This window comes from Clytia hemisphaerica, unplaced genomic scaffold (genome assembly GCF_902728285.1).
Source record: "Clytia hemisphaerica strain Z4C2 unplaced genomic scaffold, Clytia hemisphaerica genome assembly, whole genome shotgun sequence".
NCBI lineage: Eukaryota > Metazoa > Cnidaria > Hydrozoa > Leptothecata > Clytiidae > Clytia > Clytia hemisphaerica.
The window spans coordinates 1-67,074 of record NW_027104085.1 but is presented as its reverse complement, the minus strand read 5'-3'; the positions used below and the strand labels follow the sequence as shown (position 1 = coordinate 67,074).

General features: G+C 35.2%; 1 protein-coding gene and 1 long non-coding RNA gene across 2 annotated transcripts; one reads left to right on the top strand and one right to left on the bottom strand.

The window, feature by feature from the left end:
• Window positions 1–36,165: 36,165 nt before the first annotated feature.
• On the bottom strand, window positions 36,166–37,463 carry LOC136812658 (uncharacterized). The gene is made up of 3 exons (XR_010847381.1): window positions 37,368–37,463; window positions 36,569–37,203; window positions 36,166–36,405 (listed from the first exon to the last, which is right to left on the bottom strand). It is a non-coding gene; the product is annotated as an uncharacterized lncRNA (long non-coding RNA).
• Window positions 37,464–62,881: 25,418 nt separating this feature from the next.
• LOC136812657 (uncharacterized) lies at window positions 62,882–64,648 on the top strand (the record flags this gene model as incomplete). Its single annotated transcript, XM_067069181.1, has 2 exons — window positions 62,882–63,436; window positions 63,999–64,648. Coding segments are annotated over exons 1-2 (1,148 nt in total), but the record flags the coding sequence as incomplete, so codon positions are not given.
• Between the last annotated feature and the right edge of the window lie 2,426 nt (window positions 64,649–67,074).

Sequence of the window (67,074 nt, the reverse complement as noted above, 5' to 3'; positions counted from 1 at the left end):
ACTCTGAGTTTTAACATGAGACTTAAGACTTAGGACCTTAGGATTTGAGGATCCAAAAGTTCAAAATAGTCCAATAAGACTCAGAATATAGCCTGGAAGTCTGCCAAACCCCTCCCAAATTGAAATAATCGATTAAATTAAAAAGATAGCCAAAAATCGACTTTCTCGCCAGAACTTTAAATCTTGAAAAACGTTAAAAAATAACCAAAATTCTCAATATATTATGACCTTAATTGTAGTTTTCCTTGAATTAATTATTTTAATCTTCTTATCTTCTAATCTTTCTTATCCTTTCGGGCTGACCTTCCAGCACAGCTGGTTTATTTCCTTTAATCCTAGGAAGCGTTTCTCTTTATAAAAATAATTTTACATAAAAATATAGCAGCATGCTTTTGTTTCGAAACTGCTGATGCAAGATTTTAATTACAAAAAAATATAACATGATAGTTTTCGAGTGTTATATATATATTTAGTGCAATCGGCTCTTGCATGTTGGAAATAATCTAAAAATCATTTCTTTAAGAAGTCAATACCTTGACAGGGTAAAATTATACAAGTCATGGCAAAAATAAAGGTCTCATGATAATCATTGTTCACTTCTCTTGCACATCAGCTGCGTGGCCGAGTGGATAAGTCGATGAAACGGCAACTTAAGGGTAATGATTATAGAGAGTTTGAATCCTATACGGGTGCGACGAAAATTATGTTATTTTGTCTGTTTTGTCAACATTGATTAAACTTTTTCTGGTTTTATGAGCTCTTATTTGATATTTTTGAAAATTTCGGTTAAAATTTTAAGAAACAAAAATTGGGGGGGGCAGTCAGGCAAATTGACCGACGCCGCGACTTTTGATAAATGCACTGTAAGGGTGCGATTCTAAAAGCCAATTTTTTTTGCCGCACATACTGTCAATTGGTAAACCCCCCCTCCAGCTCAGCTCAATGCAGTTTGATTCAAGTACAGTATTTCAAAATGGATCAGGGTTGATTAGCGGGTGGAGAGTCAAGAGTCAAGAGTTATGACTTTCCCTTGTCTTGAAAATCTAATGTTCCAAAACTTTCAACTAAAAAAAATGCTAAAAAATCGGCTTTCGTCTTTTTTTATTATATCTTATAGACACTTTTTTCAGAACCACGATGAAAAGAAAAGCAAAACTGACTGAATATACTGTCAAAAAAGTGATTGACAGGTCTAGAAAATGATTGACAGGCCCGGGTTAGATATTTCCGTGAGCAATCTCGTTATATTTATCAAAAAGTATAATGTGGAACCAAACCTTTGAAGTGTTCTGATTTTTTACAAAATAGAACGGGTTCCCAAAACAACGGCCTATAATGAGTAAAAAAAAGAAAAATTTTCAATTAAATTAAAAACAAAAATTCAGATTTCCCCGTAATTAAAGTAAGACAGCTTATAAGAGATAATGGAAGTCTTAACTCGATAAGAACCTAATAGCATATGAAACACGAGACTGCGACAAAACGAAAGTGATAAAAACATGTCTCGATAAACCTAACATAAAATATATACTCAACACTATAAACAATAAAATAAGCGAGACTCATCTCGCAGGAGGAGTTCATAATGGGGCGCGTAAAGCGCACGAATAAATGTTAACAAAAGGTAATCCACGAAGGAGTTTACGAATGGGGCGCGAAAGCACCAAAATAACAAAATAAATAAACAACAACTGGCGTGGTCACTTCTTCATTCTTCATTCTCCGATTCTTCATGACCTAGTTCAAATTCACCAGATCGCATCCATAATGGTTGGTTGCGATTACGCGTAGGGCGACGCGGTTGTTCATTAGCGACAGGTTGTTGAGTAGATAATTCAGACTCATGAATAGTTTCAGTATCTGAGTCACTGTCCTCCATAGATGGTAACCGGTAGCTTTGCGAACCGTCAGATAATGGAACAACTGGGATGATCTCGGTGAGTTTAAGGAGGTATCGTTTGGAACGAAGTTGTGATTTTACGAGTTTTTGTAGCAAGCAAGAATCGCCCTCGATGGAAACGATGATATATCGATCACGTGGTTTGGTTTTGTCTCGTTCCGATTTGATATAAACAAGGGAGCCAACTTTGACATCAGCGATGGATGCTAAGTGTCCGCCACGTGCTTTGTGTTTAGCACTTGACGCATGATTGGCTTTTCGTGAGTTAGTTTTCGTCTCACAAATAACTTCGTCTGGTGTGTAGATGGCTTTGCCGGAGAACTGATCTCGTTGGTGAAAGATTTCCCAAGCCGACAAACCAGGCATGCGTAATCTGGAATTAAGCTGAGAAACAACATTGGCTAGTGAAATGGACGACATTGGTCCACCGTCAGGCATTTGGCGAACAATTTCTTTGTGGAGCTCGTTGATGGCTTTTTCTGCAACTGGGTTCTTGTTTGGATTCTTAACTCTTCCGTAGTCAAGGGTTATTTGATGTTGTTGAAGGACAAGATTATCACGAAGGGCGTAAAGTCCAGGTGCATTGTCGACTCGAACAATAGCGGCTGTTTGAGGTGTTGGACGCAGAAGTGACACTGATGTAATCAAAGCTTCAAGCATGGTGTCTTGGTTTTCGTCTGTGTATAAGGTGGCTATGGTGTAGGACGAAAGGGTATCGCGTAGGACAAAGATAATCTGTTTGGCTCGACGGACGACATCAGCAGCGAAGTCGGTGCCAGGGGTAGGGGTAGCAGGTAGTTGCGATGACGATTGTTGGTGAAGCTCTTTCGGAACTGATTGTAGAGCTCGACATTCCGTACATGTGTTTGAAACGTGAGAGATTACATCATCAGCATTCAAGGCGAAGAAGAAAACGGTGGAAGATACGTTTCAATTGGTGGTTGGTCGGATGGTTCAGACGTAGGTGGATGGCTGTGATAATACCTGAAAGAACATGTGCGGGAATAATAAGCAATTCCTTTTCTGGTTGGAAAGGTTCAGCATGTCGAACAACAAGCAACCCATCACGACTGATAGTTGCTTTTTGCAAATAACGTTTGACTGCGGTCTGCTTCTTCTTCTTTGACGTTGGTCTGGTACCTTGTGAAAGGTGGGCATGGACGCGGCGGAGGTCTGGACAGTCCATTTGAAGTTGCTTGATGGCAGGACGGTTAAAGAATGGCATAGCATGGGTACCGGATAAAATTTGCTCAGCAGACACATTTCTTACTGAAATGTCACAGCATTCAGCAACAAACTTGCAAATTTGACAGGATGGTGAATGACATTCGGGTGGGTTACGCGATTGGAAGTCACTAGGAAGATTGTCGGATCCTTTTATATGTTGTACATCTACTTTGTAATCAGAGAGTACAGACATAAAGGTAGCTACACGTGCGCTAGCTGAAAATTCACCACGGATCATCTTGGACCAGGCTTGTACACATGGTCTGTTATCAGTCAAAATCTGGGATGTATGCGGAGATTGTCTAATAAATGGTCCAAAATGTTTGACGGATGAAGCAATACTGAGTGCCTCAATTTCGCAGGGGCACCATGATGACTGGTGGCCTTTCAGTTTAGCACTGAAAAATCCACCCAATTTGATATTGTTGTCTCTCATTAGGTAAAGTACGGAGCCGATACCAACCTTGGATCCATCATGAACGAGGATTAATTGATCCGATGGTCGAGGAAGGGTAATGTGTTCTGCTGATAATAAGGTTTCTTGGAGCGTCTTGAACGACAGAAGAAGATTGTCAGTCCACAATATGGCATCAGTTTTTGCCTTGCCAGCGATGGCATTTTCAAGGTCTTCTAAATAACGAGAACAGCCTCTGATGACACGATTGAATACTTTGTAGGAGCCAATGAATGAGCGGAGCGCAGTTACAGTTTTAGGTGGATCACAGGATGCTAACGGTGTGTGATTTTATGTTGAGAAGCAGAAATTGTCCCATTGTGCCAGTCCCAACCAAGAATCTGTAAACGTGTTGGAGCGACAACGGTTTTGTTTGCTTTGAGGGTCAAGTTACTTGAGCGAATCCTTTCAAGGGTTTTGGACCAGTTGGAAAATAAAGTTGGAATATCTTTACCCCCAACATACAAATCATCTGCTATCTTTGCCACACATCCTTCTTGTATAAGGGGACCAAGAACAGCACACATTGTTTCTTCGAGAGTTTCAGAAGATCCTGGCATTCCCTGGGCGGATACAGCGTAAATACGTAAGCCTTTGAAAGGTGTAGGTGTGGCACACCATTTCATGGATCCCTTTTCAAGAGGGATTTGGTAGAACGCATCACGGAGATCAGTGGCAATAATGTAATTCCATGTAGATATCGTTCGTAAAGTTTCATCAACAGTTGGCATGATAGTTGGTAAAGTTTTACTGTACTCTCCTATAGTGGTAAATGCGGTTACTAAACGATAGCCGCCACTGGGCTTTTTAACAAGAAATGAGGGACTAACATGTTCAACAGCAACATCAACATCTTCAGGGCGAACGAAGACTCCTTGCTGTTCTAATTCGTCAAACTTTGATTGAAGAAGAAGTTGTTTGTTTTCAGGTGAGTACGACGGTACACGAAGTTTCCGATTCGGTGGTGATACTGGACCGATGTTAACTCTGGCCCTCACTTTACCGAAGGTGTCATTGTAGCGACCAATGGTAGGATCGAAAACTGAGGAATACTTTTCATGAAGGGTATCGAAGTGGTCATTCCATTCATTGGACAGCTGTTTGTCAATCGTGATGTTGTGGAGAGAACTGGTTGACGGTTGATGGTTGATTGTTGGATTAGGTAATTTCCCAATTGGCTGGCAGATGGTTGGCTCGATTTCGGACGTATTTCTAATCTGGCAAAAATGATCACTATTTTTCAAACGAATAGCAGAATTTGTGTAATTTGTAAGACTTATCTTACCATCAACAACAGGAGTGATTTGGGGTCGGGGCCATCTCGATGTATCATAAGTTTTTGAGTCTGTACGAGGTTCTAAAGCGACAAATTTCTCATCCATAAATTTTGGAATATCAAGCATGATACTTTCACCAGGGAGGACGGTACTAGGTCGTTGAGTACGGCAAACAAACGTTTGAATTCTGCGCATAGATGGGTGATCAGTGGTGTGGGAGAACATGCGTAAGGGACTACGTCTTTGTCCTTAATTATGATGTGTTTCTTTGCAGATCGAATAGCAATGTCATTGAATTCAAGGAAAGGTTCACCAGCAATGATATCAGATCCTATATCACCTTTAATAACAAGGGCATCAAGTTTGAATGTATGTGAACCCCGAGTTATGGAAACGTTTTTAATTTCACCAAGTGTGTTTAAAGGTGTTGTTACATCAGCTTGGACAGCTCCTTGGACAGTTGTTTGAATGTCTAAGCCTACAGATTTAGCGAAACGTTCACTGACAAGGCTTGATTCAGCACCTGTGTCAAGACAAACAGTTGCTGGAAATTGTTTGTAAAAACATTGCATGTGAGGGGAGCTACTGGTACTAACACGACGTTGAATGACATGTGATCGTTGGATAATTTGTGAAGAATTTTCTTCTGGCTGAAATTCGTCAGTTTGTGGGTCGAACATTGTTGGGTCCTCAATTTCAACTTGTCTAACTCTGCTCATGCGACGACGGTCAGCCTCGGGTAAAAATCTGCATTGTGAAAGATAGTGTGTGTCAGATGGTCTGTTAGCGGTTCGACATAAAACGCAGTACTTTTTGTTGGATGATTGCTGGTAATTTGGTCTACGAGTGTTCATTTGAGAGCGCATAACCCGTGATTCTTCTACAGTTTGAAGTTCACTTAACAAAGCATCTAAAGCCTGTGATATTTCAGGTTTAATTGAAGCGAGTGTTTTATTTCTCAACTCAGCTCCATATCGTTGTTTTATAAGTGCCGGAAGTCCTGGGTTTATGCGTTCCAACCATAGCATAGCAAAACAATAACATTTTCGATTGAAGGTGTGATCTCCTCGTCGACGTCGATAGCGATGCCATGATGGGTCAAACCAGTGTCTTCTGTGACTAGATTATCGTCGAAGAAAGATACGATACGTTGGTAAAGGTCTTCTGGTCGTTCATCGGTTTGTAAACGAATTTGGGTTAAGTCAAGAAAACGTGAGCCTGTAGTTTGAAATCCATAGTGTTCTCTGATTTTGGTCCAAATGTTGTTCAATGAAGTGGAACTTTTAACAATGGTGTTACGAGAGATTATGGTTGCATAATTTGCAATTTGTCCAAGCATGAGTTCCAAGTGGGCACATTTCTGAGCAGCTGTGCGACGACGAGCTTCTGGGATGTTTTCTCCATCATTAGTGAAACCACGAGTGGGAGTGGCAGTTGACTTTTTCTGCCAACTGATTCCTTCCTCAAGGAAAGGAGCAAAGTTGTTGTCAAGTGATAATATGTATATCAAATTCTCTTTCCAATTTGTAAAAGAATTAAGAGTCTCAGTTTTCGTTAGAGTCCACTGCTTTGGAGCTCTCGAGGTTGCCATTTCTTCAAGGTGTCTTGATCAGAATAAATGTATCAGCAATTATTCTTCTTGTAGCCAAGTTCGTTCTAGAACCTATCACCACGTAATTAAAGTAAGACAGCTTATAAGAGATAATGGAAGTCTTAACTCGATAAGAACCTAATAGCATATGAAACACGAGACTGCGACAAAACGAAAGTGATAAAAACATGTCTCGATAAACCTAACATAAAATATATACTCAACACTATAAACAATAAAATAAGCGAGACTCATCTCGCAGGAGGAGTTCATAATGGGGCGCGTAAAGCGCACGAATAAATGTTAACAAAAGGTAATCCACGAAGGAGTTTACGAATGGGGCGCGAAAGCACCAAAATAACAAATAAAATAAAATAAACAACTGGCGAAAGACTGAAAGAAGGTAAACAATGCGTATGAGCGGGCAACTAAGTATCCGTCACGGTCAAAATAAAAAAAATACCAATAGGTAATGATGACCTAGGATAGGCAACGTTAGATCTTAAACCCAGGCTCCTAAGGATCCTTATTTTATTATAATTGAAAAAGCGTTATACTAACAAACGATACGGAACTCGTGAGAGTGCTTTTTAAACCGTTGTCTTTGTTTATCTTCACAAAATTTTGTTTATCTTTGCAACTTGGTTCTCGCTTTCGGCCTTTCGTCTATTCGTTTTCAGCCTATATCACCTTCGATTTCAGCCTCCCGACTCCCACCTCCCGCCTCCCAGCTTTCGTTTTCAGCCTCCCGCCTCCCACTTTCGTTTTAAGCCTCCCGCCTCCCACTTTCAATTTTAGCCTCCCCGCCTCCCACTTTCGTTTCAGCCTCCCGCCTCCCACTTTCAATTTCAGCCTCCCGCCTCCCACTTTCGTTTTCAGCCTCCCGCTCCCCTTTTTCAATTTAGCCTCCCCGCCTCCCACTTTCGTTTTCAGCCTCCCGCCATCCCGCCTCCCACTTTCAATTTCAGCCTCCCGCCTCCCACTTTCGTTTTCAGCCTCCCGCCTCCCGCCCCTCCCGCCTCCCACTTTCGATTTCAGCCTCCCGACTCCCGGTTCAGCCTCCCGCCTCCCGGCTCCCAGTTTCCTGTATGCCGTTTACACTGGTTTTACAGGGAGGGAGTTATATCGGATCACCCAAAGTTACCTTCATTTTTTTATTTTTCATTTTTTTTTTTATTTTTTTATCCACGGATCGCTGATAGTCACCTTTCCGGGGGTTTTTGTTGTTTGGAATTGATTAACTAACAGTTAGGTAGGGTCAGGGTTGCTAGTAACGGCTCGAATTTCAGTCACGTTTAAAAAAGGGTACTTTTACCCATATTATAATAACATTACCCCCGTCTTTTGCTAGTTTGGTATAATATGTTATGAATTGCGTGGATTTGCTGTGCGGCAATGGCTCAGTGGATAGAGCGCTGGCTCCCAAATCTGAAGGTCTTTCTTTGGTGGTGGTTCGAATCCCACTCGGAATTAAAATGGGTTGAAAATACACCATGGTTGAAAATACTTTAATGGATTTTTATCAGTGTCAGTTTGATGTTTTGTAAACTGTTGTGATTATGATGAAAAGGAAGACAGAGAGAAAACAAACTTGGAAAACTTTGCAAGAAGCTGAGTCCTGACACCTGAGAGGGACATGTTTGTCTGGATTTATTTCTACCTCAAGAAAAAAGAACAGTCATAAGACGAAATTTTTACAAGGGAGAGAATGGATATTGTCATTGTAGAAACTCAAAAATTATGGGAATGATTTGCTTTGAATCTTGTTGTGAGGAATTTCTGGAGGATTTTATTTTGTCCATCATGATACAGCATGACCCATGGCATGGCCTGTAAAATAAAACAGCAGCAGAAGCATATGATAGGGCTATCTAGTGACCAACAAAGACAAAATTGTTGAATTGATTGCATATGAGGCGGCAATCGCAAATATGTTCATTTCGCGTCCTGCCTCGTTGGGTCTAAAAAGTGAGTCGGTTGGTCGGTCGGTTGGTCATGAAAAATTTCGGGTTTCCATTTTCCCATCCATTTTTGGAGTGCATTCTTGGAGTAAACTGCCAGCCAGCCAGCAGCCCAAACAACCGCGTGTAATGGGTGGTTTAAAAATTATGACCTTTGAAAACTTGTGACCTCCGATCCCCCAAAATGGCGCATGTAATGATAACAAACAAAAGTCAAAATGCTGCGAATGCGCTAGAAATTGCTCGCAAAAAAATCGACAACAGGTCATGACAGAAAAAGTCCGACAAATTTACAGACTCACCGACTCAATTCTACTCAATTTTCGAGAGTCGGTCGGGCGACGCGAAACGAAGATATTTGTGTGATTACCGCCTGATACTGAAACTGTCAAATAGTTCCGATATCAAAGAGATTGTAAGCAGACTTCTCAAGACCATGAATGTGATTTTGTTTATCAAAATTATGAATCGGTCAATGATATTGATAATTTGACGTGCTTCTTCCCAAACTCAGAGCTCAAACATCAAACGACATTTCTTGAACTAAAACTTTTGGGAATATGTTTTAAATTCATTTTTGATGGATTATATTCCTGTTCCGCTATCATCCTGACATGCATATACACGAAGTAAAGAAACCCAAGCTATGATTTAAAATAAAGAACCAAGAATTCATTTGCTTGACTGAGAAATGTTTTTCATTTTTTTGGAATTATTGGGTCCATTTGTTTCTTACCTCAAAACTTCCATTTTTGCCATCTTTTCCCCAAATGCCACCATCATCGTGTGAAACAAATGGACCCATTGTGAATTATTTTATGTTTTGGCTGGTGTCTCTTGGAATTTTAATGAAAGTGACATAAGGACAAATGAATGTAGAGGCATTATATTTACTGTTTGTCTAGTTTTTACATTTTATTTCATATTTAATTTGTTGAAAAATGTCCATAAGTTTCATTAAAGCTTGCTTGATAATAGATTTTTATTTTTCAAAACAAATGAACAACTTTGATTCAAAAAAAGCTTCAACATAACTTTTTTTTTCTACAGAGGTTTTAATATAATAGATTATACACAAAATTTCTAACAATTTTCTTGTTCATCTCTGTTGTATATTTTTATGGCTCTTTCCCTTTGTAAGGCTTGTGATATTTTCATGTTTTTTAATAGAAAATGTGTACATTATTTTTGTTGAGATACCTATTTATTCAAAAAGTGAATTGACTTTGGATTTTAAAAGAAATTGAAATTAAGATCTTTTCTCTTTCTATCATAACTTTTTTAGCTTTACGGTTTTTAATTTTATAGCAAGCAATGCAGTGCTAAAAGGGCTCAGGCCTCAAAATGGCCTAAAAGCAACTTGGCTTAGGAACTCTAGAGATTTGGGGGTACCTAAAAAAAAATGTGTTGTTAAAAAAGCCAGGTACCTGGAAGTAGTATTCTTAAATTTAGGGGGGTACCTGATATGTTTGGGGGGGTACCTGCATTTTCATTAGTAGGGTCGGGGGCTGTTGTTTTTGTATGAAGTCATCACCCTTGAATTCCTCGAAACCCTTGAAACACCCTTGAAAAGTCAATATTATTTTGGGGACCCTTGAAATGCAAGATTTATACCCTTGAAACCCTAGAAATGCCAAATTTTGTGGCCATTTTCAGCCATTTTAACTTTCGGAAATACAAAATTTTTCCCATTGCATGGGATACAAACATCGCAGTGACTTAAAAATGAGAAAACATACTTTTGGAACCCCTGAGACTCAAGGGGATATTCCACGCTCATTCTTAGGGGGTTTACCTTTTAACCCGTTAAGTGCCACTGGAATTATATGAGATTGGCAGGTCTGGAAGATAGAATGTGTGGTTGTAAAATTATCAATTATCAGCCAATTTAAGGGCCCTCCTTTACACAAAAATTGAAAATCAACCTTTCTCCTTTTGTTGACAGAGTTCCTTGAAATCTTTGAAAACTAGCAAAGATCAACTAAAAACCCTAGAAACCCTTGAAAGTTTGTGGTATATAAAAATCTCTTGAAACCCTGGAAAATTATAGTCAAAAATGACACCCTTGAATTTGTTGAAAAAGAAGTGCTTACCGCCATGGAAGTATTTTCCCAGGAATGACAAAAGAGCAAAAAATCCCTTTTTTTTATTTTTTAACAATAAAAAATTAAAAAAGGGGGTAACTCAAAGTTGGGGGGTTACTTTAGAATTCTAAAAAATTTTGGGGGGGTACCAAAATGATTGGGGGTACCTAAAATTTTTGGGGGTGCCTGAACCTTGGAGGACCCTATGGTATGAAAAATTTTTAAACTACTATGAAAACCCATTATTTTCCTTTTCCACTCTGAAAAGACCTTGAAATTTTGCTATATTACGACCAAAAAACTGCTGTTTTACTGTCAAAAATTTGAAATTTGAGGCCATATTTAGCCAATCTAGAGGGTCCTATTTTCAAAAAACTTTTGGCCCGTCGGCCCCAACCATGGCGGTGCCTCCTTAGACACTTATGTAGCCGTTACGTCATAATAGCAGAGATACACCACTCTTTTTAAATCCTAAATCCCTCCTGTAAACGTAATCGAATACAATCGAATCCGAAAAAAGTGGTGTGGGTGTAATATTAAATTGAGAGTCGATTGGTCCGATAGTCGATCTTGTACCATTGAGAGATAATCTGATCTTTAGGATCATGGTATACAAAATTTATGTCCGCGATCATGAGGGCGTTGATCTCATCAAATATATATGGCAACTGTCCTAGGAAAGTAGCTACTTCAATACAGCTTGTCTATTTCTTGTTATAGCTGTCATGTTAGCAAATAGTTGCTATTCTACCCATTCAAGATGAAAGGTCTATGTTTGGAAATTTTGGCCAAATAAACTTAGGGAGGAAATGATATATAAGTAATTAAAACTTAATGAGCCTCATTGACCCAATCAAGACTGGGTGGGAGGAAAGAAAAAGGTATTATGCATTATGCATATCCATATAATTACATAAAGATTGAAATAAAACTGCTGCTTGTTTATCACACTTACTGTACTATTTCAACAAACTTGGAAAAAAAAAAGAAAAATTTCGAAATCCCCACTGAAATTAATTTTTATTCTAATTCTGTGTCCCCACTGGTATTCTCTGTCTTTGAAAAATCCCCACTGGATTTACAAAGAAAAATTTTTATCCCCGGTGAAATTTTAAAAGCCACCGGGTCACTGAGACAGGGGTGTTCGAAGGAATGTTGAATGAAAATCGTCTAGAGCTAGTTATTTTTCATATTTAGGGAGTGAAAGTGCCTTAAAACAGTTTTCATACCTTGTTAATGGATTTTTGTCAAGCTTTTCTACCATTTTTAATCCAAGTCTACCATTTTGAATCACGTAACGTTGGAAACACTCTAAAATAAAAAGAATAAAAAAGTGACGGAATTTCTTTCTTCTTCCAAAAATTGACGTCAAATAAAAAATTTGCACTTGTAAAAAATTAGAAGTGGTAAAAAAGTCTGAAGTTGAAGACATACTCTGGAAAACTGGTTTAAAATGTACTTGTTGCTTAAGTTCAGGGACATTACAGTAGTAAAATGTAAACATTGCGCGAACCACGTGTCATTAAAAAGAACAATTAAAATCACGTGTCCAAAACAAACTTGTAAAACAATTGAAAAATCAAAATTAGCCATATTTGGTTTGATTTTTTTATTTTGACATGTGACATTTGTTTTGATTTTGTATCCGCTGCATACAGTTTGTTTACAAATTTCGCAAGTACTGTTATGTCCCTTTAAGTTCTCAAAATTATATTTCTAAGTCAACGTTCTTTTCTTTTGCATTCGCATTACCCAAGCATTGCAGATTCTAGATTTGGATGGAATTAACCTTGACCGGTGGAATCGCATGCGTAAAGAGTAAAAAGCTGTCCAAAAACTCAGGAAAACGCTTGTGCGTGCACCAGAGTTAGACGAGGATAGATCAGGAAAAAAGAAAAATGCTTGGAACTAGTGGTCGTGCTAGTGTTTTTAAAATTATATTAGATATATCGATCTGACAAGCAGCTCTCTGGTAGGCTTTTATAATCTGCGTGGCACGTCCGATTGCCTTTTCTATTTTAACTCGATCGATTTCACGTTGTTTTATGCTTGGTTAATGCGAAACTTTTTTCTCTCGATTTTTTGAAATCTTTTATCTGCGAAAAACGCATATAGACTTTGTCGAGTTCAAATTTTCTTTTCATTTTTTACGATTTGAAGTTTCAAAATCAAGATTTTCTCCATCGTTAGGTTAATTTTATCTTTAGGAGACAACAAAAATTAGAAGTGGGAAAAAAGTCGTTGAAGACATGCTCTGGAAAACTGGTTAAAAAATTACTTGTTGCTTAAATTTTAAACATTATATTTGTAATTTAACGTTCTTTTCTTTTGAATTCGCATTACCCAAGCATTTCAGATTCTAGATTTGGATGGAATTAACCTTGACCCAGAGAAGTGGGATGGAATAGAAAAAGTGCCTCTCTGTTCACCCGAAGTGTTCTGATCGTGTCTATTCAAGGGACAAGCTGGAGTTTTTACAAGCTATTATTTGATTTGGTTGGTCGTTAAGATGTAATAGAATAATCTTATTACTTTTTCTAAAGAACACGTCATCTCTATCAATTTAAATGACCAATTAGTGAAGTATCTTGTAAAAACTCCAGCTCATCCCCTATTGAAAACTCCTTTGTTTTAGCTTTAATTTGGTCGTTGCAAAAGTTCAGAAAAAACCGGATCGCCATGCGAAGAGGGCTCGTTTCTATATGCTGTGTTTATAAAAGTGGTTTTATGTTTTTCGTTTTTGATCCATTCCTTTTTAAACTTTCAGTATCCAGTAACAAATTTTACACTAACTTGCAGCCAATTCGATTGACTTCAAAATATGCTATTTTTGCCCTGATTGCCAATTCTTTTGCATTTGATTGACAAAAATTTGACAAATGTGGCAAAATTTGAGTGCCACAAATGCCAAATAAAAAAGATGTGGTGAATCTGCCATTCTTGGCATTTTTGGAATTTACCTCCACACGTCTCCATACAAAACACTCTTCCCACAAGACCTGTGTTCTTTTCGCTCAAATTTTGCCACTTTTGCCAAAGATTTAAACTAGCAAGTAGCTGTCGCTATGAATGCCCCGCTGATAGCAGATATTAGCCCAGAGGAACTTAGCCATGAAGAGAGCAAGGGAATCATAATCTGACTATAAATTGGTGAAATTAGTCTTCATAGAAAGTGCTCAATGTTACTAGAGCTTTTTAAAGTTAAAAAACACGAGCCGATGCGGTTAAAATTTCCTCAATAAGATCCATACATAACGATAGTGTTAATCCAAAAAAAAACATGTTAAATCTACACTTTCTGATGCAAAGTGACCTGAACTAAAACCATTACTGTACAGGTTTCGCAACATGTTAGGAACTAGAATGATATCAAAGTTGATTTTCTTCAATCACCAGATAAAAATCTTTTGAAAACCCAAACATAAGAATGTGTACTGTGAAACTGAAAGTGCTTCCCTCCCATAAAGAATGCATAATGCAGATTAAAGGTGAATTCCAAAATGAAATTGAATACAATTTCATTCATTTGATTTGAAATTTAAAAAGTAAGTAACTTTGGACTGGTGGCATACTGTAGATATAATCTATTTATATCAAAGGTTACTGAAAATTATCTGAAAAACTTTAACAATGTTTATACGTGTTTCTGCAAAAAGTTTTCAGTTAGCTTGAATAAAATTTCTTCATGGTTACTGGTTATGACTGTTATTTCAGACACCGTGTCCCGTTGTAACCACCGTCAACATGGTTAAAAACTTTTCACTTCACAGGGGGGTACAACATTGTGTTTGTATTTTATTGGACGTCTGGTTCTAAAAAGTCAAAAAGTTTGTTCAGTTTTGATTTGAGCAAAGTACGCTCCTACGTTTAACATCAACACGGTACAGTGTGCAGTGGTGGTATTAGTAGAGAGAGTGTTCGAGTCTGTTCATAATATGTGACAAAACAATTCAAATTGAAATTACTCCAATAGCGTGTGTAATTTTTTTTTTTTTTAGAATTTTTAACATATTTATTATTGAATAAACATACAAACATTTATTTCATTTATCTTATTTTTGTTAATGCTTTTATATGTAGGGAGAACAAACATTTATGTTGTTAACTACTGAAATATATAGATAGATAGAGATAGATAATAATAAGCTTTTCTTAGAAGCTTGAAATGTTTTTGTCCCAGTCTGGAATTCTAGTAACTAGGGCTGAAAATCTTCGGCGTACATACACATCGAAGTACTGTTCTAGCACAGTGGCATAAACATCATTTTCAAAGTTTGCTAAAACTTCAATATTGGCGTAAAAAATTATTCACAAAATAGCATCAAATACTCCATAATCCATCGTTTTTTTGGCTTTTGTTCCGCTTCTGTTTACATTTTTCTGCTCGCTGCTCCCCATGCTCAACCATTTTTTTGCTGTAACACTGTGCTTCAAATGTCCACGAGAATTAATCAGTTCATGTTAGTCATAGTATATTCTCATTGGCATGTCTCACTCACAGTTTTTGGCACGTTTTGGCGCAAGGCTTACTCTTTGAAAAATTACTTTCGGTGCATGCAATATCCATATAGGGTACTGGGTTCAGTAGGGTTTCGGTAGAGCAGCGTATAAAACTGTCCAGACACTGTCAGACTGTGTGTGTAAAACACACTGTCATTGTACATTGAAGATGTCATCCATTTTCTGACAATCGTATAAGGTTTGATCCAATATCAGTAGTTTGATAGTTATTCATTCAGTAGCAAACAATGCCCCTCAACTAAATCCAGTTTTAGTTTTGAGTAACTACGTTAAAAAGATATTAACCAAGCAAAAATCTTGTGAGCTGTTTGTTGTTTGTGAAACCTAAAAGCTGTGTAGACTGGCAGTGCAAACGGGACTTTCGATTTCTTGCTTTCACAAGTGCTCTGTGTAAAATGCACGAAAGTTAAAAAGAATATCACGAAAAAAATCTGAAGAAACAACATGAATACTTTTCTGGCGAGCAAGTCCGCTACGTGAAGCAACAAAAGCCCCTGCGGGGCAAAAGATAGAAGACCTTCCAATGCTAAGGTAAAACAATGCTGATCGGCAATTTGATTGGTTAAAAAATCGTTCGCTTTACAAACACCGACAAAAAAGTGCTGACTAAGCATTACAAAATTGAAATTATAATGGCGGCGTAGCGATGTACAAATTTGCAAATGTGACTTAAAAGGGTTTTCATACCTTGTTAATGGATTTTTGTCAAGCTCTTCTACCATTTAAATCCAAGTCTACCATTTTGAATCACGTAACGTTGGAAACACTCTAAAATAGAAAATAATAAAAAGGTGACGAAATTTCTTTTTACTTTCAAAAATTGACGTCAAATAAAAAATTTACACTTGTAAAAAATTAGAAGTGGTAAAAAAGTCTGAAGTTGAAGACATGCTCTGGAAAACATTTTATTTGCAAGTTAACGTTCTTTTCTTTTCAATTCGCATCGCCCAAGCATTGCAGATTCTAGATTTGGATGGAATTAACCTTGACCGATGGATACGCATGCGCAAAGAGTAAAAACTGTCCAAAAACTCAGGAAAAAGCTGCTGCATGCACCAGAGTTAGACGAAGATAGAACGAGGATAGATCAGGAAAATAGAAAAATGCTTGAATATTTGATTGGTGGTCGTGCTTAATCAACATTCTTGCATAAGCCTCATATTAGAATAGACAGGAACTAGTGGTCGTGCTAGCGTTTTTAAAATTATATTAGATATATCGATCTGACAAGAAGCTTTCTGGTAGACTTTTATACTCTGCGTGGCAAGTCCGATTCGATTGCCGTTTTCAGTTTAACTCGATCGAAATCACGATGTTTTATGCTTGGTTAATGCGAAACTTTGTTCTCTCATCGAGCCTTTGAAATCTTTTATCTGCGAAAAACGCATATAGACTTGGTCAAATTCAAAAATTTTTCCATGTTTTTCGATTTGTAGTTTCAAAATCGAGATTTTCTACATCGTTAGGTTATTTTTATCCTCAAGAGATAACTTGGTGTATCATTGCATCTGAAACCTATTTGTAATGACAAATCATTGCATTTCCAAAGCATCTTACGTGAGCTCTACGTTTGTTTAGAACTTTCCAGATTGTATAAGTTTTCTTACAAGTTCGAAGGAACGTTGAATGAAAATCGTCTAGGGCTAGTTATTTTTCATAATTGGGGAGTGAAAGTGCCTTAAAAGGGTTTTCATTCCTGTAAATGGATTTTTGTCAAGTTTTTCTACCATTTTTAATCCAAGTCTACCATTTTGAATCACGTAACGTTGGAAACACTCTTAAATAAAAAACTAGGTCACAGTGTGGATGCAAACCACACTGAAACGACCGCCTTCCATCACGCAATCACGCTCGCGAAAGAGCGCGCGCACATTATCAACGCTTACATGTCATGTACCAGATAAACATGTCATCTCCAGTACATTTTAGATTATTCATTGAAAACAGATTACAATATAGTCATTTTTCATGTCTCGATTATTCAATTCCGAATAAAATACATTCAGGGAAAAAAAGAGAAACACCTGGGTAATCTAGTTAAAAAACCGAAAGTAAATGTTAGACAAAGTAATGAGCCAAGGCAAAACGAGATTAGCGTACCACTATGAAAGAAACCGCCTCCGGTGGTCGATAAAAAAAAGTGACGGAATTTCTTTTTTTCTTTCAATTTTTTTTTTTAATTAGGAAAGTTAGACTCACTTAATATATTAAATTTAACTAATAAATATACTTCCAAGATGTTTGGAAAGAAAAGAAAATCTATACAATAAAAAATACTAGTCCGGATCTTTTGATATTATCTCAAACGTAAGTAGTCAATAGTAATAAATTCAGAAATTTTTCAATAAAAGAAATTAAAAAGCACAAATAACCTCACAGTCACTCGAACTTTTCGTGAGTGAAGAGGAGAGGTGGTCTTTGTTCCATGGAGCTCTGCTGCCGCGGAGGCACAACAGGAACTCAATAGTGCAAAGTTTACCTTTCTAGTTAACCAAGTCGTTGTTAACCAAGACTAGTTAACCAAGTCGACTGACAAGTTTTCGTCACGTTTTTGAGACAGAAGTTCACTGAGTCTCTTATAAAAACATTTTGCCTCTCTTCCCATGCCGCCTATGGCGGTGAAAACACTTGGCGTGAATGACCCGTGATCAATTTGTAGGATACGGGAGCCGTAAGTGCGTTTCTTTTCCCTTTCGTTGACATCGCATGCTTGAGAGATGCTGGAGTTCCTGTACCGTTTGACGATTGGGTTAAAAACCCTTACGTCAAAAATACCTTTTGGTCAGGAATCCATAATCTCCTAGCAGCAATATCAAGACGGGCATTGTCTTGAGTGTTGGTAGATTTCATTTCAAAGTTCTCTCCTGACAGTGGAGTCAACGCTGTCTCAACTTTCACGTCTTTGCAGACTTGCGCCAGGAGGGACGCCGTAATGTCATGAATTTGGTTGTGACGAAGAGTGACAAAGCCATCCTTCTTGCACGTCAACGCGTGGTCAAGTTGAACGAAGATCCACAAACACAAACGTTTGGTAAACGATTTACTTGGTGACCGCAGCGGATCTTGATCAGGTCCCAGAATGATTGCTTGTCGAGCTGGAAACCTTCGTCTTGAATGGGGAGTGTCGATAGCCAGAGGGATGATCCAGGCTCGCGGTTGATTTCGAGGAGCTTTTTCATATCGTCTGGCGATTGGTCTTTGATGTTTTCCAGCTTCTGTCGATGAGACTGTGTGCGTTCGAGTTTAAATGACGCTTTCAATTTCTTGACGTCATCTTTGTCGGTATCGTTTTCTTCTTGTTTGATAATGTTCTTACGGAGCTGTTGGGTGAGCATTTCTGAGTTGCGGAATTCGGATTCAGCCAGATCGCTGAACTTTGGAATTCCCAAACCACCGAGGCTTGGAGGGAGGGTAAATAACTCGCGCTCTACGTTGTTAGGGTGGATTCCTCCTGTGATGGCTGGGATGAACTTAGTGTTGATGATTTCTTCTAGCTTTTGGAGGTGGTGTTGAATGTTGGGGATGGTTTCCTTGGTGAAGTTTAACTTTTGTTTGTAACCTGCCGTGAAGCAAGTAATAGAAAAAAAGTACTAGTAAAAAATTAGAAATGGAAAAAAAGTGAAGTTGAAGACGTGCTCTGGAAAACTGGTCAAAAATGTACTTGTCGCTTAAATTTTCAACATATTTTCAATATACATTTCTAAGTCAACGTTCTTTACTTTTGAATTCGCATTACCCAAGCAAAGCAGATTCTAGATTTGGATGGAATTAAAGGGATAATCAGATAGTTTCTAAAATGTAGATATTCGGGTTAATGACTTGCAGGAAACAATTTTTTATATAAAATTTTACCATAGAAGATGGTCTGAGCTTTGATATCTGTCTTCGTGATTTTCAGATAATAAATGTAAAATCCGAATTGGCATCTATTTTCCAGATAATCTTTGTTTACATTTTCGCTGTGAGTATATCGGCTGAACCGAGTTAGCTTTAAAACACAAAATTCCGCGATGTTTTGTGTATCTTCTTCGCAGAGGTTTTTGGCTCGGTAAGTTAGCGAAGATAAGGAAAAAGAAAATAAACGATGGAGTTCTTATTCCAGGATGAAAGGAAAATCAAAAAAAATAGAGAGATCGAAAATCAAAAATCAAAGAAGCTTGTCTTGTCTTGTGTGAAAAGTGTGGAAAATGGCCCCAAAGAATGAAATAATAACAATTTTGAATTCTTGCAGCCTTATCAGTTCGAGCCAAGGAAATAGCTACAAAGCATCAACTGGCTATCTTTTCATTCTATTTTCAAAATCAATTTATACGATTTTAAATGGCTAGATACTGGTAAACAGTTGAGGCAGAGCTAGGGTCATATATCTCCTTCACACTTGAATTACAACTGAGATGTTTTTTTTCTTTATTGTAGCATGTACTATCGATCATCCAGACTTTAAATCCGCTTGTCTGTCAAAAGGATCACTTTGGGAAATTTAAAAGTTCTTGAAGAGGGGCGCAAGAAGAACAAAAACTTTGATCACGATGACCTCCCGCCCATTCCGCTAAAGCGTGAAGAGGTTACAGAAAAGAAATGGAGGTATGCAGCTTATCGCAGCTATTCTTGGTTGGTACATGGTACACTTGGGAAAGGACAACGTAGGGTACTACCCTCTTGTGCCATATGCCGTATACGTGCTGAGTTTGAAGATGCGGATGCAGATTATACAAGTTTTGTTGGTGATGATCATGAAGTGAGTGAAATAATTTCTTGTATGAAGATGAAAACTTTTTGATTGGTTGTATCCAATTTATACAACCAGTCAAAAAGTTTTCATCTTCATACAAGCAATTATTTCACACCTCATGATCATCACCAACAAAACTTGTATTATATGTTGGTATATTATTGCGCACCGTTGCGGAAAAAAAAAATTATGTAAAAAAAAAAATGTATGCAAAAAAAAAAATTGTGTAAAAAAAATTTCGATGTCAAAAAAATCGATGTACAATAAAAAGATATCGATAAGTAGAAAGAATTGTCGAAATGAAGGTATCTACTCTCGGGTACCTAATAGCCGTCCCCCCAGCTAATTAATTTTTCGAAAATTTTCCACCCAGGACATTCTTATTCCAAAACCCCCCCCCCCCGCTTATTAATTTTTGGGGGAAAATGTTTTTGAAAGTTCCCTCTTTTTTCCCAATTATGCTGTATTAGCCTCTTTTTCAACAATTTTCCACCCAGGACATTTTTATTTCAAAACCCCCCCCCCCGCTTATTAAGTTTTGAGATTTTTTCCAACCGCTTATTCCAATCCCCCCGGCTATTAGGTACCTGAGAGTACTTATGTTTTCGGAGAGCGAAATCGACTATGAATATCACCTAACCGTTTTACAGAACATAAACATAAACATAAAAGCTCGCCTAGTTGGCCTAAGCAATTTGGCCTACTCTATGGCCCACCTTTCGGCATGCTTATTTTGCTGGATAAGCAGTTTTTAAAAAAGCGAGTACGACTCAATCGTCGATATAAGGGGGGAAATTACGAAATTTGGTGCTGTACACCTTCAGCCAAGTCTAAAAAGAATTTTGAGGGGTCCCTATTGAGCTCTGGGCCAAGTCAAGCTAGCGAAGGAATGACATTACGATTTGAAGTTTTAAAATCGAGATTTTCTCCATCGTTACGTTATTTTTAGCCTCAAAAGAAAACTTGGTGTGTCAATGCATCTGAAACTAATGATTAACCATTGCATTTCCAAAACATCTTACGTGAGCTGTACGTTTGTTTAGAATTTTCCAGATCGTATAAGTTTTCTTAAAATTTTGAAGGAATGTTGAATGAAAATCGTCTAGGGCAAGTTTTTTTACATAAATTAGGGAGTGAAAGTGCCTTAAAAGGGTTTTCATACCTTGTAAATGGTTTTTTTCAAGCTTTTCTATCATTTTTATTCTAAGTCTACCATTTTGAATCACGTAACGTTGGAAACACTCTAAAATAGAAAATAAAAAGAAAGTTACGGAATTTTTTTTCTTCCGAAAATTGATTTCAAATAAGTAATAGTTATCGGACAGTTGCGAGTACAATATTTCTATATTGTACGAGCAAATGTCTGATAACTGGTTTATCGGTGACCCAAAAAATGCACTTTTCATGTGATAAAAAAGCGTAGGGCACTTTTGTAGCAAAGTGACGTTAGTTTGCTTCTACCGCTACAATGCAACAACATCTTCCCTTCAGTTTATATTTTGTACATGTAAAATACAAGATATATTGTACTGTTTTTAACCAATCAGATTGCAGATATTTTTTGGATCGCCGATAAGGGTGCATACCATTAAGCCAAAAACCCAAAATAGTGAAACAGAGGGTTTAGCGAACGCATTGATTCATTTAAAAGTTTACCTAAACAGACGATCAAAGCCAACAGTCTTTTTCTGTGTTTTCTTCGTTCGCTAAACCGAGGGTTTAGCCAACAGTCGGCACCATTTGATTATTTGTTTTGCTAAACCATTATTCTTACCAAGCACTACACCTTGTTTACGCTAGTTCACTAATCGCACGCGTGCATAAGCCCTAAGCTTTAAACTTTTTTTCAGCTAGGCTACCATTTTGAAATTCGTTTCTGTAACTTCAGGCATTTAAATTCAAAATGGTAGCGGAGTAGTATAAGATCCTAGAAATCGAATTAGAAATGCAAGAGCTTCTTTGTTTATGTAAACAAATCCAAACCATTTGCAGTTTAGCGAAACGGATTGAGTTTTTTGGTTTTTAAAATTAAAAGGTACGCAACCTAAAAAATTTGCACTAGAAAAAAATTAGAAATGGAAAAAAAGTCTGAAGTTGAAGATGTGCTCTGGAAAACTGGTCAAAAGTGTACTTGTTGCTTGAATTTTCAACATTATATTTGTAAGTCAACGTTCTTTTCTTTTGAATTCACATTACCCAAGCATTGCAGATTCTAGATTTGGATGGAGTTAACCTTGACCGGTGGATACGCATGCGTAAAGAGTAAAAAGCTGTTCAAAAACTCAGGAAAACGAGAGATTAGACGAGGATAGATCACGAAAATCGAAAAATGCTTGAATGTTTGATTGGTGGTCGTGCTTAATCAACGTTTACCAATTATGGACAGCACGAGTACAACTTCGAGGGCTACTTTACACTAAGATGCAGATCCATTAGAATACAAGCACAGAAACTGCATTTGGTTTGAGTTAACCGCTCCACTCAATCTTTTCGTCCATATAACGTTAGATGAACGTTGTAACAACGTTGTATACCAGCTGGGGTACCACAGATACAGGATATGGGGAAAAAGATATCCCTGCATCATCCAATTGAAAAAAATTGCTTAAAAAGTATATGCGAGGATAAAAGAAATAGATTAGCCATCTCCGTTAGCTTGCTCCTGCGAGTTATCCCTCCTTGCTAAAAAATTTTCGACGGTTCATTGAGAAGATGGTAAAAAAAAGCAGGTAAAATAACAATAAATGAATATTCCTTGATGTTTGAACAAAGATTCAATCATGAAAGAAAGCACTTTTGCCGCCTGGTATGGAATCATACTGGATGAAGCTGATCTATCAAAAGCTAGATATTATCCTTGTGAGTCAAGCAAACAAATTAAAAATAATTTCTGCACAGTTGAAACTAAATTTGAATCTTTTCCACCATCAATCAGGGCATTTGGATGTAGAATTAGAACTTATTTCAAAGCATGTATTCCCGAAACTGATTCAATCAAGGCTTAATCAAGTTTAAAGGCTTAATCAAGTTTAAGCATTTAAGCAGCCGCTTTGATACCTTTGATCGCTTTTTACTTGCACACAAGTTTTCATACTTTCTCAAGTTACCAATCTAATACAGAGCCAGTTTTCTATGCTAGAAACAAAACTAACAGCCAAGATAGAAGAGACGTTGAATAACAAGACTCCAAAAGTTCAAACCACAACAGAACCAAGAAAGAAAAGCTTTGCTGAAGCGACTAAAAACAATGATCAATTACGCATAAATAGCACGAAACAGATACTACGAAGGGAGAAAATTGATGAACAAATTGAAGAACAAAGAAAGCTATCGACAGACGCAAATCTCATTATCTATGGGTAAATGAAAATGAAAGTAAAGAAGTTACTGGCCTCTGAATGACGTTAATTTAAAGACTCAACCAATCTACGTCTCTCGTGTTGGAAAAGAATCTAAAGTTATGCGCCCAATCAAAGTTGTTTCAAAGACAGTCATAACAAATACAGGTTCATGAAGAAGTTGACTGAATTGAAACAACACGAGAATTACATGAAATTAAGTATCAACGACGACTTGACAAAAATAGAGAGGGAACAAATCAATAAGTGGAAAAAGAGAGCAGACGAGATGAATAAGGGAGTGGTCAGAAAGTATCTACTAGGGGGGGGTGGAGGATTCTAGGGGGGGTTCCAAATTTTTTTCGAGGGTTTAGGGGGGGGGGGGGTTTCCAAATTTCTTTTGAGGGTTTAGGGGGGGGGGTTCCAAATCTATTTGGGCAACTCAAGAGAAAATGTAGGAAGTCTAATTTCATAGTTTTACGTTTCAAGATTTAAAAAAAATTTTTCCGCCTGACGGCCGACAACTCTGAATTTATTTTATTGGATATATGTACATGTCATACTAACATTATTTGGGCATCATCGCCTTGCCCTTTTGGTTTGTAGCATTGAGCTAGATGAGGGAGGGAAGTAGATTAGTAGCTTTCACAGCTCATCAGAGTGGTTTGAAAAAGTACTTTTTTGAAAGAAATTTGTCAAAACAAAGTGTCTTTTAGCTAAAATGGTGGGTGAAAAAACATCGAAATTTTCTCCCGTCGGCGCAAACCATGGTTGTGCCTCCTTAGTCTCTTAATATCTTATAAATTACATACACAGAGCTTTGACAGACCCTGGAAAACCTGAAAAATATAGATTTATAGGAAAATTTCAAACTCAGAGAATTCAGAATAGCTTGTATTTTAGGGTCTTGAGTACCTGATCTTCAAAATTTTCTCCCTTCGGGGCCAACCATGGTGGCCCCTCAGGATATTTTGAGTAATTGAGATGCCTCCGTAATGTAGGGAGATTGTGTATCAGGGAAAATAAACCGTAATTTTCTCCCAAAACTTATGGAAACTCAGAGAAAATAACTCGTTGATTCTTATTTTAACCCTGGACAATTCCTTTAGGAGATCACACTACCATTTTGATTGACGTTTACACCACGGGTTTTTTTCTTTTGTTTACTTCAGAGAAATTCCGTCGTAACCATGGAAAATCCCGTGGTGTAAACATCAATCAAAATGGTAGATCTCCTAAAGGACTATATACTCAACTTTTTACAGGGCTAAACTATCTCCCTTACCTAATTTTGACATAAAAACTGTCATACAAACAAATAATACTCTTTGTACCGCATCTGTATGAATTCTTTTTTTGCGTAAAAATTTTCTAGTAGGGGGGGGGGGGGGATGCGAAAAAATATTGGGCCTTATGAGGGGGGGGTTCGAAATTTTTTTCCAGGCTAGGGGAGGGGGTGCAAAAGTTTTTGTGGGATTTTTCAAAATATCCTCCACTCCCCCCTAGTAGATACTTTCTGACCATTCCCTAAAGCCAGATCGAATGACGATTTTAAATGGACGGTGCGAGGAAGCCTTCGTGAAAAATTATATTTTAAAAGATTTTTTGTACAAGAACCGTGTATAGGCCCTTGTGCCTGAACTGTAATTCTCTATAATAATGTTTCATAGAGGTCAACAATAGACCTGCGAAATATATTGCTTTAACATAAGAAAAAAATGTTCGAAGACATCAAAATTTCAAAAAATTTTAAAATACGCTATTTTGAAATTCCACCATTATGGAAAATCCCCAAGGTGAGAAATGTGGCAAATTTTGGGTCCAGTCAAAAAAACCCAAAAAATCCCCCAGACCATGATATGTCATGAATTTAAAGTGCTATGAACTCTATTAATAGTTGATATAATTATTTCATTATTCTGTATTTTCATACTATTATTGCCATTTTTTCAATTATCTTATTACATTAATTTTTAGGTAGGGGCATTCAGCATGTAGCTTGTTCATCATTTTTTTTTGGAATCTTTTATATCACTCAAAATATCTCACTCTTTATGATTTTTTCAACAAAAATAACTATTTCTATCAAAAGTTATAAAAAGTTAAGTTAAGTACTAAGTTAAGTAATTACTTAACTTAAAAACTTAACCAATAGTGTTTTTTTCCGCTGCAGATTATATTGAGACAGTCAGTATCCAGACATCAGCAGTCAATATCCAAACATCAACTGTCAATATCCAAACATCGACTGTCAATACTTTTCATCAACTGTTGAGATTATTTAATTGACTGCTGTTTTCTGGATATTGACTGTTGATATCTGGATATTGACAGTTGATGAAAAGTATTGACAGTCGATGTTTGGATATTGACTGTCCATAAAAATGATTGACTGTAGATAAAAAACATCAAGCGTGTCCACAATTGATGTAAGAGGCTAATTGGGGTAATTTATGGCACTTTTAAGCCTGCAAAAGCCTCATAAGTCAAAAGATAAAAATTTCAATCCAATTTGGATTTAGTATTAACTATTTTTCCATGTCAGCCATTTTTTTCGTGTGAAATTTTTTTTGGCAAATTTGCAAAAGTAAATGTCGTAAATTTCGGGATTTTTTGACATCGCAAAAACTCTACTCTATCCCTTGCAATAAAACAATTGCAAAATAAAATTGCTAGATACCATTGTAATTTCATTGTACCGTGTTTTGACGAAGCAGATACCAAGTTGACGTACAACGTACCTTGACAAAAATGAGGGATTCCAGCGTCCGTTTGTGGACTACAGGAAGCGAACGTCCTGGTAATTTGAAGCTCAATTCAGACTTGATATGTGTTTGGATCTAAAAATGAAGAAACCAAATATTTTTTTACACAGAAGACAAGTATGAGTGTATAGAATGTCCAACTTCAAGATCTAACTGTTGGAGACTGCGTGTTCCATATAAGTCTGATAGGATAACCTCAAAAATCCCCTAACCTGAAAATAAATCATATGTGACAGAAATTTGGAACAGAGGTTCCTTTTGGGTCCTAAAGCTACCACAAGAAATCCATAGTTGATTCGAAAAGTTTTGGCGACCTGTTTTGGGGCATTTTATGATGACGCCACTTTTCAGTAGAACCCCGTCAAGCAAGATTTTAAAAAGGTTTCGACCTGAAAGATGGGGAAAATTAAGTAACAAAAATGGTGTTGTTTTCCATCCAGTGGAAGCCCTTGAAACCCGAGGGTGCTAAAAAATTATTTCCACTGCCTGTGAACTTGCGGAAGTCCGACGGCTAATCTTTATTCCTTAGCGTAAGTGTTATTCCAGGATCTGAATCAAATGTGAAAAGGAGAATCATGCTAGCTTCTACAACCTTCAGGTAAACTGTATGATCGAGAAAAGATTTCAGCAGAAACCTCAAAATGCGACTTTACAAAGCATTAATACTACTTGTACCTTTCGCGAAAGTGAAAAACAATCCCTGCTGATATTCGAGATGAGATGTCGACGATCAATTCTTGTAGTGCCTTTTACACAAACAAGCGGCTAGTGAATAATGCATCTTTCAAAACATATAAAGGGGAATTCAATGCAAAAAGATCACTTGGAAGATCAGCCAATCTAATAATACACTACATTTAGGGGTGGGTCCAAAAATGACCCCAGGGCGGCTACCAGAGACCCCTTTTTTACGAAAACCGCCAAAAACCGTCAAAAGTCATTGTTTTTGAAGTTTTCCATTTTGAATAGCTTTCTAGTGATGTGAGATCTTTTCTAAATCAGTTTTTCATGCTGATTCCGAATTTAAAATTTGTTTCCTCGTAGCTCTCACTCTTGGCCTGGTACAGGAGGCTGTTTTTTTACTAAAATGAAACCAAGGAAAATTGATAATTTGAAAATGTTTGAATTTCAATGAACTTTAAATTAAAAATTTAATGATAACTTGTTTTAGATCAGATTTTCATGCTGATTCCGAATTTCAAATCGGTTTTTGCATATCTCCTACCCCTGGCCTGCTACGGGGCCGGCTACACGAGGCTCCTTATTCAGAAAATATCGCAAAAAATGTGCAAAAATCAATATTTTTGAAAGGAGATGCTTGTACTTGGATTCCATTTATCAAAACATCTGTCGACAAGTCTATCTATCGGGGAAGTGATTTGAGATTTTTGTTTAGTTGATAAGAAAGGAACGAACTAAAGAAAACGGGAATTGTTAAAATGAGTGAAAAATGATTAAAAAAGTCCTTTGTTTGTTTTGATCATAACTTACTCCGGCCTTTAAAAAAATTACTCCTCAGGCTATTTTATGATTTTAGGCTACCTCAGGAATGCATAGAAACCTCCTCAGGACCGAATAATGAGTCATGGAGTGAGATATGATCCAAAACACTTCATGATTAATTAATCCTGAAATACTCCGAATTTTGAAATTTCAAATACCTTAAAGGAAGAAATTTTGGTGGAAAGAAAATTTGGCGGATTTGGCGGATTTGACTGAAATCCGCCAAATTAAGTTCCCGCCAAAATTTCTTTTTTCCGCCATCCGCCAAATTAAATTCCCGCCAAATTAAACATTTTGAAAATATGATCTCTTTTAAAGTGTTTTTGCTATTTTTTCGCTGTTTTGACGCCATCTTAAGGTTAAATTTTTAAGCGACCGCCAAATTAAATTCCCGCCAAATTTAGTTTTTTTCGTCCATCCGCCAAATTAAATTCCCTCTGAAAAAACTTTTTTGGCCATCCGCCAAATTAAATTCCCGCCAAAATTTCTTCCTTTAAAGCTCATTTTCAAGCCCTTCCCAAATTTCAATACATATCAAAATTTTGGGAAAATTCTTATGCGAATGACGAAATATTTAAAATAAAGTGATTTTCACGATCTTCGAACGGTTAGTGTGAAACGCAGGTCACAGGTCACAGGTCGCAGGTCACAGGTCACAGGTCACAGGTCAGTGATGACAGGTTGACTCTAATCAATGTCATTGCAGCAGAGGGAAAATGTTTGGAAAACACAAATAATTATCAAAAACATAATTCTCAAGCGATTTCATCCATATAAAACCATTCCAAACATCAAAAATTAACCATGTGCTTTTATCGATTTCGCAGTTTGCGCCGTGTAAACGCAGACCAGAAAATATTTGAAACCATATTATACGTATAACAGGTATATTACATATTGTAATGTTTGTAATGTTACATGATGGTTACATATATAAAAACACATCGCTCTAAAACTACTTCTCAGAGAACTTTTTTTTTGATTCAGTCAATATATTTGTCAAAAATTGTCATTAAGTCATTAAATAACAAACTGAATGATTAATTAGTTTCATCCTTCTAAAACCACTCTCTTAGGGACCTCACAAGCTTCTGATTGGTGCCGTTTTATATCCATTCACACTATCAACATCACATTCTTTATAATAAATATTTTCGTGTTTTTGTCTTTTCTTGCATCAGATTTTATGATTCTGTTAATATTTTTGTCAAAAATTGTCATTAAGACATTAAAATAATAACTGAATAATTAATTAGTTCCATCCTTCTAAAACCACTCTCTTAGGGACCTTGCAACTTCTGTTTGGTGCCATTTTTTATCCATTCACACCCAGCCACATCACATTTGTATAATAGATATTTTTTCGTGCTTTTGTCTTGTTAGGCATCATATTTTTATGATTTTGTCATTATTTTTTGTAAGTAAGTGTCACTAGGTTGTATTCTATTCAATTGTCATTTTATAATATCTAAATAACATGTATTACTTTTTTGTAATTTAATGCGTTATGTATTGATGTTATGTTATGTATATGTCATGATCTTTATAATCTTTTTTCCGGTATGCACTTTGTTGACCTGTGACCTGTGACCTGTGACCTGCGACCTGTGACCTGTGCGCGTTTTACACTAACCGATTTTCGAAAAACTGATTTTGGTACAGTAAAAAAAAAACAATGTCCTTATCCAATGATCCAAACCTGGGCTGCTTTTAAGGGGCTTTTCCAGAAAAAAATCGTGCACCCCTGTTGAGGTGGTCCATTTCCGTTTTCCAAGGGGGTAAGGTTTGAAATGCAGTGGAATTCCGTAAGGGTAGACGAAAATCCGTCAAAAAATAAGCGGAATTCCAAGGGGTAATGATTGAAAATATGTAAAGTTCGGAATTCCAGAGGGGTATGATCCTAAAATTTTCCTGGAATTCCAAGGGGGTAGGTCACAAAAGGTTGAACCTCCTCAACAGGGGGTGCACGGTTTTTTCCTGGAAAAGCCCAATTTGTCTGCTTAGAATATAATCAAAGTTGTAAAAATCAAAAATCAAATTGTTAAAAACATCTTGAGCTAGTAAACTTCTTCCAAATGCCATGATTGTGCGCATTGGACATTCAAAAATTGATATTGGCTTTAACAATCCGTGTATCATAATTTGGAAGGCTAAGCTACAATAAAAAGCATAAGGATGTATAGACCTTTTACCGAATGAATAGAATCTAAAAATCCTACATTTCAATAGTTGTTTATCGAACAAATCGAAAGGCGCTATTGCTATATCCACCCCTTAAGTACTTACTTGAATAGATAAGAATACGCTTTTTCTAAACAAATCAGACCTTAAGCTATTGATTAAATTACAATATCATTGGTGTTGATTATAAAGGTTTTCTACACAAATATGACAATCTGTTTAAACAAGGGTTCTTTGAGAAGTAAATTAATTAGAAAAAAGCTTTAAGAAATAAAATCATCTTGTGTACTTCCAAGCAGTAAAACGTCCCTCCTTTCCAGGGACACAACCCTGTAAATGCTTTCATGTTGGCCCATTTGTTTGGAAGTTACTTTTTAGAATAACATAATAACATTGGTATAACATCTTTCAATAGATTCACTATGAACCTGTTCTAATATTACTCGTTTGAATTAAATTATTTGAAAAATTCCATGAACCCTGTATTCCTCAAGGAATATGGACGAGCCTTGTATTCCTCAAGGAAAATGAATTAACCCTGTATTCCTCAAGGAAAATGAGCGAACCCTGTATTCCTCAAGGAAAATGAATGATCATTAACCCTGTATTCCTCAAGGAAAATGAATGATCCCTGTATTCATCAAGGAAAATGAACGAACCCTGTATTCCTCAAGGAAAATGAATGATCCATGTATTCCTCAAGGAAAATGAATGATCCCTGTATTCCTCAAGGAAAATGAACGAACCCTGTATTCCTCAAGGAAAATGAATGTATCCATGTATTCCTCAAGGGAAAAATGAATGATCCCTGTATTCCTCAAGGAAGGAAAATGAACTAACCCTGTATTCCTCAAGGAAAATGAATGATCATAACCCTGTATTCCTCAAGGAAATGAATGATCCCTGTATTCCTCAAGGAAAAGAAGAACCCTGTATTCCTCAAGGAAAATGAACTAACCCTGTATTCCTCAAGGAAAATGAACGAACCCTGTATTCCTCAAGGAAAATGAACTAAATGAACCCTGTATTCCTCAAGGAAAATGAATGATCCCTGTATTCCTCAAGGAAAATGAATGAACCCTGTATTCCTCAAGGAAAATGAACGAACCCTGTATTCGTCAAGGAAAATGAACGAACCCTGTATTCCTCAAGGAAACTGAACGAACCCTGTATTCCTCAAGGAAAATGAGTTAGCTATCTATATAGCCTAGTGATTTTAATTTTAACTTAATCCGTAAATAATCAAGGCTTCCTAAAAACAATTATCAACCTTTCAATGTTCAATGGGTAGGGAATCATTGTATTTGAAAGGAGTTCACTAGCTCAAGATAGTTTAAACGAGATTCTAAGCAGGTTGATTTTTGCTTCATGACTAGTTGAGCAGATAAACTTATAGCAGCAGTACACATGATTAGCTCATTGGATAAAGTACTCAAGATGATTTTATTTCTCGTCAAAACTTTTTTCTTCTTTCTTCTCAAAGAACCCTTTGTTTGAACAGATAGTTGTTTAAACTAAGTCCAACGTAGAAATTTTCTAAATTCGTCTAGCCTAGGAAATATTACTCAGGAACTAACTAAATAGGATCCTATAATCACGTAATAAATGTGGTTCTTAAGTAAAAAAATATTTAACCCTATTAACCCCAACCTTTTTTTGATTTTTGTAGCCCTAAGGGGGGAGGGTATAATCTATCACCCTAAATTATTTTTATCTAGAAGAGCTATGGCCATGAAAATTGGTACAGATGTTCTCCACCATGACACAAACTTCCAGGAAGGAAAACAATTTTGATGACATCATCCAAAAAGTGATGAAGTCATCACAAAATTTCCACCTGTCGGAAAAAAGCAAAAATGTATTGTTTACAAAAATGTCTCTCACAGTCGCAGCAATAAAGATGTTGAGAATCTGCTTGAAGATTCTGAAAGATAAAAGGTTCTTCTTTAACATGTTTGCCGGTTTTGTATTTCCCATAAAGTTCTTGTTAAAATCTATGCTGAAAATGAGTAAAATTTTCAGAATTTGATGACGTCATAAATGATGACGTTATCATTTTCAATTGTTTTTTGATTTTTTTAAATTACATTAATGATTAATACATATCACGTGTCAAAATTTGAATATGATTTAATCAATATTATAGAAGTTATCGCAATTTTAAAACATGGAGTTTGAAGCGATTTTAGCTTGGCTTTATGTCATGTTTCACAATTAAGTCATAAAACCTAACCTAGAGGACCTATGACCCTAAAAATTTGCACAAGTACTTTTAATAAGATTTTATTAAAAGTCAGAAAGTTTCAAGTCGTTTCAGAAATTTTTTCTCCGAGATATACACAAAAGGACACTAGCGTGATAGATTCCACTCCCTGGGGCTAATAGAGTTTTTCCAATTTCCAATTATGCAGCTTTGTGTATAATTGGTAAAATCTAAAGATGAAGTCTAGACTGAAATAATAGTTTTATTGGCACTCTCGTATTGAATCTAAGTGCAAACATTCACAAAATTGTGTCAAATATTAAACTCAATAAATTTGATTTGTCTGGAATAGCTCCAGAGTTTTAGACCCGGTTAGAATTCATTATAATTACCGAGCAGAATTTGTGACATTGCAAACATAAATTAATTGTATCTTTGTGCAATAATGAATAATAAAATTGAAGATCGGAATAGTACAGCATGTCTCAAGAAAAATTACTCAAAAAGCAGTAAGAAATTCTGGTGCTGGAGCCTGTGAACAAGGAGAATATATATGAATTATAAATAAAGAAGTCATACAATTTCAAACAATATAATATTATCTGTTTTGGTGCCTGAGTCTTAAACTCATTTTACTCTTTCATTAAGATGCTATATCTCAAAATATGTAAAATTTTTAGGAACTTGAAATATTACCTGTTTCAGTTTGAGAATTAAATATTGTCACTCGCAATAACACGATGTCTTCATAATGACGTCAGTCGATTACGTATTAACATCATTTGTCATTGATTGTTGTCAGTTCTCGGAGCAGTGGAAGTGTCTTCTAATCAATTTCAATCACTTAAATAGAAATCCCATACTGCATTTCTAAGCAAAAAATTCAGGAAAGCAACACCGTACTATTCTCTTCAATAATTTCAATGAAAATGACTCAGTCCAGGATATTTCCGGCTTTTTTGAGATGAGGTAATATCACAATTTGGAGATTGTCAATTATGCAGCTTTGTACAAAATTTGAAAAATCCAAAGATGAAGTCTAGAATAAAATACTAGTTTTATTGGCACTCTCGTATTGCATCTAAGTGCAAACATTCACAAAATTGTGTCAAATATTAAACTCAATAAATTTGATTTGTCTGGAATAGTTCCAGAGTTTTAGACCTGGTTAGAATTCATTATAATTACCGAGCAGAATTTCTGACATTGCAAACATATATAAATTGCATCTTTGTGCAATAATGAGAAATAAAATTGAAGATCGGAATAGTACAGCATGTCTCAAGAAAAATTACTCAAAAAGCAGTAAGAAATTCTGGTGCTGGAGCCTGTGAACAAGGGAAATATATTGGAACTATAAATAAAGAAGTCATACGATTTCAAACAATATAATATTATCTCTTTTGGTGCCTGAGTCTTAAACTCATTTTACTCTTTCATCAAGATACTATATCTCAAAATATGTACAATTTTTGGGAATTTGAAATATTACCTGTTTCAGTTTGAGAATTAAATATTGTCACTCGCAATACCACGATGTCTTCATAATGAAATCAGTCGATTACGTATTAACATCATTTGTCATTGATTGTTGTCAATTCTCGGAGCAGTGGAAGTGTCTTCTAATCAATATCAATCACATAAATAGAAATCCCATACTGCATTTCTGAGCAAAAAATTCAGGAAAGCAACAATGTACTATTCTCTTCAACAATTTTAATGAAAATGGCTCAGTCCGGGATATTTCTGGCTTTTTTGAGATGAGGTAATGTCACAATTTGGAGATTGCCAATTATGCAGCTTTGTGCAAAATTGGTAAAATCCAAAGATGAAGTCTAGACTAAAATACTAGTTTTATTGGCAGTATCGTATTGCATCTAAGTGCAAACATTCACAAAATTGTGTCAAATATTAAACTCAATAAATTCGATTTGTCTAAAAATAGTGCCAGAGTTTTCAACCTGGTTAAAATTCATTCTAATTACCGAGCAGAATTTGTGACATTGCAAACATAAATAAATCGCATCTTTGTGCAATAATGAGAAATAAAATTGAAGATCGGAATAGTACAGCATGTCTCAAGAAAAATTAGCTCAAAAAGCGGTAAGAAATTCTGGTGCTGGAGCCTGTGAACAAGGGAAATATATTGGAATTAGAAATAAAGAAGTCATACAATTTCAAACAATATAATATTATCTATTTTGGTGCCTGAGTCTTAATCTCATTTATTTACTCTTTGATCAAGATGCTACATCTCAAAATATGTAAAATTTTTAGGAATTTGAAATATTACCTGTTTCAGTTTGAGAATGAAATATTGTCACTCGCAATACCACGATGCCTTCAAAATGACATCAATCGATTACGTATTAAAATCATTTGTCATTGACTGTTATCAGTTCTCGGAACACTGGAACTGTCTTCTAATCAATTTCAATCACATACATAGAAATCCCATACTACATTTCTGAACAAAAAATTCAGGAAAGCAACACTGTACTATTCTCTTCAACAATTTTAATGAAAATGGCTCAGTCCGGGATATTTCTGGCTTTTTTGAGATGAGGTAATGTCACAATTTGGAGATTGTCAATTATGCAGCTTTGTGCAAAATTTGAAAAATCCAAAGATGAAGTCTAGAATAAAATACTAGTTTTATTGGGACTCTCGTATTGCATCTAAGTGCAAACATTCACAAAATTGTGTCAAATATTAAATTAAATAAATTTGATTTGTCTGGTATAGTTCCACAGTTTTCGACCTGGTTAGAAGTCATTCTAATTACCGAGCAGAATTTGTGACATTGCAAACATAATTAAATTGCATCTTTGTGCAATAATGAGAAATAAAATTGAAGATCGGAATAGTACAGCATGTCTCAAGAAAAATTAGCTCAAAAAGCGGTAAGAAATTCTGGTGCTGGAGCCTGTGAACAAGGGAAATATATTGTAATTAAAAATAAAGAAGTCGTTAAATTTCAAACAACATAATATTATCTCTTTTGGTGCCTGAGTCTTAAACTCGTTTACTCTTTCATCAAGATGCTCTATCAAAAAATATGTAAACTTTTTAGAAATTTGAATTATTACCTGTTTCAGTTTGAGAATTAAATATTGTCACTCGCAATACCACGATGTCTTCATAATGACATCAGTCGATTAAGTATTAACATCATTTGTCATTGATTGTTTTCAGTTCTCGAAACAGTGGAAGTGTCTTCTAATCAATTTCAATCACATACATAGAAATCCCATACTGCATTTTTGAACAAAAAATTCAGGAAAGCAACACCGTACTATTCTCTTCAACAATTTCAATGAAAATGGCTCAGTCCGGAATATTTCCGTCTTTTTTGAGATTAGGTAATGTCACAATTTGGAGATTGCCAATTATGCAGCTTTGTGCAAAATCAGTAAAATCCAAAGATGAAGTCTACACTAAAATACAATTTTTTTGGCAGTCTCATATTGCATCTGAGTGCAAACATTCGCAAATTTGAGTAAAATATTAAACTCAATAAATTTGATTTGTCTGGAATAGTTCCAGAGTTTTCGACCAGGTTAGAATTCATTCTAATTACAGAGCAGAACTTGTGACATTGCAAACAAAATTATATTGCATCTTTGTGCAATAATGAGAAAGAAAATTGAAGATCGGAATAGTACAGCATGTCTCAAGAAAAATTAGCTCAAAAAGCGGTAAGAAATTCTGGTGCTGGAGCCTGTGAACAAAGGAAATATATTGGAATTAGAAATAAAGAAGTCATACAATTTCAAAAAATATAATATTATCTCTTTTGGTGCCTGAGTCTTAAACTCATTTACTCTTTCATCAAGATGTTCTATCTCAAAATATGTAATATTGTTAGGAATTTGAAATATTACCTGATTCAGTTTGAGAATTAAATATTGTCACTCGCAATACCACGATGTCTTCATAATGACATCAGTCGATTACGTCTTAACATCATTTGTCATTGATTGTTGTCAGTTCTCGGAACACTGGAAGTGTCATCTAATCAATTTCAATCACATACATAGAAATTCCAAACTGCATTTCTGAGCAAAAAATTCAGGAAAGCAACACCGTACTATTCTCTTCAACAATTTCAATGAAAATGGCTCAGTCCGGAATATTTCCGTCTTTTTTGAGATTAGGTAATGTCACAATTTGGAGATTGCCAATTATGCAGCTTTGTGCAAAATCAGTAAAATCCAAAGATGAAGTCTACACTAAAATCAAGTTTTAGTACTGGTAAAAGTACCTGTTTCTTTTTGAGAATTAAAATCACTTGCAATACCACGATGTCTTTAATGACATCATCGATTACGTATTAACATCACATTGATTTTGCAGTTCTCAAAGTGTCTTGTAATCAATCATCACATAATAGAAATCCAACTGCATTTCTGAGCAAAAAATTGCAAACATTCGCAAATTTGAGTAAATTATTATTAAACTCAATAAATTTGATTTGTCTGGAATAGTTCCAGAGTTTTCGACCAGGTTAGAATTCATTCTAATTACAGAGCAGAACTTGTGACATTGCAAACAAAATTATATTGCATCTTTGTGCAATAATGAGAAAGAAAATTGAAGATCGGAATAGTACAGCATGTCTCAAGAAAAATTAGCTCAAAAAGCGGTAAGAAATTCTGGTGCTGGAGCCTGTGAACAAGGGAAATATATTGGAATTAGAAATAAAGAAGTCATACAATTTCAAACAATATAATATTATCTCTTTTGGTGCCTGAGTCTTAAACTCATTTACTCTTTCATCAAGATGCTATATCTCAAAATATGTAAAATTTTTAGGAATTTGAAATATTACCTGTTTCAGTTTGAGAATTAAATATTGTCACTCGCAATACCACGATGTCTTCATAATGACATCAGTCGATTACGTATTAACATCATTTGTCATTGATTGTTGTCAGTTCTCGGAACAGTGGAAGTGTCTTCTAATCAATTTCAATCACATACATAGAAATCCCATACTGCATTTCTGAGCAAAAAATTCAGGAAAGCACCACCGTACTATTCTCTTCAACAATTTCAATGAAAATGGCTCAGTCCGGAATATTTCCGGCTTTTTTGAGATGAGGTAATGTCACAATTTGGAGATTGCCAATTATGCAGCTTTGTGCAAAGTCGGTAAAATCCAAAGATGAAGTCAAAACTAAAATACCAATTTTTTGGCAGTCTCATATTGCATCTGAGTGCAAACATTCGCAAATTTGAGTAAATTATTATTAAACTCAATAAATTTGATTTGTCTGGAATAGTTCCAGAGTTTTCGACCAGGTTAGAATTCATTCTAATTACAGAGCAGAACTTGTGACATTGCAAACAAAATTATATTGCATCTTTGTGCAATAATGAGAAATAAAATTGAAGATCGGAATAGTACAGCATGTCTCAAGAAAAATTAGCTCAAAAAGCGGTAAGAAATTCTGGTGCTGGAGCCTGTGAACAAGGGAAATATATTGGAATTAGAAATAAAGAAGTCATACAATTTCAAACAATATAATATTATCTCTTTTGGTGCCTGAGTCTTAAACTCATTTACTCTTTCATCAAGATGCTATATCTCAAAATATGTAAAAATTTTTAGGAATTTGAAATATTACCTGTTTCAGTTTGAGAATTAAATATTGTCACTCGCAATACCACGATGTCTTCATAATGACATCAGTCGATTACGTATTAACATCATTTGTCATTGATTGTTGCAAGTTCTCGGAACAGTGGAAGTGTCTTCTAATCAATTTCAATCACATACATAGAAATCCCATACTGCATTTCTGAGCAAAAAATTCAGGAAAGCAACACCGTACTATTCTCTTCAACAATTTCAATGAAAATGGCTCAGTCCGGAATATTTCCGTCTTTTTTGAGATTAGGTAATGTCACAATTTGGAGATTGCCAATTATGCAGCTTTGTGCAAAATCAGTAAAATCCAAAGATGAAGTCTACACTAAAATACCAAGTTTTATTGGCAGTCTCATATTGCATCTGAGTGCAAACATTCGCAAATTTGAGTAAATTATTATTAAACTCAATAAATTTGATTTGTCTGGAATAGTTCCAGAGTTTTCGACCAGGTTAGAATTCATTCTAATTACAGAGCAGAACTTGTGACATTGCAAACAAAATTATATTGCATCTTTGTGCAATAATGAGAAAGAAAATTGAAGATCGGAATAGTACAGCATGTCTCAAGAAAAATTAGCTCAAAAAGCGGTAAGAAATTCTGGTGCTGGAGCCTGTGAACAAAGGAAATATATTGGAATTAGAAATAAAGAAGTCATACAATTTCAAAAAATATAATATTATCTCTTTTGGTGCCTGAGTCTTAAACTCATTTACTCTTTCATCAAGATGTTCTATCTCAAAATATGTAATATTGTTAGGAATTTGAAATATTACCTGATTCAGTTTGAGAATTAAATATTGTCACTCGCAATACCACGATGTCTTCATAATGACATCAGTCGATTACGTCTTAACATCATTTGTCATTGATTGTTGTCAATCTTGTTTAAGTTCTCGGAACACTGGAAGTGTCATCTAATCAATTTCAATCACATACATAGAAATTCCAAACTGCATTTCTGAGCAAAAAATTCAGGAAAGCAACACCGTACTATTCTCTTCAACAATTTCAATGAAAATGGCTCAGTCCGGAATATTTCCGTCTTTTTTGAGATGAGGTAATGTCACAATTTGGAGATTGCCAATTATGCAGCTTTGTGCAAAGTCGGTAAAATCCAAAGATGAAGTCAAAACTAAAATACCAATTTTTTTGGCAGTCTCATATTGCATCTAAGTGCAAACATTCACAAAATTGTGTCAAATATTAAACTCAATAGATTTGATTTGTCTGGAATAGTTCCAGAAGTTTTCGACCTGGTTAGAATTCATTCTAATTACCGAGCAGAATTTGTGACATTGCAAACATAATTAAATTGCATCTTTGTGCAATAATGAGAAATAAAAATTGAAGATCGGAATAGTACAGCATGTCTCAAGAAAAATTAGCTCAAAAAGCGGTAAGAAATTCTGGTGCTGGAGCCTGTGAACAAGGGAAAATATATTGGAATTAGAAATAAAGAAGTCATACAATTTCAAACATATAATATTATCTCTTTTGGTGCCTGAGTCTTAAACTCATTTACTCTTTCATCAAGATGCTATATCTCAAAATATGTAAAATTTTTAGGAATTTGAAATATTACCTGTTTCAGTTTGAGAATTAAATATTGTCACTCGCAATACCACGATGTCTTCATAATGACATCAGTCGATTACGTATTAGCATCATTTGTCATTGATTGTTGTCAGTTCTCGGAACAGTGGAAGTGTCTTCTAATCAATTTCAATCACATACATAGAAATCCCATACTGCATTTCTGAGCAAAAAATTCAGGAAAGCAACCACCGTACTATTCTCTTCAACAATTTCAATGAAAATGGCTCAGTCCGGAATATTTCCGGCTTTTTTGAGATGAGGTAATGTCACAATTTGGAGATTGCCAATTATGCAGCTTTGTGCAAAGTCGGTAAAATCCAAAGATGAAGTCAAAACTAAAATACCAATTTTTTTGGCAGTCTCATATTGCATCTAAGTGCAAACATTCACAAAATTGTGTCAAATATTAAACTCAATAGATTTGATTTGTCTGGAATAGTTCCAGAATTTTCGACCTGGTTAGAATTCATTCTAATTACCGAGCAGAATTTGTGACATTGCAAACATAATTAAATTGCATCTTTGTGCAATAATGAGAAATAAAATTGAAGATCGGAATAGTACAGCATGTCTCAAGAAAAATTAGCTCAAAAAGCGGTAAGAAATTCTGGTGCTGGAGCCTGTGAACAAGGGAAATATATTGGAATTAGAAATAAAGAAGTCATACAATTTCAAACAATATAATATTATCTCTTTTGGTGCCTGAGTCTTAAACTCATTTACTCTTTCATCAAGATGCTATATCTCAAAATATGTAAAGTTTTAGGAATTTGAAATATTACCTGTTTCAGTTTGAGAATTAAATATTGTCACTCGCAATACCACGATGTCTTCATAATGACATCAGTCGATTACGTATTAGCATCATTTGTCATTGATTGTTGTCAGTTCTCGGAACAGTGGAAGTGTCTTCTAATCAATTTCAATCACATACATAGAAATCCCATACTGCATTTCTGAGCAAAAAATTCAGGAAAGCACCACCGTACTATTCTCTTCAACAATTTCAATGAAAATGGCTCAGTCCGGAATATTTCCGGCTTTTTTGAGATGAGGTAATGTCACAATTTGGAGATTGCCAATTATGCAGCTTTGTGCAAAGTCGGTAAAATCCAAAGATGAAGTCAAAACTAAAATACCAAATTTTTTTGGCAGTCTCATATTGCATCTAAGTGCAAACATTCACAAAATTGTGTCAAATATTAAACTCAATAGATTTGATTTGTCTGGAATAGTTCCAGAGTTTTCGACCTGGTTAGAATTCATTCTAATTACCGAGCAGAATTTGTGACATTGCAAACATAATTAAATTGCATCTTTGTGCAATAATGAGAAATAAAATTGAAGATCGGAATAGTACAGCATGTCTCAAGAAAAATTAGCTCAAAAAGCGGTAAGAAATTCTGGTGCTGGAGCCTGTGAACAAGGGAAATATATTGGAATTAGAAATAAAGAAGTCATACAATTTCAAACAATATAATATTATCTCTTTTGGTGCCTGAGTCTTAAACTCATTTACTCTTTCATCAAGATGCTATATCTCAAAATATGTAAAATTTTAGGAATTTGAAAATATTACCTGTTTCAGTTTGAGAATTAAATATTGTCACTCGCAATACCACGATGTCTTCATAATGACATCAGTCGATTACGTATTAGCATCATTTGTCATTGATTGTTGTCAGTTCTCGGAACAGTGGAAGTGTCTTCTAATCAATTTCAATCACATACATAGAAATCCCATACTGCATTTCTGAGCAAAAAAATTCAGGAAAGCACCACCGTACTATTCTCTTCAACAATTTCAATGAAAATGGCTCAGTCCGGAATATTTCCGGCTTTTTTGAGATGAGGTAATGTCACAATTTGGAGATTGCCAATTATGCAGCTTTGTGCAAAGTCGGTAAAATCCAAAGATGAAGTCAAACTAAAAATACCAATTTTTTTTGGCAGTCTCATATTGCATCTAAGTGCAAACATTCACAAAATTGTGTCAAATATTAAACTCAATAGATTTGATTTGTCTGGAATAGTTCCAGAGTTTTCGACCTGGTTAGAATTCATTCTAATTACCGAGCAGAATTTGTGACATTGCAAACATAATTAAATTGCATCTTTGTGCAATAATGAGAAATAAAATTGAAGATCGGAATAGTACAGCATGTCTCAAGAAAAATTAGCTCAAAAAGCGGTAAGAAATTCTGGTGCTGGAGCCTGTGAACAAGGGAAATATATTGGAATTAGAAATAAAGAAGTCATACAATTTCAAACAATATAATATTATCTCTTTTGGTGCCTGAGTCTTAAACTCATTTACTCTTTCATCAAGATGCTATATCTCAAAATATGTAAAATTTTTAGGAATTTGAAATATTACCTGTTTCAGTTTGAGAATTAAATATTGTCACTCGCAATACCACGATGTCTTCATAATGACATCAGTCGATTACGTATTAGCATCATTTGTCATTGATTGTTGTCAGTTCTCGGAACAGTGGAAGTGTCTTCTAATCAATTTCAATCACATACATAGAAATCCCATACTGCATTTCTGAGCAAAAAATTCAGGAAAGCACCACCGTACTATTCTCTTCAACAATTTCAATGAAAATGGCTCAGTCCGGAATATTTCCGGCTTTTTTGAGATGAGGTAATGTCACAATTTGGAGATTGCCAATTATGCAGCTTTGTGCAAAGTCGGTAAAATCCAAAGATGAAGTCAAAACTAAAATACCAATTTTTTTTGGCAGTCTCATATTGCATCTAAGTGCAAACATTCACAAAATTGTGTCAAATATTAAACTCAATAGATTTGATTTGTCTGGAATAGTTCCAGAATTTTCGACCTGGTTAGAATTCATTCTAATTACCGAGCAGAATTTGTGACATTGCAAACATAATTAAATTGCATCTTTTGTGCAATAATGAGAAATAAAATTGAAGATCGGAATAGTACAGCATGTCTCAAGAAAAATTAGCTCAAAAAGCGGTAAGAAATTCTGGTGCTGGAGCCTGTGAACAAGGGAAATATATTGGAATTAGAAATAAAGAAGTCATACAATTTCAAACAATATAATATTATCTCTTTTGGTGCCTGAGTCTTAAACTCATTTACTCTTTCATCAAGATGCTATATCTCAAAATATGTAAAATTTTTAGGAATTTGAAATATTACCTGTTTCAGTTTGAGAATTAAATATTGTCACTCGCAATACCACGATGTCTTCATAATGACATCAGTCGATTACGTATTAAGCATCATTTGTCATTGATTGTTGTCAGTTCTCGGAACAGTGGAAGTGTCTTCTAATCAATTTCAATCACATACATAGAAATCCCATACTGCATTTCTGAGCAAAAAATTCAGGAAAGCACCACCGTACTATTCTCTTCAACAATTTCAATGAAAATGGCTCAGTCCGGAATATTTCCGGCTTTTTTGAGATGAGGTAATGTCACAATTTGGAGATTGCCAATTATGCAGCTTTGTGCAAAGTCGGTAAAATCCAAAGATGAAGTCAAAACTAAAATACCAATTTTTTTTGGCAGTCTCATATTGCATCTAAGTGCAAACATTCACAAAATTGTGTCAAATATTAAACTCAATAGATTTGATTTGTCTGGAATAGTTCCAGAATTTTCGACCTGGTTAGAATTCATTCTAATTACCGAGCAGAATTTGTGACATTGCAAACATAATTAAATTGCATCTTTGTGCAATAATGAGAAAAAAAATTGAAGATCGGAATAGTACAGCATGTCTCAAGAAAAATTAGCTCAAAAAGCGGTAAGAAATTCTGGTGCTGGAGCCTGTGAACAAAGGAAATATATTGGAATTAGAAATAAAGAAGTCATACAATTTCAAAAAATATAATATTATCTCTTTTGGTGCCTGAGTCTTAAACTCATTTACTCTTTCATCAAGATGTTCTATCTCAAAATATGTAATATTGTTAGGAATTTGAAATATTACCTGATTCAGTTTGAGAATTAAATATTGTCACTCGCAATACCACGATGTCTTCATAATGACATCAGTCGATTACGTATTAACATCATTTGTCATTGATTGTTGTCAGTTCTCGGAACAGTGGAAGTGTCTTCTAATCAATTTCAATCACATACATAGAAATCCCATACTGCATTTCTGAGCAAAAAATTCAGGAAAGCAACACCGTACTATTCTCTTCAACAATTTCAATGAAAATGGCTCAGTCCGGAATATTTCCGTCTTTTTTGAGATTAGGTAATGTCACAATTTGGAGATTGCCAATTATGCAGCTTTGTGCAAAATCAGTAAAATCCAAAGATGAAGTCTACACTAAAATACCAAGTTTTATTGGCAGTCTCATATTGCATCTAAGTGCAAAACATTCACAAAATTGTGTCAAATATTAAACTCAATAGATTTGATTTGTCTGGAATAGTTCCAGAATTTTCGACCTGGTTAGAATTCATTCTAATTACCGAGCAGAATTTGTGACATTGCAAAACATAATTAAATTGCATCTTTGTGCAATAATGAGAAATAAAATTGAAGATCGGAATAGTACAGCATGTCTCAAGAAAAATTAGCTCAAAAAGCGGTAAGAAATTCTGGTGCTGGAGCCTGTGAACAAGGGAAATATATTGGAATTAGAAATAAAGAAGTCATACAATTTCAAACAATATAATATTATCTCTTTTGGTGCCTGAGTCTTAAACTCGTTTTACTCTTTCATCAAGATGCTATATCTCAAAATATGTAAAAATTTTAGGAATTTGAAATATTACCTGTTTCAGTTTGAGAATTAAATTGTCACTCGCAATACCACGATGTCTTCATAATGACATCAGTCGATTACGTATTAGCATCATTTGTCATTGATTGTTGTCAGTTCTCGGAACAGTGGAAGTGTCTTCTAATCAATTTCAATCACATACATAGAAATCCCATACTGCATTTCTGAGCAAAAAATTCAGGAAAGCACCACCGTACTATTCTCTTCAACAATTTCAATGAAAATGGCTCAGTCCGGAATATTTCCGGCTTTTTTGAGATGAGGTAATGTCACAATTTGGAGATTGCCAATTATGCAGCTTTGTGCAAAGTCGGTAAAATCCAAAGATGAAGTCAAAACTAAAATACCAATTTTTTTGGCAGTCTCATATTGCATCTAAGTGCAAACATTCACAAATTGTGTCAAATATTAAACTCAATAGATTTGATTTGTCTGGAATAGTTCCAGAATTTTCGACCTGGTTAGAATTCATTCTAATTACCGAGCAGAATTTGTGACATTGCAAACATAATTAAATTGCATCTTTGTGCAATAATGAGAAATAAAATTGAAGATCGGAATAGTACAGCATGTCTCAAGAAAATTAGCTCAAAAAGCGGTAAGAAATTCTGGTGCTGGAGCCTGTGAACAAGGGAAATATATTGGAATTAGAAATAAAGAAGTCATACAATTTCAAACAATATAATATTATCTCTTTTGGTGCCTGAGTCTTAAACTCATTTACTCTTTCATCAAGATGCTATATCTCAAAATATGTAAAATTTTTAGGAATTTGAAATATTACCTGTTTCAGTTTGAGAATTAAATATTGTCACTCGCAATACCACGATGTCTTCATAATGACATCAGTCGATTACGTATTAGCATCATTTGTCATTGATTGTTGTCAGTTCTCGGAACAGTGGAAGTGTCTTCTAATCAATTTCAATCACATACATAGAAATCCCATACTGCATTTCTGAGCAAAAAATTCAGGAAAGCACCACCGTACTATTCTCTTCAACAATTTCAATGAAAATGGCTCAGTCCGGAATATTTCCGGCTTTTTTGAGATGAGGTAATGTCACAAATATGGAGATTGCCAACTATGCAGCTTTGTGCAAAGTCGGTAAAATCCAAAGATGAAGTCAAAACTAAAATACCAATTTTTTTGGCAGTCTCATATTGCATCTAAGTGCAAACATTCACAAAATTGTGTCAAATATTAAACTCAATAGATTTGATTTGTCTGGAATAGTTCCAGAGTTTTCGACCTGGTTAGAATTCATTCTAATTACCGAGCAGAATTTGTGACATTGCAAACATAATTAAATTGCATCTTTGTGCAATAATGAGAAATAAAATTGAAGATCGGAATAGTACGCATGTCTCAAGAANGAATAATTAGCTCAAAAAGCGGTAAGAAATTCTGGTGCTGGAGCCTGTGAACAAGGGAAATATATTGGAATTAGAAATAAAGAAGTCTACAATTTCAAACAATATAATATTATCTCTTTTGGTGCCTGAGTCTTAAACTCATTTACTCTTTCATCAAGATGCTATATCTCAAAATATGTAAAATTTTTAGGAATTTTGAAATATTACCTGTTTTCAGTTTGAGAATTGAATATTGTCACTCGCAATACCACGATGTCTTCATAATGACATCAGTCGATTACGTATTAGCATCATTTGTCATTGATTGTTGTCAGTTCTCGGAACAGTGGAAGTGTCTTCTAATCAATTTCAATCACATACATAGAAATCCCATACTGCATTTCTGAGCAAAAAATTCAGGAAAGCACCACCGTACTATTCTCTTCAACAATTTCAATGAAAATGGCTCAGTCCGGAATATTTCCGGCTTTTTTGAGATGAGGTAATGTCACAATTTGGAGATTGCCAATTATGCAGCTTTGTGCAAAGTCGGTAAAATCCAAAGATGAAGTCAAAACTAAAATACCAATTTTTTTGGCAGCCTCATATTGCATCTAAGTGCAAACATTCACAAAATTGTGTCAAATATTAAACTCAATAGATTTGATTTGTCTGGAATAGTTCCAGAATTTTCGACCTGGTTAGAATTCATTCTAATTACCGAGCAGAATTTGTGACATTGCAAACATAATTAAATTGCATCTTTGCACAATAATGAGAAATAAAATTGAAGATCGGAATAGTACAGCATGTCTCAAGAAAAATTAGCTCAAAAAGCGGTAAGAAATTCTGGTGCTGGAGCCTGTGAACAAGGGAAATATATTGGAATTAGAAATAAAGAAGTCATACAATTTCAAACAATATAATATTATCTCTTTTGGTGCCTGAGTCTTAAACTCATTTACTCTTTCATCAAGATGCTATATCTCAAAATATGTAAAATTTTTAGGAATTTGAAATATTACCTGTTTCAGTTTGAGAATTAAATATTGTCACTCGCAATACCACGATGTCTTCATAATGACATCAGTCGATTACGTATTAGCATCATTTGTCATTGATTGTTGTCAGTTCTCGGAACAGTGGAAGTGTCTTCTAATCAATTTCAATCACATACATAGAAATCCCATACTGCATTTCTGAGCAAAAAATTCAGGAAAGCACCACCGTACTATTCTCTTCAACAATTTCAATGAAAATGGCTCAGTCCGGAATATTTCCGGCTTTTTTGAGATGAGGTAATGTCACAATTTGGAGATTGCCAATTATGCAGCTTTGTGCAAAGTCGGTAAAATCCAAAGATGAAGTCAAAACTAAAATACCAAGTTTTATTGGCAGTCTCATATTGCATCTAAGTGCAAACATTCACAAAATTGTGTCAAATATTAAACTCAATAGATTTGATTTGTCTGGAATAGTTCCAGAATTTTCGACCTGGTTAGAATTCATTCTAATTACCGAGCAGAATTTGTGACATTGCAAACATAATTAAATTGCATCTTTGTACAATAATGAGAAATAAAATTGAAGATCGGAATAGTACAGCATGTCTCAAGAAAAATTAGCTCAAAAAGCGGTAAGAAATTCTGGTGCTGGAGCCTGTGAACAAGGGAAATATATTGGAATTAGAAATAAAGAAGTCATACAATTTCAAACAATATAATATTATCTCTTTTGGTGCCTGAGTCTTAAACTCATTTACTCTTTCATCAAGATGCTATATCTCAAAATATGTAAAATTTTTAGGAATTTGAAATATTACCTGTTGCAGTTTGAGAATTAAATATTGTCACTCGCAATACCACGATGTCTTCATAATGACATCAGTCGATTACGTATTAGCATCATTTGTCATTGATTGTTGTCAGTTCTCGGAACAGTGGAAGTGTCTTCTAATCAATTTCAATCACATACATAGAAATCCCATACTGCATTTCTGAGCAAAAAATTCAGGAAAGCACCACCGTACTATTCTCTTCAACAATTTCAATGAAAATGGCTCAGTCCGGAATATTTCCGGCTTTTTTGAGATGAGGTAATGTCACAATTTGGAGATTGCCAATTATGCAGCTTTGTGCAAAGTCGGTAAAATCCAAAGATGAAGTCAAGACTAAAATACCAATTTTATTGGCAGTCTCATATTGCATCTAAGTGCAAACATTCACAAAATTGAGTCAAATATTAAACTCAATAGATTTGATTTGTCTGGAATAGTTCCAGAGTTTTCGACCTGGTTAGAATTCATTCTAATTACCGAGCAGAATTTGTGACATTCCAAACATAATTAAATTGCATCTTTGTGCAATAATGAGAAAAAAAAATTGAAGATCAGAATAGTACAGCATGTCTCAAGAATAATTAGCTCAAAAAGCGGTAAGAAATTCTGGTGCTGGAGCCTGTGAGCAAGAAAAATATATTGGAATTAGAAATAAAGAAGTCATACGATTTCAAACAATATAATATTATATCTTTTGGTGCTTGAGTCTTAAACTCATTTACTCTTTCATCAAGATGCTATATCTCAAAATATGTAAAATTTTTAGCAATTTGAAATATTACCTGTTTCAGTTTGAGAATTAAATATTATCACTCGCAATACCACGTTGTCTTCATAATGACATCAGTCGATTACGTATTAACATCATTTGTCATTGATTGTTGTCAGTTCTCGGAACAGTGGAAGTGTCTTCTAATCAATTTCAATCACATACATAGAAATCCCATACTGCATTTCTGAGCAAAAAATTCAGGAAAGCACCACCGTACTATTCTCTTCAACAATTTCAATGAAAATGGCTCAGTCCGGAATATTTCTGGCTTTTTTGAGATGAGGTAATGTCACAATTTGGAGATTGCCAATTATGCAGCTTTGTGCAAAGTCGGCAAAATCCAAAGATGAAGTTAAGACTAAAATACCAATTTTATTGGCAGTCTCATATTGCATCTAAGTGCAAACATTCACAAAATTGTGTCAAATATTAAACTCAATAGATTTGATTTGTCTGGAATAGTTCCAGAGTTTTCGACCTGGTTAGAATTCATTCCAATTACCGAGCAGAATTTGTAACATTGCAAACATAATTAAATTGCATCTTTGTGCAATAATGAGAAATAAAGTTGAAGATCGGAATAGTACAGCATGTCTCAAGAAAAATTAGCTCAAAAAGCGGTAAGAAATTCTGGCGATGGAGCCTGTAAACAAGGGAAATACATTGGAATTAGAAATAAAAAAGTCATACAATTTCAAACAAAAATTCTTTGTCTTGAAATCCAATAAAAGTTTCAACATAAATCCAACCTCTTTTTCCTATTTCTTTGTTGTTTTGTTGAAAAAGAAGGGAGAGTCTCACTGTTTTCTTATCAAATATCTGCGAATGACGCTTAAAAACTTTCCTGTTTACCTAAAAACGAAAGCGAAAGTAGTTTTTTTCCCTACAAGCTGCGCACGGCAGCGTAGTGAGCGGCTCCAGAATTTGGCGAATCTGTTGAGTCATAAATTTGTCAGAGCGTTGGAATTTATCGAAAAGTTTTAAGAAAATATGAGCTTTTTAAAAAGTGCATTGGTATGCACAAAATTTCAAAGAATCCATTAACAAAATATTCAGAATGTCCGAAATGATATGATTTTCGGACATTATGTATGCATTTTCACTGGCATTATCGTTTAAAAGACTAGCAAAGTTATAAACATCACAACCAATAGAAGACACTTTCCGAATCACCTAAATTATTTCACTTTTCTCAGAGAAAACCTCATCATAGAAAAGAAGAGGCAACCGTTTTTCTTTTGGATGATATTTATATCCACGTGACCAAGGCCCTTCTTAATTGCTATTTGTGTAAAATTATTGCTAACAATTTTGAGATTCAAAAAAAGTCCCTTTTTCCATAATTAACAATTTTTCATCATTTTGATTAGAAATAGTATGCTTCTTTGAGCACACTTGACAAAGGGAGATGACATAATGATGACATGAACGGAAGCCCATCAAAAAGATGAAACTTGAAGTACTATAATTCAAATTTTGTTTTTTCTTGTACACTGAATGCTTAGCCTGGGAATCCGAGCTCAAAATCTTAAAAAAAAACAAAAATATCTCACCTCACAAAGTTTTAAGATTATAGCAAAAATATCATAAACTAGACTGTGAACAAAGTTTAACGATTGGATTCCCAGGCTAACTGAATGCCATACCATTCTATAACCTTTGATTTTGTACCTATCTTTTGGATTATATGATCTACTCATTAAAGTTGGACAAATTATATCCACGAAATTCAGGCTAAGTTTTACCGAGATATTATTGTAAAGTCGTCAAACATCAATACATATTTTCATCAAGAAATTTTCGACAAGAAATCTTGAACGGTTTGTACGAAAAGAAGACAAATCAAAAAAATCGCCACTCAAAGAAAACATATAACTACATTTTTAGATCAACCATCCTTCTCATTGTCAATCTTTTTAATAAGTTCAAATCTTGATACAAACGCTCTTTCGAAATATATCACGTTTTTTTAAGAAATAATAAAGGACATTCATAAATCGTGCACTATTATCGTTTGCTCCCTGAGGAATTCTATAGAAACAGTAAATGACCAAATAAAAAGGAAATTACCATGAAAATTACCATTACAAAAAACGAATGAATGAAAAGACATAAATCGTCTATTGTTGTCTCTCAAGGGAGCCTTGCATTCAATTAATTAGAGTCGTAAATAACGCTTTAATACCTTATAAAAATCGTAATTTCTTCGTGGTCATGATACGGTCATGATCAACATAATCTTACATCCTATACTACTTACCTTATCGGCCCTTATTACACCACAGCCTAATTTTAGGCTTACGCCAATTAGGGCCGTTAATAACATTGAGTTTAAAGCCCGAAGGGCTAGAGTTCAATCTCTAACCTTTTTCAGACAAGAAATAGTGAAGCCTTAAAAATGCGCCGCATTGAATCTAGCAATTCCTTTGTTTACGATTGATATTTTTTTCGAAATTAAGCGGTAAATTTTAGTTTCAATCTGTCATTCGTGTAAAAACTAGGCGATCCGCTCAAGGCCGCGCAACTTTGGTAGGATTTGTTGGCTTCAAATCCTACCAAGGAGATTGACTTCTAGCCCTTCGGGCTTATACTTCATTGGTTAATAACGCCAAAATTTGTAAAAATGGCTACTTATGCTTAAAATTAGTAAATAATGACTAAAATTTACATTAAAATGTCATTTTTCAGTAGTAAACTGTTGAAAATTCCATCGAAAATCACTGGTTTTTTAATATATTATAAATATTTTACTGAAGTTTTAAATATGGAGTAAAACAATGGATCTTTGTTATCTACATAAACGATTTGCCAGAAAAGGTAGTCTCCGATGCTTTTCTCTTTTCCGACGATACGAAGATAGTGAAAATAATCAATTCCATTAGAGACTCTCTAGTTGTTCAAAAAGATATCTGGGAATTGGAAAAGTGGTCCCGAGATTGGTTACTAAAGTTTCATCCTGACAAATGCCATGTATTGACTATAGGTAAATTTGCTAATATTAAGCATGCACACAGATACCAACTTGGAGGTAACGAACTTGAACATGTTTTTGAAAAAAAAGACTTAGGCATCTTGATTGACTCTGAATTATCTTTTGAGGAACATATCTCTAGACAAGTCAATAAAGCGAATTCTATCTTAGGAGTCATTCAAAGAAGCTTTAGTGACCTGAGTCCTTCAGCATTTTGCACATTGTATACGACCTTTGTCAGACCGCATCTAGAATATGCACAATCAGTATGGCAGCCGAAATTACGCCGCAGCGTTAATCTGATTGAAGGGGTCCAAAGACGGGCAACAAGACTGATTCCGCAGTATCGTTATCTCCACTATGAGGAGCGTTTACAAAGACTCAAGCTTCCATCTCTTGAGTTTAGAAGACTTTTCTGCGATATGGTCCAAATGTATAAGCATATCCATTTTTTTGATACAAAAACAACTCGGGACAAGCTAGTTAAAAGAACTCGTCCAGCCAGATTTCACGATCACGAATTCGTTCCAAACTTTGCTGCTGATGGTCTTTGAGGAGCGCAAACAAAGTCATTCTACTATAGAACAATCCCTACATGGAATGCATTGCCACGATTTGTCGTCGAGTCAACCTCCATTCACTTGTTTAAACAAAACCTTAATGAAGCGTGGAAAAGACACAAACTTAGATATTTAACAAATTAGAATTGTAATCAAACCGGTTCGTAGAGGCCCACCTCGGGCCTGTGAACTTGTATACTGTATAATAATAATAATAATTTTCGTCTTCGAATCATACCTAAAAACCTTTAAATTGAGAAATTATGATAAAAAATAAACGGCCATTTTTAGGTTAAAATTACTAAATCTTGGCCCTTTTTACGCCGTCCCTTTTAACGCCGGCCCGGCACGATCCCGCCACGAGCCCAAAAATAACGCCAATAAGGGGCGGTGTGAAAAGTGCCGATAAGGTAGTAATAAATTCGTGACAATTTCATTGAAGATTGAATAAGAATTTTCTTCTCCTTGATACAGAACTTAATCAAATTAAATCCAGTTGATACGGTCAGAAATTAACGCTGCTTTTATGTTTTTATAGACTGGAGTCGTTTATAATGCGTGTAATTAATTCATTAGTACAGGCGTTAAATGATAATACGATTATTTTTTACGGGATTTAGTTTGTATAAACGACTGTACAATTTATCAAGCAACAACAAACTCTCAAAACACAATAAACTCAAATGAAAGATCTTTAGCACACAAATCCACGCACATTTTTTTCCAAGAATTATTTTTTAGAGAGAAAAAGTTATAATTGCAATATTGAAGCTTTTCTTTTGTTTGGAGTTTTTGGAGGGTTTTGAGTTTCAGGCTCAAATTTCGAAATTAAACCGTACTAGGGGGTTGCAAACATGAAATTATGGTTTTAGGCATATCCCTAATTTCCGTTTTGTTTACGAGGCGCAAACCTAGTTTGCGATATTTTTGTGCATTTGGGCTTCCATAGGCTATGGACTTGAAGAGCCAATCATTTACTATTTTACTGGCCCAGGAAAGCTTGTCAACTGGGTAAAGGAAAAACTGAATCTTTGCAAACAAAATTTGGAGAAAAAAAAACAAAAAATGCTTGAAATAAATGGTTTAAAATCACTTATCACTTGTATCTTAATGTCTGAAATTATGTTTTCCTCGGTGTCCGCTAATAAAAGGGAAAAAACAGGTTTTTGACCATTCCGTGCAAAAAATTTTTGTCCGCTAAATGGAGGTGTCCGCTAATTGAGTGTCCGCCTTTTGGAGACTTTTTTATAAGGATTTGACTAGGAAACGGCCGGGGAAAAATATTTTGTCCGCTAATTAGAGGTGTCTGCCTTTTAGAGTGTAGGCTAATTGGAGGTTCTATTGTAATTTGTTAGTGCCAAAATTTGTTCACTTTCAGGTATTCGTATATTTTAATAGCTTCATAATATTAGTTTTGTAAATCTTTGCCAAATTAACACCCCTGTGTCACAGACCCGATGGGCCCCCATTCACATATGAAATTTGGCAAAAACTTCGTCCCCGGTGGGAAAAATACCCTAGAATTCTAGCTCCACTGAGAAATTGACTTTGATTTCATCCTCATTCGATATTCATTGTTTAGAAATTGCACTTCGAAACCATCACACTGGAAATTTTTTAACCTTGGAACAATATAATTTTTATCCCCATTGACATTTCAATCGAAACTTTCATCCCCGCTGTATTTATTTATTCTTTATTTATCGTTGGTACGAAACATAATATAGTACAAAAAGACTAATTAAAACCAACATGACAATTTAATATTTACTGAATAGTATAATATTATCAAATAATATTATCAAATTAAAATATTAAAATTATTAAAATTTGATATTAAACACAGTTTGCAAGAACAATATATTTTTGCTTTCAAAATTTTGGTTTTAAGTAAACTACTAAGTCTGATGTTTTAATCTCATTTGGCAGTCTATTCCAAGCCTGTCCTGTCCGATAATTGAAGGAGTTCAAGCAAACTGAATTTTTTTGGTAGAGGAAGTTTAATTTGAGCGGCGAGTCTTCGGAATTTTGGAGCATGTGGGGAATCCACATCCTCATCCTCGTTCTCAGTATCACGCTGGATGATTTCAAAATGGTTCAAGTCCAATTTATTTCCAATATTTTTGACGCTCTTATAAACTTCCACTAGCATGAGTTGGAGATTTTGAGTATGAATGGACACACAATTTGGTTTGACCAGAAGCTGCATCATAGGAAAAGGTTTCACCGGGGCTGTGAGACAGGGGTGTAAATTATGATGTAACTACAATTAGAAAAAGACCCACGTCTAAAATATAAAGGCACAAAAAAACTCGTATTAGTTGACTTTTATTTAGTAAAAGTGACGTTACAAAGTCGAAAAGTGACGTTTCAAAGTCGAAAAGTGACGTTACAAAGTCGAAAAGTGACGTTACAAAGTCCAAAAGTGACGTTACAAAGTCCAAAAGTGACGTTACAAAGTCCAAAAGTGACGTTACAAAGTCGAAATTGCGACGTCGCAATCCGAACCATTCGGAAAAATAATTTAACAAACCAGCTGCGCTGGAAGGTCAGCCCAAAACGCTAAGAAAAATTAAAAGATCAATTAGATGATATTAAATTCGCTAGATTGAGTATACGTGTTTTTTCCAGATAAGGAGTTTCGATGGAGAAATGGCGTGATTTGAAAATTCGAAATTGTAAAATGAGAGCATCAAAAGAGCGTCCAGATTTGATAGGAAATCTCCTTACAAAACGTCGGTGTAAGGACAGTAATCCGAAACTTTGGATGCATTTGCTTTTCAGATAGATCCACTTTGACATGGTCTTTCCACATTATCTTTGTCGACAATGTCAGATGGACAAAACCTGACCATAAGAACTGCGTCTTATTACGTATATACTTGATTGATCAGTACTTCGAATGGATTGAAATTCGGATCTCAATTTTATTTAAAAGTCAATATCAACGAAACTTTTGTACTGTGTTTTTCAAGATTACCAAAACGCACAGCAAGACGGAAGAAAACAAAAATAAAAGAGAGCAGTAGAAAAAAAACCAAGAAATTCGCTAAAATAGACCGATTTTTTTATCTATTACTTTATTAATTTCATTGTCTGCCCCGAGACGTTGGATGCATTTGCTTTTCAGATAGATCCACTTTGACATGGTCTTTCCACATTATCTTTGTCGACAATGTCAGATGGACAAAACCTGACCATAAGAACCGCGTCTTATTACGTATATACTTGATTGATCAGTACTTCGAATGGATTGAAATTCGGATCTCAATTTTATTTAAAAGTCAATTAGCGACCGTAGTGCAGTGGTAGAGCATCCGACTACGGTGCACAAGGTTGTGGGTTCAACCCCCAGCCGGGTCATACCAAAGATTCCCAAAATGGTACTTGATGCCTCTCTGCTAGATGCTCAGCAATTAAGAGAAGGATCAAGGGTAAGTGGAGCAGTCCAGGAAGAAAGAGTGGCGCCCTCCCCTACCTTCGTAGACAGCTATCGAAAGAGGAGCCTTCGGGTCGCCTCCGACTGCGGTCGCAGACTTACTTACTACTAAAAGTCAATTTAACGCCCTGGAGGTTTCAAAATCTAGGGACTTTCCCACTTTGCACATAGCGTTGTCTCGATTCATGATATTCATGACGTAATCTTTTATACGGAAGCACCCGAGATAACCCGGAACTAGTGGCAAAATAGCAAAAGACTAGTGGCAAATTTTGCCACTAGTTCCGGATTATTTTGTGTGCTTCCGCATAAAAGATTACATCATGAATATCATGAATTGAGCGTCCATCTAACGTTATGATCGATGAATATATAGGTACTTTCCCATTGTTCACTAACATCATCTCAATTTAAACGTTCATCTAACGCCAATGAGTTTTTAAAATCGGGGGGTTTTCTGAATGAATACATATGGTCTCAATTCTATACGTCTGTATAAAGTACGTCCAAACATGTTTTGTACCAGCCCCCTGGTTTTCTATATGGGATGGGAAAATAATACCAAAAGAACAATCAAATGACCATCAGACCAGTTGGAAATCGTTATTAATAAATAGAAAAAAATCGGCCAAGATTACTCATGAAGGTGTTGTGTTGTTGTGTACTCCTTGGTAGTAACAACTAGGTACAATCAATGACATAAAACGAAGACTGGGCCTAGCAACCGCCAGCTTTGGCTGTTTGAGAAACGAGAACGATGGTGTCAGTCTCAAGCATAAAATGCGTTCATACAACGCTCTAATCGTACCAATTGCTATCTACGCATCATCAAGACCCAGACACTAATACTTTAAGTCTTCGAAATGTGATGTTTTAGAGCTCTTCTTCTTCTCGTAATGATATTATCAAATAGCGGCTTGGTGTAAAATCAACTATCGTAGACACCACTAGAAAAAGGCGGCTTTTGTGATTCATAGATTCTGTGAAACCAATAAACTTTGCATACAAAGAATTCTTCAAGCAACTTAGACCACATTGGAGACCTCCAAAAATATGAAAAGATCGATACTGGATCCACAATGGATCAGCTCCAGAACGTTGCAATGGATAGACCTGCTTAGAAAACTACCGTCATGTGGAACAAGGGGCCTGAGCAGCTAAGCAAGATTAATCATTACCCATTTTAACCGCGAAACGGTCTTCTCAACTGCAGAACAGATTGAAAATAAAAATCGTTTCGGCACATTATACCTTTACTTTTATTCGTCTGCCATTTTATTTTCTCGAAGTTGGTGTCAATCTCAAATTCGTCATCTCCATATTAGTTGCATTACGGGTAGACTCTTGCATTTGGACTAAAAATAAACAAGTGATACTTTTATGGACCTATCTGGTTATGCATTTAACAAATATGATAATTGATATGTACTTGAGCGTGACCGTTAAAACAATCATTCGGAACACAAATAGTGACGATTTATTAAAACTCGTCGTTATTTTTTTTCTCCAAAATCGGGCTCCGTTACATTCGAGAGTTTATAGTTAGGCACCTTTGTGCAAAAAAAACATAGAGAATGAATGAGTCAATCTCGAGAAAAGCTGATAACTAAGTAATTGGGATTGTGCTTATAAAAAAATATCGAATTTGACCAATTTTTCTATGAAAACACGTCTAGGAGCCAACATTTAATGTCTAAACACAAATATTCTTCAAAATTAAGCTTTCATGAGCAAGAAAATATCTCATCTCATCAAAAATTGAGCAATTTCGCTAAGAACATCGATGTACGTTATAAAATAGTGATTCTTAAAGATAAAGATGCTAGTTATTGTTAGTTGTTAGTAAGTTATTTCATCAAGATTACAATATTTTTTTCTTCTCAATGCTAGATCTCGAGAATTTCATGAGGATAAATTTTCGCGGGAAAGGGCAAGGCAAAAATTCCCTATAAATACGAAATCTAATATTGCAAGAATTAACCAAATTTTACCAATTTAATTTTTGTTTTCGATTTTTGGAATTTCAGGGTCGGTCGCGCCCGTAAAACAACGAATAAAGTTCGTCTCGACTAAGATATAATTGTATATCTGATATCAGGAGATTTTAAAATTACCTCAGCATCAAAATTGCCAACACTAAATTATGTACAAAAGTAGGTAAAAATTTTCTTCTTCTTCGTTTTCATCTTCATTTTCTAAAACCTTTTGAATTACTTCCCTCTGAAATTATGGTGCTCTGAATTATCTTTTCAACCAAGTATGATTCGTTAGATTTGAAGAATTGGTTGGAAAATTTCAAGCAAAACAAAAATTTGTGCACACTTAAATCGAATCAAATTGAAAATTCCCAAACTTTGAATTCGAATAACCAGTAAAATTTGGAGGTTTACGTTTGGGGCTATATATCGAAGCAAAACTTTGGCTGAATTTTTTTATTCTGTTTTTTTATTCTGGTTATTTTACTCCTCTTCTTTGATTAACACCTTGAGCATAGTGGGCAGCACCCCTCTAACTTGAATAAAGTCACCCTCGCCTGCATAGGTGAGGGTGGTGAGGAGTTGGTTGTTAAAATCTTTGCTTGGAAAGGTTTGAAAGAAGACATTGCATTGACGTCAAAAGAGAGCTATGCATCACTTTAGACAGCCCACTTTATGCCCTCTTTAATTCACAATTAGAATAGGCAGGGCAAAAAGTGAGCCGTCTAAACTAGAGCTTAGACTGACTATTTTCTACCTGTACAACAAAGTAGTCGCCATTTCCTTTAACTGGGTTTCGTCATGGTTTAATGTCTTTTCGATTATTTTGTGGGCAATCGTCGAGTGTTGATGATGCCTATGAAAATTGTCTTTTTTTTACTGTAAATCTCATCATGTTCTCTTGTTTCATCAATTGCGACAACTTTTAAGTACTGTTCTCATATGAACTTCAGACCAGTATCTATTAAAATGAAAAAGACAACCCAGCTGGCACACAACGTTGTTTTAACGTTGATCTAACGTTAAATGGACGTTGTGAACGTTAGATTAACGTTGAAACAACGTTGTGTGCCAGCTGGGAAATCATACTTCTATAATAATCGTAAATAGGCCGGTGATACGTAATAACATTCCGGATCCACACTTAATACTAGCTTCTACATGTTGCAGCAAAGAATGTAGAATCTGCAGTCGAATTATACTATGGTTTAACCTAGAAAAGTAAAGATGAATGTTGGAATAGGGTATGACTCCATTGTTTAATTTTCAGAAAAGGAATTCTTCATCACAACGTAAGTGGTTCATATTATCTATAATATGATATTATATTATTATGATAGACATCAAGGTTCGTAATCAAGTTATTGAGAGAATTAAATAGTTAAATAGAGATTGTAAAGCCAGTCCAATGACAAACATAGAAAATAAAATATAAAATCATTCTCACTGTTGATTTAAGGTTATCAAATTTTCCAGCATCATTAAACATATAAAGTGAGCCAAACGTCAACTCGATGATGAAACCATTCACAATGATTGAACAGTGATGAGTCTTCATATAGAAACGATATCATCTGCCAACATTCTTTGATCTTTCTAGAAAAAAATTAATATAACTTGACTACACGTCATCAGCATAGCAAAGGGTAAATTTTCGTGAGCCTCATTATGCTTAGCATAATTTATTTTTTTGAACCTCGAATAAGCCTATGTTTTGCTTATGTAAATACGCAAATATTTTATGACAGGCCATTCAAAATAAAGGATCTTCTGAAAATCTGAAAATTGAGATGGCTCTAATTTCATTTTTGGTAAATTTTAAAATTACAATGAATGTAATTTTTGAGTTCGTAAACTGAGGCTCAGCATATCCAAAGTTTTTTTTTTAATTTGAGCCTGGATATGCTTAAGACGTGAGCACTTAATAAAAAACAGCAGCCTCAAAACTATATCTGAGGGATATAAGAAAGAACTTCATTAAGAAATATTGTACACGAAAAAATGGAGAGAAAAACCCGGATAATGATGATGGTTTTTAAAAAGGACTTCTTAGACTACACAATACCTTATCGGAGAAAAAAATGTCGGGGTTTTAATTAGTCATGGAAAAGTTTCGTCGGGGAAAAATTTCGTCATCTTGAGGCATTTCGTCACTTTTCCCCGACCAAAATTTCAAATTCGTCACTTTCAGCCGACTTAACTGTCCAAAAGAAATGGTTTCCTTTACTAGCTCGAAAAATTATCTTGTAATTCGACGTTTAAAGCACAAACTTCGGTAAATAAAGGTGTTAAAAAAATAAGATTTGAATTTTGGTTGCGGTATGAAATTTCGGGTAAATGTTTTGGTCGGGGATAAAAAAATCGGGTACAAGTTTTGGTCGGGTGATAAAATGTCGGGGGAAATATTTCGTCGGGGAAAAATTTCGTCACCCCCTCAAAATTTTCGTCACTTTCCTCCGACATTTTTCCCCGATAAGGTATATTCATGATATTCATGACGTAATGTTTTCTACGGAAAGACCCCGGCTTTTGCCAGTAGTGACAAATTTTCACAACTTTGTCTAGTTTAAATTTGCCACTATCGGCTAAAACCAGGGTATTTCCATAGAAAACATTACGTCATGAATATCATGAATTGGTGGGCAATATTCGACAATTTAGTTTTCGGACCGTAATGTACGAAGTAAACAACAGGTACTCTTCTTTAAAAATAAATTTTCTTTCTTTGAACAATCCTCCTATAATGTTGGAATATTGCTAATGGAGGTGACAATGTATTGCGAACATCTTTTTTAACATATTGTCGGCACTCAGCAATATATCGTCAATATATTGTCTGACAGCATAAAACTTTTTTAAACTTTAATATCTTTTTCATTAGTTACTAGCCCTAAAGATTTCAGAAAAGAGTAAAAAAAGGACATTGAACAATTCAAAACTATTTTCATATGCCGAGTGAAGCAGCGCTCTCATACTGATTGTATGGCAGGTCTGGTGCGCAATGTAACGCGAATTTTGCCATGAGATATGTTTGCAGATGCTTGTGATTGGGATAATTTTTGAGTTGTTTAACTAAATGGTAGTTAATCAACAGAGCTCTACATCCGCTTCTACGGATTATTTTCACGAGAACTTTTTTTGCAGCCGTTAAGCTCATTAAACCATCTAATGAAATGAACTAATTAATCTCGTCTAATTGACATATTTTTGTTATTCCTTAATCACTTCATTAACCCAATGCAAGTAATTAGTCTCTAAATGTCTTAACAAGTTTAAATGGACATTTTTATAGACACGTCCGGTTTTTTTATAAGAAAATACATCAAAGATTGGAGTAAAAAGTTGCTTTTTCATCAAGGTCATCGTTAATTTTAAAAAGGTTTATTTTACAGATCTTTAAGGGCAGAAAGTTTCGCGAGGTCAAAAAGTCGCGAAATTTAGCAAATTTAAGTTTCGCGAATTATGGTTTTAGCCGAAATGGCACTTAATTGCGCCATCCAGTCTAAAAATCTTAAAACTTACCCCGGGTAAGTAAAGCATAATAAAAAGTTTTTTCGAGGTACAAAGTTCAAATACCAATTTAGGAACACAAAGATTCAAGTCACGTTCAAGTTCCAAGCATTTAAAGAATTTTGTTATAATGAGAGAATTGTCAGATTAAGGAGTGTTTAAAGTGTTTACTGATGGACCGTTGGAAAACTACACAGACCTTTCATGGCATTAAACTAAAATGACAAGCAATCGCCAATGGACATTTCAGTTGTTAGAAAACAAAGTTTGAAACCTTTATCCATGGAGCGAGTAAAAAAGTCATCGAGATTGGGGTGTTACAAAAACAAAGCATAGTACAAGCACGCCTCATATACAAGCCATGGTACACAACTTGATCTTGAAACAGGGGTGTAAAAGAGAACACATATCCACCATATACACCATCCCGTGTATACGATCTGATGTTGATACAGGGGTGTATCAAAGAACACGGGCTCACCTTGAATACCATCCAGGACCAACGATTTGAGCTTGAGATATGGGAATGACAAAATGACAAAAACATGGACTCGTCTTAGATATCATTCGGGAAAAAGACGAGTCTACCTGGAATACCGTCCAGGACACAAGATTTGACCTTGAGATAGGGTTGTAAAAAAAACAAGAGCTCGCCTTGAAAACCACCGGGAATAAACAATATGAGATTGAGACAGGGGTGTGACAAAGAACACGGGTCCGTCTTGAAAACCACTTGAGACATGAGATTTGATCTTGAGACAGAGGAGTAATAAAAAAATCGGTTCGTCTTAAAAACCACCCAGAACATCGCATGAGCGATTTGATCTTAAGACATGGGCTCTTCTTGAACACCAACGGGGCCACATGATATGAACTTGAGACAGGGGTGTAACAAAGCAAACGAGTCCACTTTATATACCATATCCCAGGTACAAGTTGGATTGAGACAGGCTCGTCTTGAAGAACATCATTTAAAACACACGATTTGATCTTGAGACAGGGGAGTGACAAAAAATAAATCGAAAGGTCACTATACGAGAAAAATATTTGAGAGCGTAAGTCGAAGATAATTTCAAGGGTTTCAGAAAGTTAACTTACATTGGAAATTTTATTCAACTTTGTTCACGATAAGTGGGTCTCTTTAGTCTGAATCGCAGACCTCTACAAAACCCCAGGTAGTATAGGAGCACTATAAGGAGCACGAATCCGTTAGTGGATGCCAGCAGCCTAGGTTCTCTTTGGATACCCCCCCCCCTAACCTTTGTTATTTTTAAGATATTACAAGAGTTGCTTGTATTCCTGTTGTCAAAACTAATCTCAAAACAGATAATCCATACTGTGCATTCCACGCTCTGCTCTAAGAAGGGATAAACGTAGCCATGGCCTTTAGAGTGAATACGTGTCATACGCAGAATATTAGGATCTGCTCGAAGATTATGTGGATAGCTGGATATTATTCTGACTCCATTCTCATGCAATATATTCTAGATATGGCAATAAAACATGATGAATATTTTAGCGTTGTGCTTGTTCTTATAAAAAATACCTTCCTTTGGCAAGATAAACACTGTCTCAAATAACTATCATTTTACTTACGTCAATGATGCAAAATAAACAAAAAGAGTTTAATGTAAAAAATGCAGTAGTTCATGGAGAAGCTTTGTGTAAGCTATTTGAAGACATTTTGTGTGATTTGTTTTGAACTTTATATAAAACAAGATGGGAAGTATAAGCAGCGTTTCAACCATTGGTCAGAAATTATTGTTGTTGCAACCAAAACCAAATTGATCCTTTAAAATGTGATCCAAACAAATCGTTGTATTGGCAGATCATCAGAAACAGACAACTAACTTTGAATCGTCAAGCCAAACAATTTAATTTGGGAAATACCCGCACGTTTAACGATCCAATCAAGGCTGCCATGTTTCTCCTTCAAAGAGAGTACGGCGATTCTTCGCTTTTCGTGAAAGATATACACGAAGCTGTCTTTATACCTCCAACGTTTGTTTCACGACAATATACGAAGAAATCAAAAGTAGCCATACTTGATTATGAAGTTAAGAAAGATATGGAAAGACTTTTGAACAACTTGAAGGAAGATTCACCAGGACACTGGAGGACGAAGGAATTAGAGAACTTCATGCAGACACAAAATGGTGCTGATCGTATTGACACCAAGGCGTTTGACAAATGGATTGTGAACCTGAAAATCATGTATTTGATCAATGAGGAGCTCAAAACAGATAGAGTCGATCTACCACCAACACCATCTGACCTAGGAGTCTTCGTTCAAAGGTGTATCAACGAATTGCCTTCGACATCACCAGAACCAGAGCTGAAAACCTTTCTACGCGAATGTCTTTCCAAGAAGAATTTGGCTTTTTGGGCTTCAGTTGTCAGAACTGGGAGAGGAAGTTGAACATCGGTTTTATGAAAAACTTCTTCCTTTAAAAGATGACATTCTCCAAGACACAGTCGTTCTTTCATCTGTCAGTTTTTTGACAAATGTTCGAAACAAAAAGCATAAAGAAGCAGACTTTTTGATCATCTCATGGCAAAGAAAACTCATCATTTTCGTAGAGATGAAAAGCGAACTTAATAACGATCGAGTTTTCGAACAATTGGAGTCGAACCATCAATTATTCGAAGAGAGATTGGGAGATCAGCTGGAGCCTGGATGGACTTTTTTCCCGTTGTTTGTGTTAAAAACAGTTCCATCTCAGTCACCACCCAACATTACATTTCCATGGAAACCGACGTCAAACAATGGCTTAAAAGTATCCATGATAATTTCCCAATCGTTCAAATCGTTCAAAATCTGACTCCACTCGATCAGGTCCAAAAACTTTTGAAGATTATCGTGTTTTCGATCCACGTTTCCAAGAAGGACCTAATTGCACCAATAACCAGCTCAAACTGGGTGGAGTACATCCAGAATGCCATCGAACATGTTTCAACTAGTGACAATATTTTGTTTTATTCCAATCAACAAATGGCAGTACTGAATAGCAACGATCCCCGCTACAAATTGATCATTTGTGGGCCGTTTGGAACGGGAAAAACAATATTACTCCAGCAGAAAGCAATGCAGTTAAACGGAGAACCTCGCTATAAAGGGAAAATCATGTTTTTAATTGAGCAAAATGAATCAATAAGTGAGTTGAAAAGCATGCTTTACCATCGTATGAGAGTTGAATTGGAGATGAAGCACGGAATATTTGTCATACAGATCAAACGATGGTCGGTAAGTAACAAAACATTTCTTTACACTAATAAAGTTTGTACACCAGAAATCAAGTCTGAGGGGTACGATCTCGATATTTTCGTAATCAATCTCAAAAACAATAAACAATCAAAAAAGATTCAAATCGATTCCAAATTTAAAAATAAAAAACGATCCATTATAGTAAGGGGACATTCATTAGGGTGAATGACAACAATTTCCTTAGTGGAATAACTCATTTTTAAGAAGCATTTATTTAGAGACTTTAGTAATTGTGCGTGTGCGCGAGTTAGGTTCGACAAATTTTCATCGCCCAAAGACTAACTTTACGAGACTAAATTTACAAGCAAACTCAACAGGAATAATTGATACCATCGGATAAAGCATAAAACTCCCTGTCAAATTTTTGAATTTCAGAATCATATTCGAATAGAAATGATGTCAAAAGATCTACATTCTTCTTAAAAGTTGGTCAAAAAATTCTTACTTGTTACAATTGGTCCCAAGGAGTGGGAGGGAGGCCCCTTACAATCATTGTACAAAGTTAGCAAAGCTTTAAAAACATTTTTTGCTCGTACCATAGCAACATGAACATATCCTTCAAAATCTCATGCAACACGACATCAAAGCCGTCTTTTGTGATGAGTTCAACATGCATCAACGTGACTTGATAGAGAAGATGAAGGAAATGGTTGATTTCTTGTGGATCGTCCCATCGACAAAAAATTTGTCCGATCATTTGTCCGATCACTCTTTAGGACTTTGGAGAAACGAATTCACTTTTCTCGATCTCTCTCAAAATTTCCGTAACGCGCGAGAGATCGTGAAATCAACTATATCATCTGCCGAAGAAAACGATTATAAATACAAACAAGGTATCGTCATGCCTCCCGAAAATTTCCCAACAGGTTGCCCACCGATTTTTGTTGACACCTTTGAAGAAGCAATGAAAGAAGAAAGAAAACGAACCAAATATGGAATTTTAGTCATTCTTGGTATTGAGGAAATTTACGTTTATTTAAATCAGATGAATGAGAAATGGAAGAGGCACAGTTTAAGTGGAAATGATTTTAAAGGAAATGAGAATCCGTACAAATTTCTTCTTCAAGAAGGAAACATTTTGATTGTTGATCATAATTTAACATATGGATTCGAGTGGCAAACCGTTATAATGTTTGAATACGGTGTGAATTATACTGATGCAACTATACACGATTGTAATCTCATGATGAGGTGCAGCACTAACCTCTTTGTTATAAAAAATAGTACGTAATTTATGAAAAGATTAAGACTGTCAAATCTTTAAGTATATAAACCAGGGTCAGCGTGTTTCAAACACACTGTTGGAGACCACTTCAAAAAGAACTTTCTGTAGTATTCATCAGAGAAGAATTTTCACTTTATTAACTCTTTTTTTTAACTGGTAAAAATCTTTACGATGCGGACCTTTGGCTGCTGCATAGAACCGAGCAGAAATGTTGAAATTTAAAGCCGAGAAAAGTAGGACAAGTAGAAGTTTGTACTTACCTTACTTAGCTTAATAACTTGTGACGTAATATAATAGATTAAACATCTTTTGGAAATCTATTGTATTGTAGATAATTAAAGAATTTCAATGAAAGACTTTTTTCTTTGTTTCAGAGTATTTTGGCTTCTGTATATTAATCTTTTCTTATTTTTTCCGGGGGTCCTTGCTTGGAAAACATTGGGGAACGCAAATGCATTGCCACTAATAAGTTTTCAATTTTCTTACTAACTTTGAAGGCTTAATTAAATAAAATACTATCCAATTAAAACTTGTTTTGCGTTTCTGACTTTTTGAGACCTCTTTTTAAAGTTTCAGATTGATTTCCAGTGTTAAATTGACGTCTTTCAGGATTGTTACCAAGAATTCCATGCTTGTTTTCGTAGAATACTGGATAAATTACCCTCGGCCAAATTTCGAAATCTTTTAAATTTCCCTCGTTGCACTCGGAAGATTTCAAAAAATTTCAAATTTGACCTCGAAATTTGAAATTTATCCCGAATTTCCCTCATAATCATCAGGTACGAAGCACCGGGTACGGCAGGTACGGCGGTCGCCGTACCAGATTTTCACAAAAAATTCCGAAATTTTCCTCTTCGTCGGTAAAATCGCTTAAATTTCCTCATTCGCTGTACCAGATTTAAAAAGCTTCCGTCGTGCCTGATCATGATATTACTAGTACGAATATTCAGATAATTCAACAGGAGGAACAAAGCGTAGTTTAAACAAAACGAACATTATCCTGATATACGATTATTGATTAATATATAACATTAAAGGTCTGGGGCCACTTGAAACCAATTTCATCAAAATGAAACACAAACAAGTCGCAGTTCAATTGCTAAACTTTGTTTGTAGTAGTCCACCCGCCTAAGAGAAATCTCAACAAAACAAAATTAAATGATAACACAAAAAGTGCAAATAAAATTGAGATTGTTTTAGTATGACGCGCCTTATGTTGCAAAACTATATCATCTTGGCTTCCAATAAATTAGCTTTCGATTCGATCAAAATGAAGGTTATCTTGTGCCCCAAGGGTCCCGAAAAAACAAAAAACGTCAATTATTTCCACGGGTTTTCAAATTTGCGAAAGATTTACACTTTTTTTTCCAACTTTGCACGGAGGCAGTCGGCACGCGATATGAGATACTACATGAGTCAAATATATTAACAAACATACTTTTGTATAAATTTTTGATTAAAAAAAAAAAAAAGAGAACAATGAAACACCTGAAAAGACCAAAATTTACACTGCAACGACTTCTCCCCAAAAACGCTAATAGATTACCTATATCCGTATACTCTTACGGCTATGTGAAGCCCGTGATGGGCGGAGATGTCTCTTAAAAAAATGAAAATATATTTGGACCAAGAGATAAACATTAGAATAAATATAAATATTATTAGACTAAATTAGCTAAAAAACGAATAATAAGAGGCAAACAAATCAAGTATCACAAATCCACATCGAAATGATGGTGGCATAACCTTGCGGTCACGTCGGGCGCAAACTAACGAGAATGCAAAAGTGTGAAAAAAGTCTCTTAATGCTGGGCTAGCGTTACAGAAATTTTTCATAAACTCATTTAGTATAGCAAGATAAAAAAAAACTAATTTCCTGAAAATTGATATGAAATTGAACTTTCAAGAAAGATAATGTGATGGTTTTTTCACAGCGTACAAAATAACGTTCAAAAAAATTCTCTCAGTCATCAAGTAAATTCTTGAGTTTAGTAACTAAGCGCTATTTTCAGAATTTGGTCAATTAAAGTCTGTCTCAAAAAATGGCTGCAACTTTTGCTAGAATTCAAATCAATTTGCGATTTTGCGCTTGTTAAAAAGATATTTGCGAGTGGAATATTATCCAGCAAAAAAAAATTAGAAAAAAAAGAAAAATGAAATTGAAAAATGAAGAAAAAAAATCAACTTCTTGTAGAAATGTGGTGACTACAATTTTCACAGGAGTGGTTCTTCAATCTTAGATCATCATCACTGTGAAAAATGTACAAAATTCAATCAAAAGAGATCAACTTCAGAAGGGTTGAAAGTTTTAATGTTTTAACTGTCCACAATTTGTCTGGAATCATAGATTTTGAGTCAATTTTCCTTATTTTTGTAATTTTTAGTAAAAAGA